Source organism: Diospyros lotus, chromosome 11, assembly GCF_014633365.1.
Source record: "Diospyros lotus cultivar Yz01 chromosome 11, ASM1463336v1, whole genome shotgun sequence".
Lineage (NCBI taxonomy): Eukaryota > Viridiplantae > Streptophyta > Magnoliopsida > Ericales > Ebenaceae > Diospyros > Diospyros lotus.
Genome location: NC_068348.1, coordinates 14850938 through 14923026, shown reverse-complemented (window position 1 = coordinate 14923026; position 72089 = coordinate 14850938). Strand labels below are relative to the sequence as shown.

Genomic DNA, 72089 nt, shown 5'->3' with positions numbered 1-72089 from the left:
GGATAGACTAACAACAATAATTCACACAATTTTGAGGGAAGACAGAATCAAAATCAAAGTGGAACCTATTACGGGAACAATCAAAACTACAACTCCTACCATCCCAATAATAGGAATCACCCCAATTTTTCATGGAGACATGATGCTGGGAGTCATTCTCAAAACTCCTTCCCTGCACATCAACAATCCTTCCAACAGAATCAAGGTTCTTCATCCAATACCTACCAACCTCCTCATAGGAGATCTTTTGAAGACACTTTGCATCAGTTCATTCAAAATCAAACGGGCATCAACAATCAGGTTGCCCAGCTTACAAAGAATCAAGAGCAAACAAATAGAGCCGTGGAGGATATGAGAAGCCAAATAACAAAGTTGACCCAAACACTAAGTGTGAGAGAACCTGGAAGATTCCCTTCACAAACCAACCCTAACCCAGTTAGGCAAACAAATCAGGTGGAATCTTCTAGTGGTGAAAGCAATGCACATGAACAAGTCCAATCTGTAACTATCCTAAGAAGTGGAAAGGTGATTGAAAAACCAAATGATCTTAGGATAAGCCAAACTGTTGTTGAGAAAGAGAAAGCAGAAGGACAGGAGCCAATCTTAGAAAAAAATGAAAACAATGAAGAAAAAAAAAACAAGCAAAAACAAAAAGAAGATGGAAAAGGTAAGAACATTGAAAGAGAAATTCAATATCATCCTAAACCTCCTTTTCCTCAAAGACTGAGTGTTACAAAAAAAGAACAACAAAATGCTGACATATATGAGGTGTTTAAACAAGTAAGGATCAATATTCCACTCTTAGATGCGATCAAACAAACACCCTCATATGCAAAATTCCTAAAAGATCTTTGCACTGTAAAGAGAAAAGTGAACGTGCATGGAAAAGCATTTCTGACTGAGCAAGTGAGCTCCATTTTGCAATTTAAGACTCCTCCCAAATACAAGGACCCAGGTTGTCCAACCATCTCATGCATAATAGGAAGCCAGAAGGTTGACTAGGCGCTCTTAGATTTAGGAGCAAGTGTCAACCTATTGCCTTATAGTGTCTATCAACAGTTGGGTTTGGGAGAACTTAAGCCTACCAGAGTCACTCTGCAGCTGGCAGACAGATCAGTCAAGGTTCCTAGGGGTATTGTGGAAGATGTCTTAGTTCAGGTGGATAAATTCTACTTCCCAGTAGACTTCATAGTTCTAGACACTCAACCCCATCATGGTCCACAACCACCAGTTCCAGTCATCTTGGGAAGACCATTCCTAGCAACTTCCAATGCAATCATTAACTGTAGGAATGGAGTTTTGAAACTGTCGTTTGGAAATATGACTGTGGAGATGAATATCTTCAGAATTTCCAAACAACAAAACACTGAAAGTGAGATAGAAGAGGTGGATTTGATTCAAACTCTGTCTGAAGAGTATTTTGAGAAAGAGTTTGTCACTCAAACTGAGAAAGGAGATAATTGTTTGGAAGATATCAAAAAGGAAAGTGAGATGCCATTGACTCAATGGATTCCTAAGCTAGAACCTGTAGAACCTTTGCATAAACCATCAACCTCTGTGAGTCATCCACTCATTCCTGAAAAGAAGCCACTGCCGAATGAGTTGAAGTATGCTTTTCTAGGAGAAGGAGAGACATACCCAGTAGTCATTTCTTCCAGCCTAACTACCCAACAAGAAGTGCAGTTGATGGAAGTACTGAGAGCACACAAGAAGGCTTTAGGATGGACCATATCAGACTTACATGGAATTAGCCGTTTAATTTGCACCCATAGGATCTTCTTAGAAGAAAATTCAAAACCAGTGAGGCAAATGCAGAGAAGGCTAAATCCCAATATGAAAGAAGTGGTTCGAAAAGAGGTGCTCAAATTGCTGGATGCAGGTATTATTTATCCAATATCTGATTCAAAATGGGTTAGTCCAACTCAGGTCGTTCCTAAATGGTCCGGAGTTACTGTGGTGAAAAATGAGAAGAATGAGTTAGTCCCAATCCGCCTCCAAACAGGTTGGCGTGTGTGCATAGACTATAGAAAACTCAACTCCATGACTAGAAAGGACCATTTTCCCCTCCCGTTTCTAGATCAAACACTTGAAAGGATAGCAGGTCAAGCATTCTACTGCTTTTTGGATGGATATTCAGGATATAATCAGATTGATGTAGCACTAGAAGATCAAGAGAAAACAACCTTCACCTGCCCTTTTGGGACATTTGCATATAAACGTATGCCATTTGGGTTGTGTAATGCTCCTGCCACCTTTCAAAGGTGTATGATGAGTATCTTCAGTGAAATGGCTGAACATATTGTGGAGGTGTTTATGGATGACTTCTCTGTTTATGGAAGTAGTTTTGACTTGTGTTTAAAGAATCTGGAGAAGGTTTTGATTCGTTGTGAGGAGACTCATCTTGTGCTCAATTGGGAAAAATGCCACTTTATGGTTAACCAAGGCATTGTCCTAGGACACATAGTCTCATCTAGGGGTCTAGAAGTAGACAAGGCCAAAGTTGAAGCCATTCAGAAGCTTCCAGCCCCTAGAAATGTCAAGGACATTAGATCTTTTCTTGGTCACGCTGGCTTTTACAGGAGATTTATTGCCTCATTTAGCACAATAGCAAGACCTTTGTGTTGTCTGTTGTCTCAGGACGTTCCATTCGAGTGGACCCCAAATTGTCAAAGTGCCTTTGAGAAGCTGAAACATGCACTTATCACTGCACCCATCATACAACCTCCTGATTAGACTTTACCTTTTGAACTAATGTGTGATGCGAGTGATTATGCCATAGGGGCTGTGTTAGGACAAAGCAAAGATAAGAAGCCCCATGTCATTTACTATGCTAGCAGAACCTTAAATGAAGCCCAGAGAAATTACACTACCACAGAAAAAGAATTGTTGGCTGTGGTGTTTGCATTGGATAAATTTAGGTTATACCTGATAGGTTCAAAGGTGATTGTGTACACAGATCACGCTGCTTTGAAATACCTGCTCACTAAGCAAAACACCAAGCCACGCCTCATTAGGTGGATTCTGCTCCTCCAAGAGTTTCACATAGAAATCAAGGATAAAAAAGGAGTAGAAAATGTTGTAGCTGACCATCTGTCTAGAATCCCAGGTCAGGATCTTACTGAGGGTTCCATTCCTGATAACTTTCCTGATGAACATCTTCTTCATGTGAGTACATTGACTTCTGCCCCTTGGTACGCTGACATAGCTAATTATTTAGCTGTAGGTACAGTTCCCAGTCATTGGAATAAGCCAGATAGACAAAAGTTTTTCAAGAAGGTCAGAACATTTTTCTGGGATGAACCATATCTGTTTAAATATTGTGCTGATCAAATTGTGAGAAGATGCATTCCAGAACATGAACAACATAGTGTTATGAACTTCTGTCACACCCTTGCTTGTGGAGGTCATTTCTCTACTCGGAAAACCATAGCAAAAATCCTACAAAGTGGATTTTACTGGCCTACCATGTTTAGAGAAGTACACCAGTTTTGCTTGTCATGTGACAGATGCCAGAGGTTAGGAAGTCTGACAAAAAAGAGTATGATGTCTTTGCAGCCCATTCTGGTTCTTGAAATTTTCGATTGTTGGGGAATAGATTTTATGGGCCCTTTTGTTAACTCGCTTGGTCATGAATACATCCTTCTTGCTGTAGACTATGTTTCCAAGTGGGTTGAGGCAATTCCAACAAGGACAAATGATCACAGGATAGTGGTAAAATTTTTCAAAGAAAACATTTTCAGTAGGTTTGGAATGCCTCGTGCCATCATCAGTGATGGGGGTTCTCATTTCTGTAACAAGCCAGTGGCAGAACTAATGAAAAAATATGGGGTAGTTCATAAAGTCTCAACCCCATACCACCCTCAGACAAATGGCCAGGCAGAATTGGCAAATAGGGAGATCAAGCGCATTTTAGAAAAAACTGTCAATTCCAACCGAAAGGATTGGTCTTTAAGGTTGATTGATGCTCTTTGGGCCTATAGGACTGCACATAAAACCATATTGGGCATGTCTCCCTATCGACTGGTTTATGGAAAACCATGTCATCTGCCAGTAGAGGTTGAGCACAAAGCTTACTGGGCCATCAGGAAGATGAATGAAAGTTTAGAAGAGGTGGAACTCAACAGAAAGTTGCAACTGAATGAGCTTGAGGAACTTAGAAACGAGGCATTTGAGAATGCCAAGTTTTCTAAGATGCACATGAAGAAATTACATGACCAGCATATTAACAGGAAAATTCTTTGTATAGGTCAACATGTGTTACTTTACGATTCAAGGCTCCATCTGTTTCCTGGAAAACTCAAGTCAAGGTGGACAGGGCCTTTCAAAATTCGTTCCATCTCAGCTCATGGTGTATGTGATATTGAAAATCTTCAATCTGGTCAAATTCTCAAAGTGAATGGACAACGCCTGAAACCATACTATGAATTTTTGAATAAACAGGAAGAGAGCATGGATCTTACAGATCCACCCATTGGGTAGTGGTCAGTAATATAAAAAAAAAAAAAGAAAAAGAAATATATATATATATATAATAATTTAATTAGTGTTCTGCTTTCATAAACTGTTATCACCCTTTATTTTGATTTAAAGTACTGAAGCAAGCTCAGGGATCCACCCATGCAATGAAGGCTACCAGCAACATCCAAGTAAGCAATTGGACCTTTCTGTTCAAAGTCATTTCTGAAGATCTCCAGGTATCCCTTATATCCTCGTTTTTAAGAATTGTTCAAAGCAAGTTGGGTGGGATAAAGGTATGCCTGAACTGTTGTGTTGATCCTTGCTCATTTAATGACATTCTGTGTGGGTTTGAATTTTGTGTTTAGGTGTTTGGAAATGTAAAAAAAAAAAAAAAAAATCTTTCTTTACTGTTATTCGAATTCTGTATCCGGATGGAGCTTAGTCATTCGAATGAGTTGTAAACCATTCGAATAAAAGTACTGTTGCATTCGAATGACCGACCAATTTCCTTCACAAATGAAATTACTGTTTAAAATTCATTCGAATGAATTTCTCCATACTCAAAAGTCATTCGAATGAATCTGCTATTTCTTAAAAAAATTGAAGCCAGCATTCGAATATCCTCAAGTTCATTCGAATAACCTACCCTTCATCCGAATCCATTTCTAACATCCGAATATAGTTTCAATTAGTTAATTTGCGTAATAAAAAATAATAAAAAAATAAAATAATAATAATAATAATAATAAAAAAAAAAGAGTGTGTTCAAGGTTATTCGAATGAAGATTTTTGCATTTGAATGATCATTCTATTCAATACCCTCTTTGAGAGTGTGCTGCCAGATTCATTCGAATGACACTCATAGTCATTCGAATGAACAAGAAATTCATTCGAATGAAAGTACTGTTGCATTCGAATGAGTGGCTCAAATCCTTCGATAAGCCAAGTTACTGTTTAAAATTCATTCGAATGAATTTTTCCACATTCGAATAAGGCGTCTGGCCCTTTAAAAACTTTCAGCGAACATTCGCATTCTCTCTCTCTCATTCGAATCCTCTTCTACCCATTGTTCTAAGACCCGAGCTATCATTCGAATTGCTTAACCTCCATTCGAATCTTCCTCTATCATTCGTATAACCCCAATATCATTCGAATGATGCTCCTCTTAACCGCATAACCGTCCCTGAAATCCGAATCGACGCCCCCCTCCTTTAAAGATCGAAACCCCTCCTTAAGCGGTGCGATTATTCATTCATCCACCCGAACCCTTCCTATAAATCTTGTTACCTTGTTCTAACCACCCTCATTCATCATTCATTCATCCACCCGAAGATCAATCCGGTTTCGTACAAGGAAGAACAGTCCGCTCGCATTCGAATAGGGGGCCGCTTCATTCGAATATTCTGGGAAGAGAACAGCCGAGAGGTAAGAGTTGTTCCCATTGTTTAAATTCGAATTTAATTGATTGGATGAAGGAGTTGTTGTGAAGAGGGGGTAAAGGAGTTCAGTGTGTCAAAGAGAGGATTGGTTGGGAAGTTGAAAGAAGAAGAAAAGAGAGGAACCTGTTTGTGCCTACCAACTGTTCGATAAAATCCCCGAACCAACTCCCTAGACCAAACACTCCTCAAATCAACATGTCTCCAAAGCAAAAACGCCCCAAGGTCGTAGGAGAAAGCTCTAGGGCCTCGAAGAGGCAGAAAGGAAAAGAACCCGCTACCATCCTTTCCATTGATTTGAACCCTCCCTATTCCAATATCAGATTCATTAGCCCCGAGGCTGAAAAGAACTATGTTGAGGGGTATGCTAAGAGGCCAGTACTTTGTGAGAGGGGAATTATGCTTGAACAATTTGAAGAACCACCATGTGATTTGTTGTCATTGATTACTGCCAAAGGATGGCAAACTTGGGTTAAGTTTCAACACAAGGCCATAGTTCCCTTAGTCAAAGAATTTTACTCAAATATAACCAGTGACATAGATGACTCGGGGAATAGGTGCTTGATCACTGAAGTAAGAAAGGTGAAAATAGAGTTGAAGCCCTCTGATATTGCTGAAACATTCCAAATCCCAAGAGAGGCATCACCAAGAGACATTGAGGAGGCAAGTGTAGACTTAGGAAAAGAAAACTTGGCTAGGTTGTTGACAGAAGCAGATGATGTTTTGTGGTTAGCGCCTACCCTCCCAAAGAAGAATTTGTCCCCTAAATGCATCATCTTACATAGGCTTCTTTGTTCTCATTTCATGCCCCACGCATTCACTGGCAGTGTCTCGGTTAAGCAAGCCACATTCATGGGAAAGATGATCCTGGGAGTACACATAGACTTGGCCAAGCACATTTTTGACACCATCGACTTAGTGGCCAAGCATGCACAAGGGGGCGGAGGACTACCCTTTGGAGGGTTGATTACCTATTTTGTACTAAGGCACGGGGTAAAAGAAAAGGCAACTTTTGAAGTCATCAAGCCAATGGAAAGGATCAGCCTAGCATCTACACGAAGGAGCAATGGGCAGTTAAAGAGGCTTGAAGCAACAACACCTGAGAAGGGAGAAGCATCAGGCAGGCAGGTTGAAGCACAAGAAGAACCAACTCAAGAACTGCTACTACATGAAGACCAGGAAGAGAGACAAGAGGAGGGTCACACTATCAGAGGCTTATATGAGATAGTCAAGGAAATGCACGATAGGCAAGTAAAACATGAAGCCCTAGTAGAGCAATCACTGAAGAAGATCCAAGAAAGACAGGAGGCCATTTATGAAGATCTACATTGGAGGCAGAGAGTCATCTATTTAGGAATAATGACCATGAATGAACGTTACACTGCGATGGATAAGAGAGTAGGTCAATTTCTGAGCACACCCATAGAAGAGCTTCCTCAAAAGTCTTCAAAGGACAAGTTGGCCGATGCTGAGACTTGCATACAGAAGACCATTGACATGTGGCGAGAGGAAGAGGGTGCACCTTCTACATCAGGGGCACAGCCGCAGCCGGAGCATGCAGCACCTTCTCACCCTACCATTCCATCTTCTACCTCTATTCCTCCTGCTGATCCTTCATCGAAGACCCCCTCTGGAAACTCCACTGAGGAGAACTCTACTTCTGACGATGCCACGGATGGCACTGAGTAGTCATAGGATTTGATGCTTCATGTTTAATTTCTGTACCTATGAACTACAAAGTTTAATCACATTTTCATTTGTCAATAAAAATGACTTTGCTTACTCTATGCTTCAAATTATTGTGCTCAATGCTTTAGATTCACAACTGGTTACTTGAATGATAATCTTTTATTTGAAAACAGAACTGTATGAGCTTTAGAACCAGGACCAGGACTACTTAGGGTGCTTTATTTCTGTTCATTTGTTTGAATGGCATACAAAACATGTGAAATAATCAGCAAATTGCCAAATTCTCAAATTAAGTGGAGATTTGTTACCAAAGTAAGTGTTAGAGCTTCATGACATTTTATTCTGAGTGAAATAACATCTATTCATGCAATAAAATATTTTGTTGATTCTCTTGTCTTTCAATAGCTTCAAAACAACATTTTGCTTTGAGTGTCTTTAATGATCGCGGCTAATTTTAACTGACTCTAAGCTTAAAACCAGTTGAATGAATAAGGCTGATTTATGAAATATCATAGAGGGATCATTTTCCTATTACTTGAGCCAATCAACCTATTGTTTTGATCAGTTTCCACTTATAGCCCATTAAAACTCTTCATGACCAGTTGCATCATTCCCTCTGTCCAAGTCATAGCCTTGACATTTTCTTATCAATTGATTAGGTCTCGGGAATTACTCAGTAGTTCGCCAAAAAAAAAAAAAAAAATCGTCTGGGAATCTGACATTAAAAGACCACTTTACCATTTAAGATAAATGGTTGTCTCTAGGTCTGGGACATTAAAAACACCCCCCGTAGCCATTGAGGGTGAAGCAATGGAAGCTTGTTCACTATCAGTTGGAATAGCAGTTAGATTCAGGTTCGGATACGACCAACTGGATTTAGGTGCCCTGATATGATTTCAGCTATTGATGCATGAATGCATCACATGTGCAGTTTATTTTCTCTGATACCCAAAAAAAAAAATTCAGTTCTTAGTAGAAAATTCCCGGGACCTAATAACTCTCTTGATTTCCATCATCCCCTTTGCTATACCACATTACCATATGGCCCCATTTCTTCCCAGAAAGATCCCTCTTTGTTTTATCAATCATGCAATTTCAGGATACAATTTCAAGAGTAAGGGGACTTAGTTAAATTTAAATGCTATTCATTGAGATGCTATTCTAATCATGAAGCTACGTCAGGTCCTTTCCTTCCTTAATAGCATTTTTGATGATTGATGATACCTCTTCGAACTTGATTTACATCCACTCCAAATTGAGGTACATCCTTGAGAGCAACTTTGAGTGAACATTTTATTGAAGAGAAACATATCCAGTGAAACTTGCAATCAAAGCTTAGAGAATTGAATGCAATATGCTGATTGATTTAACTTAATATGCCTGAGACAAAAGTTCAAATAATAAACATTCCTTTGATTGTCCGAAGTCCCTATGCTACTGACCATACATTTTTGCTTCACATACGAGATTTGCACTATCAATGAATTTGTGAATGTTGAAGCATTCGTGCATTTAATTTGATTGCTAAGGGACTAGCAATGTTTAAGTTGGGGGGTGTGATTGATAAAAAAAAATGCAATATTTGTTATGTTTTTATTACCTCCTAACCCATTTGATCGACTTAAAATCTCCAGAATTGCTTGTTGCAGCCCAAAAGAAGGAAAAGAGATGAAAGAATGACTCATACTCTCTAAAAGCATGATTGAAAAAGGAATAAAAAGTCAAGAAATAAAAGTGTCCTAATGAAAGCCAAAGCCATTCGAATAAGTCTTCAAAGGTATTCAAATATGGAGCAAAACAGAAGAGAGCTGCTCAAACATTCGAATAAAATCATTCAGACATTCGAATATGCAAGATATCGGGTATGTATTCAGATGAGCTTGGCCTAATTCGAATAAGAAGTAACAAAAATCAAGATCTCCAGATTGTGCATATTCGAATGAAATCCAAGTCATTCGAATGAGCCGAGCATAAGAAGAAATTTGGATGAGCACATCGTTTGGAAGCAGTGAAGACATATTCGAATGAAATCCAAGTCATTTGAATGAGCCGAGCATAAGAAGAAATTCGGATGAGCACATCGATTGGAAGCAGTGAAGACATATTCGAATGAAATCCAAGTCATTCGAATGAAGTTGAAGAAGAAAGGAAATCTATTCGAATGAAGGCTGAGTAATTCGAATGAGAAGCAACCCAAGGAACGCCATATTCGAATGCTCTCCAGTTCATCCGAATGCAATGAAGAAGTCAAGAGAAAAATTAGAAATTCATTCGAATGAAAGTACTGTTGCATTCGAATGACCGAGAAAATCGCCGTGTAAGGAACAGTAAAGCATGAAATTCATTCGAATGGGACTAAAATTCATTCGAATGAGCCGATCAGCCAAAAGAAACTCAGCAAGTATTCGAATGTCTCTGCTAGTCATTCGAATGAACAGCCGAACAAAAATTCTGACATGCGCAAATACACGCGGTGGCTCTAAGGTAAATTCAACCAACTTTTTGAACAACTTTTCAACAAATGGTCCCCACTTCCATGCGCCATAAGCTTAAAAAGGGACCAACATTCTTTGGAATCAGAGGTTGGCGAGTGCAGAAGATACTAAGAAAAACAATACAAGAAAGAAGAAGATCATTTTGGAAGCAGAGATTTATTTTCCTTTCCTTTTGTCTGTTTCTCCTATTTTTTTGTTCTTGTCTGTATCTCTTTCTTTGCGAATAGCACTTCAGTTACACTAGTTGTTCTCGCTAATTCTGAGTTCTGTATTACAAGTTCATTTTAATTTCTGCTTCATGTGGTAGTTCGTTTCAGCAATCAATACAGCAGTAGTTTACCAAGTTCTTATCTGTTGTCTCAATTATTTCCTTTACGAATCGTGTATTCATCTGTAGAGATTAGTTTTAGTCGTGCACTTCCTATGAAGATGTGTGGCTAATTCGATTCTTGGGTTAAGGCAAAGATGGTGCCCAAAGCCACTGATGAATCAATATAACAGAACTCCATATGTCAAAGTAACAAAAGCAAAAGCAGTTTGGGAAATATTATTAACGAAAACCTCAGGCTTGGATTGGTTCGTACGCCTAACTTAGAGTCTCCATGCCATGTATGGAGGCTGCTTGACCTGGAAACGTTCTCATACCCAAGCCCCGAGCAATTATTTTGTCAAAACATTATTTATACACTGATTTATGATAGCTTCTTACCATAGAGTCTCCATGTCATGTATGGAGGTTGCTTGAACAAAGAGTTATCATCATCTCAGTAGTACATTTAATGGTTGAAAACCCAAGCTATTTGAGCTGCTAGTTACATCACAGAAAGCTATATGGTGAATCAGTTGGGTTTGGCACCAGATTTGTCTTGACCCAAGATCTCTCCATTTCCAGATTACAGTTATATCACATTTAGTTTGATCTCATTTTATTATTCCGTTAATCAAAAGAACTGGTGTGGTTATCTCCTTTCATGAGTAATCTCCCTGTGAGTCGACCCGGTCTTGCCCGGAAAAATTACATATAAATTTTCTGCTACAATCACACTCGTGCACTGGCGAGTCTAAACGCCTCATCCTATCTGTGAACATAATTAGTTGCTAAATCAGCTGAATTAGTGAAAGAAAAATACAAAAAGTGACAAATGCAGGGTGAGTGATGCAGCACCTGTCATTCCCAATGATCGACCTCGTCTCATCATGTAACCGACTAGGGTCCACTCATACCCTAGGCACATCCCCTCCGGGATTATCTTAACAATACAATCACATCGCCTGATATCGAATCTTTTCCTTGAGCCTCAAGCTAACACCCACTTTAGCTCATTTTATCTCAAGCGCACACGCCTTACTGTACCACTTCCAAGGGACAACTCTATTCCCTCGAACATGCTCGGCAAATCCCCGACATAGGGACACTGCACTAATCCCTTCCCGGACTAGTCATACCTCAGCTTCGTGTCCCCACACGAGCCTCAACACTTCAACTTCAAGGAGTTCTCATCCGTAGAACACTTAATATTACCCAAAATTCACAAATTCGGGTTTCTTGACACCACACCCACACTTGGGTTTTTGGTTCCTCATTGCCCTGACCCGTATACCTCTTACGGGTATATCCAAACATTCCATTCAAACCATTGCGGGTCTCAATGCCTCGACCCAATCCCTAGGGTCCTCGGACCACATGTCCCATTCTCAAGGTTATCGGATCAATCTCACATCAAAATCTCGAGACCACAGACCAACTGTTCTTGACCCCAACTCAGCAGTTAGGACATTCCGACTAACATCCAAATCATGCCAGACATCCTCTAATCCAAAACTCTGGCAATTACTAACGTTAATTACTTAATCGACCATACATAACACCCAAGCACGCTAGCCTTCCCCACTCATATAGCTAGCCATGCTCTGATACCAACTGTAATGACCCGCTCCCACTTACGAGCGCCACCGGTAAATAATCGACCAGATTACTCATCCGACGAACCACAACTGAAGGGTTGGACTATGTTTCAACAGAAAACGTCCTAGGTGGGAACTAGGCTTCGTTCTTCCCTTCGCTCCACTCAAGAATCGGTCTCAACACAAACAAGGAAAAACTCAGCGGACCGAGACCCAAAACCCGAGTCAGCTTCACCTCTCTTCAGCTCGCCCCATAGCAAGTCAGAGGTGACCCAGGCACAAAGCTAGCATAACAAACATTTCGCTGAGTATTGGAGATTTATGAGAACATACCTCGCTGATCTTTACTCGATCCGAAACTTGGCTTTACCAAATACGCTGCATACAACAAGTAATCTCACAATCATCTATCACACTATGATGATTACAATAAGTAGATACATTGAACGCTCAACAACACATACATTTACTCACAAGGGTATACATACATAACACCACATGGCTACATACAAGAGATAATAAAATACACAACTCGGGCAACACCGCTAGTTGCCACAACAGCCTCCCGACGCCATCCCTGCTTGCATCTGGACTTGCAACATCTACATGAGGTAAAACCTCATGAGTCACAATGACTCAGTAAGGCTGCAATGCATGTAAATATGAATATAATCATGTTTGTGTATGTCAAATGCATGCAAATGAGGCTAGGCCCACTTATCCTCACAACCTACTAAGGTTTGAGGCATCAACCTATCAGCCCCCACCACACTAGTCCTCCATATGGCCATAGGTCCACTAGGTCTTGCATCACACAAGATATAACCACAATATGCCAATGTAACATAAAAATTTTATCAAACATATTTACCAACTTGCAAGGCCACCTCCACGTGGGGTCGTCCCTTACCTGGCTCGAAGCCTCAACTCTGCCTCGGCACGAACTCCAGCCTGAATCTCAAGTTCTTCTAGGATCACCGCCTCCCTAGTCAAACCTAGATGCAAACACACACAAACTCAACTCCATTAACATCCGGCATTCAACCAATGCCCTCAACTACACCGTATACCGTAAAACCACTCGAGAATAACTCAACAGAAACCACCCAAACCATATTCATCATCCAACCATAACTTATTCCACATTATCTCAAATAATGGAAATTAATTCGAAAAGAAATTTAATAAATTTACCTCAGTCAATTTGAAAACGAAAATCGGCCAATCGCCCATACCAACATTGCCTCATTGACTGTCATCTCAAGCCCAAAATCCCATTCTTGAGCTTCTAGTATGCTCCACGAGTCTCGAAATAATATTTAGTACTTTTTGGGGATTTTTCTCCTATTTTTCCATTTCTCCAGATTTTCTTATTTTCTATTTTCCTTTCATTTTTCTTTTTCTTTTTTTTTTTATTCTCCTTTCTTCTTCTTCCTTGGCTTCCCGCGCTCGCCCCTGCGCTTCTTCTTCTTCTTCCTCACACACGGCGGCCTCTTCCAGCCACCGTCAATGGCCACGCCGATCGTCGTTGTTGCTCGCACGGCCGCTACTGACCTCGCATCCACCACCATCGCCGCTGCCACCACCTACTCGCGGCCAGCCATTGCTACAACCAGTGGCCATTGACGGCCGCTGAAGCTTCCGTCGACGCCGACCCCCGCCTCAGCTAGTGCTCACACGGCCACCACCGGTCACTTTTGCCTCAGCCTCCATTGAAGCCCAACTCGCTGCAGCTGCCTCATCGTCGCTACTCCATCGTCGACCATGGCAGCTGCTGCCACAGCCGAGCGACCCCCTCTCCCACCTCGATCTCACTCTCTGTAACGACCCATTAGAGGGCCCAGTATTTATTCAAGAATGATTTAATTAATTGTTGAAGTATTTGATTAAGCGATTTTTTCAATTAATTATTTAATGTGGCAATTTAGAGATTTTGAAGGAAAAGAATAGCATTTATTTCTTTTTAATTTTGGAGTTAAAGAATTTGCCAAGGTGGCAAACTAGTGATTTTTAATTGAGATAATAGTATTTAAATAGCATTTAAATGGCATTTATTTTGTGGATTAAATGCAAGGGCATGAAGGTAATTTGGAGTTTTATTATTATTTGAGAGTTTTAATAATAATTTTTGTATTATTATTAATTAAGTGAGATTATGTATTTAAAGGCGAATGAGAATCCATGTATGAGATGGATTTGGATTGAGAGTCTCCTAGTTAGATTTGGAGAAGGAATCCAAGTTGTAAAACAAGTGTGATCTAGGGCTTTATGTGTAATGCCCCACTTTTCCAAATACTCAACAACATGGAATATAAGCAGACATCACCTATGGGCGTTATGGAAACCCTTACCAACGGAAGCGTTGGATCGAACCTGAAAGCTTAACCAAAGCTAAATAAAAGGGTTTCTACTATATTTCCTTTATATGTACAAGAAATGCATACAACTTTCAATAAACGCAAAAGATACAACTCACTACTTGAAGTTACAACTGCAACACACGCCCAAACTAACAATAAACCCTGATCATGGAAGCCTCTCTATATGACATTCAAAGTGCATCATTTGAGATGTTGCCCATGCTCGTGCAGCAAAGCTACAACCCTTAGTACAACCATCGGACACTCACACACTTATTACAAGCTCGAGCATCCTAGCTGCTATTACAATACGTCACTCGGATTACATGGGTACATAATGAAATAAAAGCCCGAATCTAGCCAAGCATCACCTCTTTGCCCACGTTTGAATTGGAACCTACAACACCTGATACTTTTGATAAAGCTGGGACGTTGAATGTCCCAGGGGTATGAAACACCCGAGTTAGATTATTACATCTAAGTGAGTGAATCAAACAATGAAGTACATGCGTGCAGATGCAATAAGGTCATAATGAAATCCACCCCTATGGTAGCAATGCCAAGGTGTTGCAATCACCCCCGCGGTCATCATAGTCACTCCTGGCTCATCACCAGAGCACAAGGTCTTCCATGATGGCCCAACAACTAGCCACAGTCACCAACACAAGCATGATATATGACAAAGCAGAATGAATATGCATAACCAACGAAAAATATGACATGTAAGCCACAAAAGCATGATATGCAAGACAACACCCTCACCCAATGAAGCCAAAATGATCGAGATGTAGCAAAAGGATGCAAGAAACACTCACCTTGCTGGTTCAGAAGCGTTAAGTTACTGTTCACAGGGTTCGGGAATGCTTTTCTGCAAAAATAACATACTTTCGAAACTCAAACCTAAAATATTTTTATATGGGGTCCTAGGGAAAACTTTAAGGACCAAGTATACAAAATTTGGGCCTAAGAGGGCCTCTCACGCTCCCTCACGCGCTGGGGGAAGGAGCCCCACGTGCTCCACTCGCGGCAGTCAGGTGGCGCGTGAACTACACGCGCCGCCCCTCCAGCTTTGACGCCTTATGGTTTGTTGGCCCGTTCTCCCTCATCCGGACTCCGATTTGACTTTCATTTGAACCCACACAACCCTTATTCAATTATCTATCGAACTACAAAAAGAAATTAGAAGTTCCATTAATCCTCATCCATTTTGGATTACAAGTTCTATTAATCCTCATCCATTTTGTATTGCAAGTTCCATTAATCCTTATTCATTTTGGATTGCAAGTTCTATTAATCTTCATCCATTTTGGATTGCAAGTTCTATTAATCTTCATCCATTTTGGATTGTAAGTTCCATTAATCCTCATATATTTTGGATTACAAGTTCCATTAATCCTTATCCATTTTGGATTACAAGTTCTATTACTCTAAGGTCTAATATTCGGATACCTTGTATCATATCTGAATGTATCTAAAGTTCTTCGAGTATGATATCTGGATGGTTTGTTTATACATCCGGAAAGGTCAAGATAATATCCGGATGTCTCACCTGATATCCGGATGCCTCCCTCAAAAGTTGAATTTTGCATTCGAATAGTCCTCAATTATATCCGAATGGATCAGTGACATATCCAAATGACTAGAATCATATCCAGATGTCCTAGTTCATATCTGAATACATCCCAGCATATCCGAATAGCTTTTGCTTTGAATGTTAGTGTATCCGGATGAGCCTTCTTCATATCCAGATGTCTTTCATCATATCCGAATATCCTTCCTGATATTCAGATGACTTTTCCAGAAATCCAATTTAGCTTCCAGTGAGTCCTAATTCAAGTTTAATTCAATTAATGTATTCAATACCTTCCAATGTTGAATTCATAAGCCAGAACATGACAAGTTAATCATACCCATATCCTAAATCATAGTTCATTTAATCTTTGTATTCTAACATATAGATGAAGATCATATCATGTTCAGCATTATTATAACATGATCAGCATTATTTTGTGAGATTATGTGCATACATTTTGGTATGAGCATTGAGCATGACTTTATATGGAGCACTACATATCGCGGGGATTCAAGCAGTTTTAGTTTCAGCTCAGTTTATGAGTTGCTCGCCTGGTGGCAACCAGGGGGCTAGGGGCTTTGCTCACAGTATGTGCTTACAGTTTTTATCTATGCAGGTTTCAGTTCAGACAGGTATGTATTATCAGATTATGTGGGCCTATGAGACAAAGTTGCATACCTGCATTTAGTTTACAATTTATGTGTATTACATTTTTATGAATCCAATCAGATAGTGATTATCTAGTATAAGTTCAGTCAGCTATTTATCAGTATCGATATTCTTCGATTCAGCTTCAGTATTCTTTCCAGCTTATTACTTGCTGAGCTTTTATAGCTCACCTTGTACTCTTCACCCCTCTAGGTTCTAGCAGGGGAGTATCAGATGTGGGGCCTAGCAACAGTGTTCAGTAGTGTGTGTACGTGGAGCCGCTCAAGATAAAAGATGTCTGGGAGTCTGTTGAGTTTCATAGTGTTTTCTCAGTTTATATCTATTTTATATTTCAATTGAGGGATTGTCCCTTACACAAAGTTTGTGCTTTTCTGTCTATATTAACTCAGAGTTTTTATTCCAGTTGATTGAAATGTTTAGTCATGGTATCAGATTTCAATTTATCAGCTAGTTTATTTTATTATCCCCAGTAGCATCTCTTATCGATTAGTTCTAGGAGAGGGGGTGTTACACTCTCTCTCTCTCATGCTTTCACTCTCTCTGCAAAGCTCTCTCTCTGATTTGCTCCTCTCGACCATTTCAATTTGGCAGGGACGCACGAAGCTTCCTAGAAGCTTCTCACACACACATGCACGTATAAATATATATATATCACATTAACCCTCTAATTTCTCCTAAATTACACTTGAGGGATTATTAATTGCAATTAGAAATGTAGATAATTGCACTTTGACCCTCCATGCCTTAATTAATAGATATCAAGCCCCACTTAATCTTGATTCTCCATAATTAATTATTGAAGCTTACTCGATAACATCGATTTTGTCCCTGGGCCTGCACGGAACCTTTATTTGACCCGGAAACACTTAAGGGTTGCCTTACTCAGATAACCGAACCACCCCTAGGGTCCCATCAGCTTCCAAGAGGTCCCCTACGACCATTCAGTATTGGCACCCACTCGGGGTTATACAGAATTTATTCCAAAAATTATTCCCAGTAGGACCGACACCAGCGTCATTATCCTCATCTCGAGACGCTCACCAATCCCTTGCCCTCTTTCCTGGACATCCAAGTCCCGGGGCACTCCCGGCCGCCAATTCGGCAATTTTATTAATTAATTTCTCGAAACCGACTATTGGCCTTCCCGGACCACCTGAGATCCTTTCAAAATAATTAAAAATTATTTATTTTCAATACCATGTAATATCGGGTATTACATAAATGTACTAGACAATTTTAAACAATGGAATCATCATGATCCTCAATTTCATAAAGTGACAAGTTCTGATTTATCTCTCCTACTAAGAAACTCATTTTCCAAGAAAAAAATATTCTAAGATTCAAACTCAATAACACTCTCACTTGCCTGATCACCAATAAAAATATATCCCTTTGAGTGTACTATATATCTTACAAATATACTCTTTTTACCTCTCGGACCCAACTTTCCATGTTTGTGAGAAGGATCATGAACATAGGTTTCACATCCCCAAGGTCTCAAATGACTTAGATAGGTTTCCTTCCAGTTCATAACTCATATGGGGTAGAAGGTATAGATTTGAAGGGTACTAAATTGAGTAGATAGGCAGTTGTCAACAATACATCACCCCAATAGGTGATTAACAACTTTGTGTAACGCCCCATTTTCCCGAGCGCATTATAACTTGGGACAATAAAATTTTTCTTTCAAACGCTAAAGCTAAACCACATCATTCCTCCAATCCGTCCCAGAATTTCCATACATTGATCTCGAAAGAGAATCATTATACACATCAAATGCGGAAGCAAAGATCGAAACCTGATATCTTAACATTAATCATAAATAAATTCAACATTCCTCAAAACATTCAAAATTCAAAGTAGTAGAACTTAAATACATGGGCTTCATAACATACATTTCATTCTTCATGCACCCTGCTAAGTGTTATTTCATGCCTCATTTATCCTCGAATCTGCTACAATCTCCACCTAGAACGTTTGAATATTCCAGGGGCAAAAACCCAAATTAGATGATAAATCATCTAAGTAAGGGTACATAATGCTATATCATGTGTGTATGCAATGTCTTTCCTCGTAGGTGTCAACTGCACCCCTCATGCTACCTACCATTTTTGCGGCCACCTCTTTCAAAATCGAGGTGTATGGGTGCACCCTCGGTAAAGCAGCGGTGCCAGTTAGTACTCCCTACGGCCTCAAATGCGAGTGATTAATGATATCAACGTGTATTCATGCATTTCATAGTCATGTCATGTATGCAGTCTACGTGATGGATACATATCAGGGCATGTCAATATGATGAAAACATTTTCGAGGAACACAAACCACTTACAAACCAGGCATTTTTCATAAAACTAACTTTAATTGGGGAATATCACTTACCTTCTCAAGCTTATCGAGCTACCTCGATATTCGTGTCTGTCTCAAAATTCGTGCATCGTCTCGATTTGCATGCTAACCTCAAAATTTGCACAAGTCTCTTCAACTTAAGCCTCAAAGCATCCTAATCACCATAATTATTTAAATATTAAATCCTATTTTTCCATAATTTCTGGCATTTTCTTTAATTTTCTTTCTATTTCTTCCTAATTTTCCTCAATAAATCCAAACTAAATATTTCTAAAATATTTTCTCAAATATTTCTCTACGAAAATTCATAAAATAATATTCTTGAATTTCTAAAATTTTCTAAGAAATTTTACTTACCTCAACTTAGTATCTCCGGCTTTCTCGATATGCGTGCCATATTCCCGAAACACGTGCTTGAACTGATTTCTTGCCCAAAATCTTCAGAATATTAATAAATATCCAAATCCAATTTTTTTGAGAATTTCCTAGAATTTTTTTTCCTATTTTTCTTCTTTCCTTTCTTTTCTTTTTCTTTTTCTTTTTTTTTTCTCTTTTCTTTTTCTCCTCTCCTCCTCTTCTTCTTCCTCTTCTTCTTCCCAACCTGCGCGCAAACCAGCCTCTACCTCCCTTGCCCGAGCACCAGCTGCCCCTCCCGCCATTGTCGCTACCCACCGCCGGCCACCTCGGCCCCGTCGGATCCCGACGCAACGCACGAAACGCTGCGAGCCGCTGCCCACGACCGTCGCTAGCTCTGCGGGTTGCAGCTTGCTGTAGCTGGTTACGGTCATGGCTTCCATGGCCACGCCAGCTTCCCTTCTCTTGAGCCTCCAACCACCCTATCAACCTCACCGGACATCATCGCATCTTGCGTTCATCACCACGACCGCTGCCCCTACTTCGCACGTTGCTGCTCTACTCGAGCTTGCGGCCATGGCTGTCGCAAGTTGCTGCCTCCCACTTGGCCCTCTCTGCTCCAGCACACACACACACTCTCTCTCTCTCTATCTCTCTTCCTCTCTCTTCCTTGCTTCTCGGATAGCCCCGCCCTTGCATCTCTCACCCTCGATCACTGCCAATTTATAGGCAGCCATTGCAGCTCTCCACGGACGTATATATATACATCACATTAATTGCTCAACCCCTTAAATCTTGCTGTCATATCTTCTTCCTCAAATCTCGCTGCAATTATCTTCCTCAAATCCTGCTGATATTATCTTCCAATTTGCAGCCACAATCAAGGCCATTAAAGCTTCACAGAAGCTGGCCATCCATTCACGCCCACACGCGCACACTATATATATAATTATATACTACAGTATAATAGAGAAATTACACAATTACATCTCAAATTTCATTTCTATTACACTTGAGAAAATCCTTAACTACAATTATACCCTTAAATCTTAAATTAATTTGTATTATAATACAAAAATCCATAATTAATAACTTAAATTTTTACTCGATATAGACGATTTTGTCTTTGCGTCCTCTCGGGACTTTTGTTTCATCTTGAAACCACTGAAGGGTTGCTTGTTACGCAAAACCAGAGCCCCCCTAGAGTTCCGTTGATTTTTCGGGAGTCTCCTACAACGATTTGGTTTTACAGTCTAAATGGCAGCTGCATTTTAACTGTACCAAAAACTATTCCCGATCTGATTTCTTTCGATACCATAAATCCTATCTCGATATACTCGTCGAGACCATATAATTTTCCTTAGATAATTTCACTCCAAGGCATTCCCTGTAGTCGATTCGATACGTATAACTGCTATCAAACCAATTTTTTAGTATCCTAAACTCATCAGAATTACGTGGCAACTTCATAAGAACATGGGGTATTACACTTTACCCCTACCATCATTGACCTAACCATTTCTAAAAGAGTTTTATTTCTTCTTTCTGCAACACTATTTTGTTGTGGAGTATGTGGAATAGTCAATTGTCTTTCAATTCCCTTTTCATCACACAATAATTTAAATTGTTCAGACAAATACTCACGACATCTATAGGTTCTTAATGCTTTAACTTTTTTGTCTAATTGATTTTCAACTAAGTTCAAATATCTTTTAAAGCACTCTAAAGCTTCTAACTTATGAGAAATCAAATAGATAAAACCAAAACGAGTATAGTCATCAATGAAAGTGATGAAATAAACACCTCCATGCCTGGTCCTAACATTCATTGGACCACATATGTCGGAGTGAATTAATTGCAATGGATTTTCATCTTTAATCGCTTTGCCAAATGGTTTTCTTGCTATTTTCCCTGCCAAACAACTTTCACAAGTTGGTAAATTCACTTTTACAACTTAGCCTAATAAGTCTTCTTTTGCTAATCTATCTAATCTATGTTATCCTATATGGCCTAATTTCTAGAAGAAGTGATGAGGGAAAAATTGGTACATTGTAATTTGTTACATGAAGCATAATTTACATCAAGTATAATTAAACCATTTTTCAAATTACCACATCCATAATATACGGAATTTAAAAATAGTTCAACCATCGTATCATGAAAATACATAAAAAAATCCATAACTTAGAAGAACAGGTATAAAGACAAGATTTTGTCGAATTTGGTTAGTGATCTCATATCAAGCAAAACTTGAATCTTCTCGGGGTTGGCCTCAATCCCCCTTTCATTCACCATGTAGCCTAGGAACTTCCTAGAGGCCACTCCAAAAGCACACTTAAAGGGGTTAAGCTTCATCTGATAGCTTCTGAGGATCTTAAACATATCCCCCAGATCAAAAACGTGATCAGCTACCCGTTCCAACTTTACCAGCATGTCATCCACATAGACCTCCATGATCTTGTCGATTAGTGCCTCAAACCAGCCTCGATAGGTCACCCTAGCATTCTTTAGCCCAAAGGGCATCACCTTATAACAATAAAGCCCCTGGTCAGTAATAAATAATGTATACTCCTCATCTTCAGGGTTCATAGGAATCTGGTTGTACCCCGAACAAGCATCCATGAAGCTAAGGAGTTGGTGACCAGCCATTCCATCCACGAGATGATCGATCCTGGGGAGAGGAAAGCTATCCTTCGGGCAAGCCTTATTCAGGTCAGTGAAGTCTACACAGGTTCTCCAGTTCCCATTCTTCTTCTTCACCAAAATCGGGCTAGCTACTCAGAACAGGTAATGAGCCTTTCTACTGAACTCGCTCGCTAAGAGCTTGTCCACTTCTTCTTTAAGAGCAACCTAGAGCTCAGGAGCCATTGGTCTCCTCTTCTAATGTACTGGTTTGTAGCTAGGGTCTACATTGAGCCTGTACGACATAACCTCGTGATTCCATGAAAATACATCGAGGTTAGCTTTAAGGAAATTGGTGAGTTGGGACTTTACCCTTGGCGCCAAGTTCTTCCTACCTAAGGCATCTTTGCTCATCTACTTCGTTAACTAGGATGTCCTCAATCTCTTCCACTAGGCTGGTAGCCCTGTCACAATCCACTTTGCGAGGATCCAGATCGTAGCTAACACCCATCTACCTGGCAAGTCGCGGGTAGTCTCTTGTAACGACATTCACATTCTTTCCTTTGGTCCCCATTTTCAAGGCATTTTCGTAGCAACGCCTTGCAAGGTGATGCTCTCCTCGTATGCACCCTATGTCATTGGGGGTAGGGAACTTGACAGTCAACAACCTGGTCGAGGTGACCAGATCCAAGTCGTTCATTGCTAACCTCCCGAGCACGACATTGTATGCCGAAGGGTAGTTTATTACAAGGAATTCTGCAAGTGACTTAGCCTAGCGAGTTGTATCTCCAATGGAAAAAAGGAGTCTAATTCGTCTAACTGGGACTACTGCATCTCCCATGAATCAGTAGAGTGGCTCTGGGGATATGCTCAATTGCTCCAATCCCAGCCCCATCTGGTCAAAGCAAGCTCGATACATGACATTCACCGAGCTGCCCGTATCCACCATTATTCATCACACTTCCATATTACCGATCTAGGTACGAATAATGAGGGTGTCATATGCAGCCAATGTATGGCTCTAGCGTCTTCCTCTAAAAAAAATGATCTCCTCTGACATTGCCCTAGTGCACTTCATGGGTCCGGCCTGCCCACCTGATCTTGCCAACAAAATGTGGTTAGCCTCACATACATACCTTTCGTGGGATCTGTGAGAAGTTCGAGCAAGGTGAGGTCCACCATGGATTGTGTAGATTGTTCGAACTACCGGTCCATGCTCATCTTCGAGAAGAGGTCGCTGATGTGCCGGTTGACTTGTTGGTCTCACCACATAGTCCCTTAGATGGCCTTAGGTCGCTCACCTCCTCGCTGGTTCCTTGCCTTCTTAGTGACCAGGTCATTAGAATTTCACCCCTGACCTCCTTTGTCATTGTCACTATTGCCCATTTTCTTGTTCTGGTTAGTGTTTTCTCCTCCATCTTTTTGGTTGCATAGCTTTTTCAAGCCAAAAGTTTCCTCCCATCTAACCTCATTCGCAGCTCGCTCATAGAATTTGCCTAGGTCCCTTACGATGGACTTATAGATGCTCTCGTAGAGCTTCCCATCTTTCTAAAGTCCAATAGATATCGCGGTCAAAAAGCTCTCATTCAGCAGGTTTTCCACATTATTGACCTCACGCTTGAACCTCTCTATGTAGTCATTTAAGGATTCGTTAGACCGCTGGAACACCGTAGCGAGGTGACATGTTGGGGCGAGCTGCCTCTGGAGCGATCTTTACTGGTTAACAAACTTCCTCTGACACTCCTCCTAGCTACAGATACTACGAGGATGGAGACTTCTTAACCAAGTCTGAGGTATGTCCCCCAGGGTCACAGGGAAGACTCGGTATTTCACCAATGAACTAGAAGTCTGCATGTCCATCTGGACGTTGAATGAATCTAGGTGATCATATGGGTCGCCATCTCCATTATTGTAATACCCTTGATGAGTTATGATAAAATTGTCAATTAAGAGAAAATTGGTATATGAAAATTTTCATAATTGCCCTTGAATTAAAGAGAAGGCACATAATATATAGGATGCCCTAGGAGGGGCAAAACGGTAATTTGGAGTTTCGTCCCATAAAAGGGTAAATTATTTTTGGAGAAATTATTTATATTGGAGAATTGATTTTGTGAGAATTTAATTCTTGTTTAAATGCATGGATAATTAGGAATTAAAATGGAAGCCAAGTAAGTTAGATTAGTGACACTTGGCAAAATCTCATGGAATGGGATTTAATTAAATTTGGGAATAAGAAATTGTTTGATTAAGTGTAATTGGTGACACTTGGCATGATCTTGTGAAGCAAGAGTGGGATTAAAGAAAATTCAAAAGGAAAAGAAAATTAGTCTCTCAAGCATTAAATGAGTCATTATGGTGAGAATTAAAAGAAATTCCATATTAAATGGAAATTAGTCATGCATTTATGTGGGAAAATGGTGGATTAAATTAAATGCCAAATTAAAGGGAATTATATCTTTCAAGATCAATTTAAATTAAATCAAAAAGAAAAAGATATTAGTCTCCATTAAATGCTTGAAAATTTATGGGATTTAAATTAAATGAAAAATGGTGAAAATAGTCCATCTTGAAATTAGTCATTATTTATTAATTTTGAAAATTGGAGAATTATGGGAAATGTAGCCTTGATCCAATGGTGGTGATTGAGTCTTGAAATTTGAAGAAATCCAATGGTTGGGATTTAAGCCTCCCAATGGCATGGATTGCCACATGCGTAGGATAATTTCAAGAAGAAAGATAAGGGAGGGTGAGGATTTAACCTCCAAAGAAAATCAAGGGATGAGATTTAAAGGTGCTAGATCTCTTGGATTGTGTTTCTCTAGAGAGTAGAGATGGGTTCCCTTAAAATCAAAGGCTAGGATTGAGTTTAGGAGAAGCACAAGGATTGTGCTTGTATTTGAGGGTTGAGATTGAGTCTCTTAAATCAAACAAAAACCAATGGCTAAGATGGAATCTTGAGTTTTGGCATGGATTGAGTAGGAAATCTCTATAAAAAGGGAGTTGAGATTTTAGTTCAAGGTTTTCCCACATGTTAAGAGAAAGAAAGTAAGAAGAAGATTAGGAGAAGGAACAAGAAAGGCAAGCAAGAGGTAAGCCTTATTTCCCTCTCATGAAGTAGTTTTTGATTTTGTATATGAGCTAAGGTTGTATTCTTTCTTCTAAGGTGGCTTGAACCAAAGAGAGAGTCTTAGCAAGTGAGGGCTTGAAGCTCCAAGGAAAAAGAGGTAAGGGATGACCCCAAGTGGTGGGGTTTGCTTGCATTTGTACTTGTTTTGAATGAGTTACATGTAATGGTCATATTTGCATGTTTTGTGTTCTAATGGACCTATGGCCATATGGAGGACTAGTGATGAGGGAGGGCTTAGTTGGTGTCTTAACCTATTTTGGTTATGAAGGCATGGAGGACTACCCATTATATGCATTGCATTTGCATTACATGTTTATTTCTCATGCTACATTTACTTTTGCATAGCACCTTTACTGAGCATTGGCTCATAAAGTCCTTTGACCTCTATGTAGGTGGAGAATCATCTAAAGGAAAAAGAGTTTTGGAAGGTTGAAGGTAATGGAGCAAGGGAAATACATGTGAAGTTGTATGTATTTTGTGGATTTAGTGGATGATAATGTATTTAATTAGCTTTTATGTATGTATGCTTAATGTGGTTGAATAGTGGTGAACTTGGATGTTTTGGAAGCCATTTGAGGTGTAAAAGTATTCTGGAAATTTTGGTTTTAAAAGAAATATATATATATATATTTTTTAAATTTTTTGGTGGCAAGTTGGGCTAGCGCGGCCAGGGGCCCGGCCAGGGGCGCGCCTAGGCGCAGCTGGCGCAACCGCGTGCGCGTGGCCCGCGCGGCCAACGTGGCCTGTGCTCACTGGGGGAGCGGCTGGTGCTGCCGTTGCCCCCCTGCTGCTGTTGAAATTATTTTTTTTATTATCACTTTATATTTTTTTTTCTTCTGTTTATTTAATTAATATGCTATTTTGGAAATTTCTGAAATAAAGTATGTTTAAATAATTAAATAAATGAGTAGTTAAGCATCCAAATTAATTATTAAATTAATATAAATTTTGAGACAATTGTGGAAAAATTCCTATACTTTAGAAAATAAATAATGGAGTATTTTCCTTAAATTTTGAAAAATGGATGAAGATGCTTGATGTTTGAATTTCAAAAATTTATTTCCTAAAGGTTGGAAATTTGAGGTATTTTGAAATAATTAAAAAGAAAAATCAATGGAGATTTGATAAGGAAAATTTTATTAAATTTTTCCAAAGAAAAATTAATGCAAATATTTCCTAAAAGAGTTGGAAGTGAGATAAATGGGTTAATTGTTGGGGCAAAGAAAAATTATTTTCTTATAATTAAGGCCTTATGCCATAATTTATATGAAGCTAGTGAGTTAGTTTATTTTGTCGAATCCTGGGAAGTCATCCCTAGCTCTTCATTAAGAGCTTGAGAAGGGGTGACACTTTGTGAGGTTTCGGGTTTTATTTTCGCGGGGTCGTTTCAATATTTCCTGGATCCTTGAGTGGAGCGAAGGGAGGGTAAAGCCTAATTCCCACCTAGGTCGTTTCTCATTGAAACGTAGCCATCTCTTCATCTTTACCCTAGCGTGTGAATAGTAAGATGACTATTCCTGAGTAACACCCGTAGGTGGGAGCGGGGTGTTACAATTATACTGAGGGATATTGGGGACCTTGAATCTGCGGGGGAGAGGCTCCAACTCAATTTCCTTGGAGAATGGGATCCTTTCTTCACGGCCCTCCCTCCCATCATGAGCCCCATGTCTCGCTTCCAGCTATTGAATCCTCTATATTAGCTCCTCCACGGTGGGGTTCTAATCAATAGATTCGTCCGATGGGAGATCGCCTCTCCCATGCACTGTCTTGCTCTGGTGAATAGCGATCTCGTGGAAGAAGTCATCTCCTATTCTTATGATCTGGTGAGTTGAGGTTGGCGGCACGACCTGGGCTGGCCCTGACCGAGCTATCCCCTCGGCATGGATCTCTGCACTGCTGACTTCCTTCATGAACCTCTTCACAGTGATCTCTGTAAGGATTCACTCTCACCCTCCGATCAGTGGGGTGCATCTCTAATTCGTCATCGCGGCATCGTAATTCTTCCGATCTTCGAGACTGCAAGTTTGAGGAACGTACTGATCCAGCCTGTTGTGGCACTCTTCTAGCTTCTCTTTCGTCCAGGGAAAGCCTTCCACCTAGAGGTTGAGGGGCACCTCCGGGTGGCGTGGCCTCTACTTGCGTCTAGGCTGCTTGAACCTACATTTGGGCCAACGCCCTAACAGTATCAGCAAGCTACATGACTGTAATTTCTAGTGCTTCTTGACATTGCTTCCAGGCTGCATCGCTTCTAACCCTGGGGTAAGGGCCACGGATTGGCAGGGAACCCACGTGGGGATGCTAAGGGTAGCTCCGGCCAATGGGGGTACAGAAGCAGTTGCAGCGGTTATGATTGTGCCCCCAACTAGAAGAACTTTTGGCAATTGATTAGTATGGTTCGTAGGTTGATTGGTCATCACTTCAGAACTTCTTGTGTTTCTCGCTCTCGACATTGATGTTGATCAGAGCGGCCCCTTAATTTAGCGCTAAAATGCCGACGTTGAGAATTGGCCGACTGTGTTTCGTTGGCCCGCACTGAGGAAATGAACACGAGAAGGAAGAAAAGAAGATACACCAAGGAATGTTGTATGATTCGATCTACATTCCTCTAGCCAGCTGGCCGCTTACAAGTACTCCGATGTTCAAGTAAGTAAGGGAGTAAGGGAGAAGCTAAGTATCAGTTGCTTAGCAGGAAAAAGCATACCTTGGCTCTAGAAAGAGCTTACTGATATAAGAGGAGGAGATGTCCCTTCGTATGCATACGTAGTGCATCTATAGGTAATGAGATTGAATATCCGACGCCGGTGAAGGTACCCTGGTGGCGGTAAGATGCCGACAGGACCCTCATTAATGTGGATGGGATCTGAGGTGGGCACGCAAATACCTAATAAAGGTTGCAATGATGTTGTTTGCAGACTGATATAAGGCTAGGATGGGACCGATATGGGCCAAGAAATGGGCCGAGAGGGTGGTTCCAAATTGGGCCTATACGGCCCAGCAAGAATAATGCCTAGTCCACGACTATTCTCTGGTTATTTCGTGGCCTTCTTGTTATGTGAGCTGAACAGTTCGTCTAGCGAGCTAAGAGCATCTCTGGGAGCTTGCTTTACTAGGTTAGCAAGCTGGAACATTGCTGGGAGCTCGCTTGGTTCCCACGGTTTGAACTCTGGCATCAGCAAAGTGTGACCTTGTTCTAGCGAGCTCCGCCATGGGCCATTTGGGCTTCAAGAGATTGGGTCGGCCTACTAGGTCGAGTTTAGCCCATAAGAAGGGGTCCAAGAAATACCCGTAACATTCTCCATACTACTAAGCAACGTAATGCAAGTAGTGGAGTTCTAAGCCTCTCTATCTCTCCTATGTTGTGCAGTGGTTCCTTCAATAGATTCAACTATTACTTGATTTAGAGCTTTTATTGACTCTTGTTCCTCAAGGACATACTGGATTTTCATACTCTAAATTTCATAATTATCCCCATTAAATTTTTTGCCTCTTATCAAGTCAACAGTTATGTTCTATGAAGAAGCCATTCTCAAGGATAATCTACACAAGATTCATTTCATTAATGCCATGCCTTACACACATTAACCAAATAAAATTAACAATAAATGTTCAACTAGATACAGGGTCGAAAGTTCATTATGTACCCAATCATCGCCCATATTCCAATTGTCCAAAAATTGTAAATTTTATTTATCTTACCTCAAAAAACAAATTTTGAGAACATTCAATCCTACTTAATAAAGAATTATTGTAACATATTTAATCACAAAGATTAAATAACTAACAATAAGTATTCATATTTAATCACAAAGATTAAATTTAACTATAATTCATTTCATAAAATGAAATAATAAACACATAGTTTAAAATTTTGTTACAAAAGAAAAATAAACTAGATACATGGATTGAGCAACACATTACTCAATAATTCTAGTCATACGAGAAATTGCATGAATGACATCACAGAAAATGACTCTAAGAGTCTTTTGAGCAATATCTTTAACAATATCAATTGGTAAACTACTTGGATATAGGGCCATTACAATTTCTCTTCTTCTGTATGCATTTAAGAAGAAACACAATGTCCCACAAAAACTTAGATGGCTAAATTCCCAAATACTAGCTATTAATTCCTTGTCATGTGGCAATAATGTGGTAAGTAAAGATTGATACTGTGCTTCTTCAATCTATAGCCGACAAATATAAGTTCTTGCATCATGTCACACACAGTGATGATGTGCTCATGTATATTTTGTCGTTCCATCATCCGATAATCATCTAGCTAGCTCTGTATTTCTATAACTTGGGCTCTTTGGGCAACAGTTCGGATGATTTTTGGGGTTCACACTCATGTTATTTTCCCAAAAATGAATTAAAGAAAAAAATGCCAGAGTAAGAATTTGACAAACAAATTCTTTAAACAATTTTGTACAAAACAAAAAAATATATGTTATGGACACATCCACTTGTGGTTAACTAATAACTTCAAAATATGCCACAATAAAATATTTATTATAAACTAATAATAATATTTATTTTATTTTATTGTTAACTAATAATAATAAATATTTTCTAAATTAAATTATCATAAAAAATAATTCATAAAATCAACCAAACAAGGCCTTAAATCACGAAACCCACTTTTGAAGATTTCAAGGTCACAAGTTTATATTTCAATTTTTTTTAATAACTTGCCAAACATGCCCTTAATTGAAAAATAACCTTTCACACAAATCAAGAAACCTCTTAATCTAAATTTAATTTTTCATTTCATTCCAATTTAATTTGCATTTGAATACACATTTCAATGTCAACTTTACGTTGAAGCAGAGTAAAAAGACACTTTAATCAAAAGCCATTTTTTTGATAATTAAGGCATTTTCAAATAGCAAGCAACCCATTTTTTGTCAGAACATTTGAACTCTAGCATACTACCTTTTTCTTTTCACGACAAACATTTAAAGCAAACAACTCATTCTCTGGTTCACTACTGTAACGACCCATTAGAGGGTTTAGATTTTTATTTAGAAATTATTGAATTTCTTAATTAGTTTTGTTTGGAGAATTTTTGCCAATTAATTGTTAGTGTGGCAATTTAGAGATTTAATTGAGAAAATAGCATTTAATTATATTTAATTATTGAGAAGATTAAATGCAAGGACGTGTTGGTCATTTAAGGATTTGATATTAGAGTTTAATTGTTAAACAGAATTAGTGTGATTAAAGGATTAATGAATCCATACGTGAGGAGGATTCGGATTGGAAGACTCCTAGTTATATAAGGAGATTGTGAAGGCTTTTAGGGTTGTTTTCTCTTTATACATATATAAACTTCCATAAGCCATATGTTCTTCACGCCGCAAGAACAGAGAGCCAAGAAGCAATCAGTGAGTTCAAGGATTTGCATAGAAGGCTCTCGGGAGATCATTGAGTCGATTAAGGAGGACGTAAGGCAAGTTATTCTCCCTGTAAACTTTTCTTACGAGATCATATATTAGCATTCGATCATCAGTTCCAGCAGTTCTTCGTTTAAGTTTCAGATTTATGTTACAGTCAGTGTATATATATATAGGCACGAGCAGTGAGTTCAAGCTTTGCATAGAAGGCTCTCTGGAGATTATTGAGCCAATTAAGAAGATCATAAGGCAAGTATCCTATCTGTAATTCCTTTCATTACAGATTTAAGTTAGTTCGTTCTCAGTTTATTCAAGTCCTTCATTGAGTTTAATATTTATATCAGTTCCAGTGCATGTATATATATATATGTGCGTTACAGTGAGTTATATCAGTTCAGTGCATGTTTATATATGTAATTACATGCGTACAGTGAGTACCAGCCAGTTTATGCATGTTCCTTGCAACGTTTTTCATTAGTTATGATCAGTAAATCATCCCTCAAGTTGTTTATATATCAATTGGGATTGTTCTCCCAAGATTTCTTTTGGAATGGTGTAGTGAAGCTAAGTTTTGATTCAAGTTTTGATCTCTGTTATCGTAAGCTGTATATCTGATAAGATTCCAGTCATTCGAATAAGTCTTGTGTCATTCAAATGAGATTCAAAGCATCCGAATAAGTTTCAGTGTTATCGTAATGTTTTTCCCTTATAATGTATCAGTCATTCGAATGAGTGCCTTGTCATTCGAATGAGTCCTGAGATATCGTATCATTCGTATGAATTTTTGAGGTTTTTTGACTGTCATTCGAATGAGCCTTGTTGTCATTCGAATGAGCCCTTGAAGATGTGAGTAAGTTGTTGCTTTGTATAGCTTAGCATTCGAATGAGCCTTCTTGTCATTCGAATGACCTTCAAATTGATTCGAATAAGGTTACTGTTGCATTCGAATGAGTCGAGTTTTTCCAGTTCAAAAGTTGAAAATTTTCAAAATTCATTCGAATGAATTTGAGAGTCATTCGAACGAGTCCCAGATCAGATCCGAATAGCCTTTGAATATCATCAGTCATTCGAATGAGCCTTCTGTCATTCGAATGAGTCTCTGCCATTCGAATGAGCTTGCTGAAATCCATTTTTTTCATTCGAATGAGCTGTTTTTCATTCAAATTTCCTCCTTAGACTTTCTCAATCATCCAAATAGTATCAAATGGCATCCAAATGGCTTCCAATAAATTCTTGATTCAAGTATTAAATTTAATATAAATATTCAATTATTCAGATATTGAATTTTTATGCCAAGATATGACAAAATCCAATATGCCATGCCTATATTCAGAAATTCCAGAATATTTGAATCTCAATATTTCTAGTAAAAATCATATACCATGTTTAGCAGCTCATTATGACATGGTCAGCATTATTTTGTGAGATTATGTGCATACACATTGTATGAGCATTGAGCATGACTTTATATGGAGCACTACATATCGTGTGCCAGCACTTATATGAGCATTGCATTATGCGCGCTAGGCGGCTTATCCGCGGGGATCCCACTAGTATCAGTACAATTATATCTCAGTTATGAGTTGCTCGCCTGATGTCGACCAGGGAGCTAGGGGCATATTGCCCAAAGTATGTGCTTACAGTTTTTATGTTTGCAGGACTCAGATCAGTCAGGTATGTGTTACAGTTATGTGGGCCTATGGGCCAAAGTTGCATACCTGCATTTAGTTTACAGCTTATGTGCATTACATCTTATAAATGCCATCCAGTGATTATTATATCTCTCAGTACAAGTTCAGTAAGTATTTTTATCAGTATCGATATTCTTCGATTTAGCTTCAGTTATTCTTTCCAGTTTATTACTTGCTGAGCTTTGTAGCTCACCTTGTACTCTTCACCATTCCAGGTCCTAGTGGGGGAGTACCAGATGTGGGGCCTAGCAGCAGTGTCCAGTAGTGTGTGTACATGGAGCCGCTCAAGACCAAAGATGTCTGGGAGTTATTAGTTGTTAGTTTGTTAGTTAGTGCTTGATCAGTTTAGATTCATTTTATTTTCCAGTTTAGGGAATTTCCCTTAGATGCAATTATGATTTCAGTTTTTGTTGACTCAGAGTCTTATTACAGTTAATTGATATATACAGTATTGGTATCAGAATTCAGTTATCAGTCAGTTTATTTTATTATCCCCAGTAACACCTCTTCTCGGGCAGTTCTAGGAGAGGGGGTGTTACAACTACACTATAGCCACTACCATCTCCATAGCCGTCTCCATCATTTGCAGCCATGAAGCCGCACGGAGGAGATAGAGAAACAAGCTGTTGGTAATGGTTGCAGTCACAAGAGAAGAGGCGGATGAGGAGCAACGGCGATCATCCTCACAAAGAGGATGGCCGGCGAACTCTCTTCGTCGGATCTCCGGTATTTCCTTTTTTCTTATTTTTTTTATGTATACATATACATACAACAAATAATTTGTACAAAAAAATACACACTCTATATATATGAATGCTTCTCTTCAGTGTGTATACATAAAAACAACACCATATGTATGTATATGTTACGTATATACTTCATTCATCAAAGTAATATACACTGATTTCTTAACTAGAAAACAACCTTAGAAGTTATGATACCAATGTTGGAAAAATGAAATAAAATGAATCATTAAATCAAATCGGACTTACCTAGTTTCACAGTGGAGATAGGATCAAATGGTTGAGTTACTGGTGTAAACAAAATCATAGTGGATCTTGTTTGTATCCACAACCTAAGAGTCACATGCACAGAGAAAAAAAATGTTTGAGTTAATTTTTTTTAGAGAGTTTTTTCCAGACTTCATTTTTTTCTTTCTATCTTCCTTTTCAAAAACATATACACTAGCAGCCCACCTACCTACTTCCTCCATGAATGAAGGAAGAGGGTTCAACTGCCGTTGGCAGTTTCTTTTGCAACCACACACATCAGTTGCATATTAAGATTCGGGTTTGGATCTGGATCCAAATTCAAAACCCTTTTATGGGCAGATCTACCCTGGTACACAATCCAGATTTACTTTAGTATTGGATATATTGGTTAAAACTTAATGCATGTGCAAAGTGAGACCTTAAAATTAAAGACCAAAAAATATTCCCAATTGTGCAAAGCAATATTAGATTTAAGCAGTGAATTAGATTCATCATGGCCCTTCATCGCCATAGGATATCATGGCCTGATTGAGTGTGCCCTAGCTTTCCAAAGGTGGGAGGGTACATTTCTTGAGAGTTGACTGATTTTCCTATTAAGCATTGGATGTTGTTGGCTCCCCCACGTGGATATGGCTAACATACCACTAAAGTGTTGAGGCTATAGACGTTACAAGTTGAATGTTGGCTAGAGCAGTGGGTGGAATCTAACTATGTCACTATCATAGAAACCACCAAAGTGTTGCGGATTAAGGCACAGTGGCTGAAGGTCAAGCTCCACATTGGATGTGGAAAGGAGACAAGGAGTTATCTCTTCGATCACCAGCTACGAGTCTTCCAACGGGACTCACGATCACAACCTTGGGAAGTGTGGGTTCGAAAAAATTAGTGGGAGGTATCTTTAATTCAAGACCGAAATTAAATGGATTTTCAAGATAATCAAATTGATAGACTTTAAATTCTTTTGCAGCTAAATCTCTATTTTTATAATGGCAAACCAATCAAACTATCTTTTGTTGAGTATAGATTTTGATGATTGATGATTGGCATGTGTGAATGTGAATGTACATTTATATTTTATGCACTAACAAAGCATAAAGCCTTCATAAGGCTTACTAAATTGTTCTCTAGTGATTTCATGACACAGGTTATATATGGAAACTTCTTATATTGATATAGAGATTTCATTATATATGGAAACAAGTTTTTAAAGAGCTTTCTAGAAATTTGAGTATTTGAGCTATGTATGGAAAGTTCTTCTTAGAATGGAAAGTCTAGAAGATATATATATGGAATCCTTGTTCATATATGGGAAGTTCAAAAGATCTATATGGAAGTTTTTGAGGAGATTGGAGTAGTCCACTATATGGAGTTTCCATATATGTAACTTCGCGACATGGCATTGTTAATGTAGCATTTTGATAACATGGCAGCCACGTGGAGCACACTCATGAAGGCTACATCATCTCGTTGGTCTAGATATGGTAAGAGAATCATGGAATAAATTTAAAGGTTCCTAAAAGCTCCTCTACTCAGTTAAATATGGAAGAATTTTTTAATTGCATTCAAATGGAGAAGTTAAAGATTCATCCTTATTGTTCAACATTAATGGAGTAAATTAAGGTTTGAAAGTTAAACCTTAATAGATATTACTTTCCTTTATTGCAAATTCTATCTCATTAAAAGGATATGGAGACTCAAATCATGGAATCAAGTATCCTACTCATTATGGCTAATTGATATCTTCATTATGGGAGAACATTCTAAGGATATCTTGCATATATTCAACTACACAAATTGATTCTCTACTTGTCAACATTTTTAGTAGGGAAACTCGATCAATTAAGGGCTTTTGAAGTTATAATTGATATTTTCATTGTTGGACAAATTTGCCTCATTATTTGAGAATATTTGGCGGCATTTTACACCATTTGGAGATTTAAATTCAAATTTCAAATCAATTATTCTTATTATGGAAGCTAAGGGGTTAATTGCTCAATCAAAGGTGTTTGAAGATCAACAAGAAGTCAGAATTGATCATTTTTTATTTATGGACGATTTTACAAGAATTATGAAGGATTTTGATGATATTTTAATCCTTAAAATCAGCCATGGATTACTAGAGTTGATTTGCTCATTCAAGGCTAATTGGAGATCAACAAAAGTCAAAGGTCTTAAAGATCAATCAAGTTAGTTGATTATGGAAGGTAAATCAATAATTCAATATGAAAGGCTGAGATTGGCTTGAAGACTTGACACATGGAGGGCTGAGATCGATCAAGGAAAGCCTACTCTAACACTATATAAAAGGGTCTCTTGAAGGCTTTGGAACAACTTTTGGAAGCCCTATTATTCTCTCTAAATTTTTCTATTCCTCTATCTTCTTGAGAGAAAACTAAGAGAGTTCTCTACGCTTCATTGTATTATTTTGAGAGAACCCTATTTCTCAATCACTCTATTCTTATATCTTGTAAAGAGCGTGCAAAATCCAAACTAGTGAGTGTGAGACTCCAGAAGTAGTTTGGTGGTGGTGAAGCCAAGTGAAGGCTTCGGTGGTTGTAACAAAAGTTTCATAGAGTGGATTTGGTTGAAAATCCTAAGGAAGAAAATCCTTAGGTAGTGGATGTAAGCCATAAGGGCCGAACCACTATACATCGCTGTGTTCTTCTTCTTTTCACTCTTACTTATTCTTGCTTGATTATATTTGTTTGTTTTTGGTCTTGTGCTATCTGAAGTGGCCGAATCCTAAGGCCTACATTCTTGGTGGTTATTTTGATTATATCCTGATTTGCTTTAATTGATCATTCTTTGTACTCATTCAATATTCCATTTGGTTTATTTAAAGACTTGTAATGGTGTGTATTCAAATCACTTGTTTTCACCAAGTTGTAATTTGAAGAGTATATTGGACCAAAGCACATACTAGCATGTTGGTGGATATCATATTATCCATCTAGTATTTAAGTGCTCCCGTACTCTCAACTACAATTTTGGTTTGTATTAAATTTATTTTCTCATATATATTTGTGCATAAGTTTTGCATTAGAGTTTTTAAAAGGTGTCAATTCACCCCCCTCTTGACTTGGTTAGAACTCAACAAGTGGTATCAGAGCGAGGTTCCTAAGAGAGTGATTAATCATCACCAGGTGTATCCATGGCATCGAGTTCACATTTTATGAAAATGAGGGTCATTCTTTGTCTAGGGCACCATTCTTTGATGGCACTGATTATGCATATTGGGAAACAATGATGGAAGATTTTTTTAACTACATATAGTCTTGATTTATGAGAAATAGTTAGAGATGGTCCATATGTCCCTAAGGAAAAGTTAAAGAGATGAGAAGTAGAAGAGATAGTAGAAAAGAGTAGAGATAAGTACACGGATGAAGATAAGAGATTAATCGCTTTAAACGCTAAGGCTAAGAGTGCATTTCATTGTGCTTTGAGTAGATCTAAATTTAATCATGTACAGTGTTGTAAATCTGCTTATGAAATTTGGAAGAAGTTAGAGTTAAAATATGAAGGTACTAGTCAAGTTAGAGAAACAAAAATAAACATGTGCATACATGATTTTGAATTGTTTTCTATGAAACCTAATGAATCTATTTCTAAAATGTATACTCGTTTGACTGATGTTCTTAACTCTCTTGAGTCTCTTGGTAAATCATTTTCAGATTTTGAAAAGATGCAAAAGGTTCTATGATCTCTACCAGAGGCATGGGATCCAAAGGTGACAGCCATTCAAGAGGCCACTATAAGAAAAAGGATATTTCGTGACGGGATTTTTTTGTGATGAGGAAAATTTCCTCACCAAAGATCACTTTTGGTGATGAGATTTGGTGGTTGTCGCCAAAAGTGAACTTTTGGTGAGGACAATAAAAGGTCATCACCCAAAATTTGCACTCTAATTTTTTGCCCTCAAATTTTTCCTGCCACATGGCGGGAAAACTTTCAGTGATGATATTATTACTTTTGGCCATGAAAAATAGTCATCACCGAAAGTAATTTTTGTGAGAACTAAAAAATCAACACTAAAGTTCATCATTACATGTTCCCACCCTTCCCATCCCTTCCTTTTCCCCTTTTGATTTCTCTTCTTCTTGCATAGATCACTTGTCCCCTAATTGTAGGCAACTTCATATTTTGGTAAAAAGTAGATGTCTTCAAACATCATATATATCTGACTATCCAAATACTTGTGCTCATGATTCGAATAAATATATTGTAGCAGTGATTGTCTTAAAAGTTTTCCAATAAATATATTGTTATATGTTTTGACATAGTCTTGTGATTTTAATACTGGTAAAATGATTTAGGTATTTTCTCACTTTCACTATAAGCATGGATAGAAGTTGGATTAGACAACCAATTACAAGTTTTGAATACCAACAAAGAGTATCAGACTTTATTGCTTTTCCTAAGAACAATATGAATCGTGAAAGCAAAATTCGTTACCCATGTAATAATTGCAATAATTTGAGATGGAAAACGATTGAAGGTGTCATCGGAGATCTGTACATTCATAAATTTAGTTTACACTAAAAGAGATGGTTTTGGCATGGAGAAGATGTGCCAGAAAATATGAATTATTGGGATCTTGATAATGACAATGATGATTTAGGTGAAGAAGAGGAAAACAATGAAGGAGAGGAATATGATGAAGTGGGAGAAATGTTGGGAGAAATGTATGAAGGAACAAATGCAGAAGGACAAACAGAGGATCATGATCCTAATGTTGGAATGGAAGAGTGTTTCTTTGTTAGGTTGCTCAGGGAAGCCCAACGTGAACTTTATCCAGGTTGGCAAGATGTTTCATTGTTATCTTTCCTAGTAAAAATCCTTCATTTGAAGGAATTGAATAAGTGGAGTAATAAGTCATTTGAAATGACACTCCAATTATTCAAGGAAGTTCTACCGAAGCATTCGACAATTCCTAACTCACCCTATGAAGTGAAGAAAATTTTAAGAGATTTGGGGTTGGGTTATGTGTATATTGATGCATGCAAGAATGATTGCGTCTTGTTTTGGAAGGAGTTGAGTGAAAGAAATACTTGTCCTATATGTGAGGAACCTCGATGGAAGATAGATGACAATAAAAGCAAGTGGGTTCCTCACAAAATTTTAAGGTATTTTCCACTAACTCCTAGGTTGAAGAGGTTATTTATGTCAAAGCAAACTACTTTAGCGATGCGATGGCACAAAGAGAAGCGGAAAGAAGAGAGTAACATATTAAGTCATCCTGCAAATGGAGAGGCATGGAAGCATTTAGATTTGCTATATCCTGATTTTGCACAAGATTCTCGTAATGTAAGGCTTGCTTTGGCAACTGATGGTTTTAATCCATTTGGAAATATGAGCACATCATATAGTATGTGGCCTGTCATACTTGTTCAATACAACATGCCATTATGGAAATGTATGAAGGAGCCTTTCTTTATGATGTCTTTACTCATTCTAGGGCCACGAGCTCCAGGAAAAGACATTGATACTTATTTGCCTCCACTAATTGATGAGTTAAATGAGTTGTGGACACATGGTGTGCAAACTTATGATGCAGTTACCAAAGAGAATTTTCAAATGAAGGTAGTGCTTTTATGGACAATAAATGACTTCCCTGCATATGGGAACTTGTCTGGGTGGATCACAAAAAGATACAAGGCATGTCCAATATGTTATGATGATCCTCCATCAAGGCTATTGAGGAGAAAAATTGGGTATTTGTGTAGTCGTCAGTTCTTACCTCCAAATCATAGGTGGCGGAGGAATGCTAATGCATTTGATGGAAAGGTTGAGAAATGAGGAAAACCTAAAGAGTGGTCTAGAGATGAAGTATTGCAACAGGTTAACATCCTCAAAGATATTCCACCTGGAAAACATCCATCCAACAAAAAGTGAAAACGACCTTATGAACATCTTAATTGGACGAAAAAAAGCATCTTCTTTGATTTGCCCTATTGGCAAAAGCTTAAAATACGACATATCCTTGATGTCATGCACATAGAGAAGAACATATGTGATTGTCTAATGGGAACATTGTTGAATATTACAGGGAAGACAAAAGATACAAGTAAGGCTAGGGAAGATTTGAAGGATATGAACATGAGAGACATATAAGGAAATCACATCGCGTACTTGAGAAACCTCATGCTTCTTATGTATTAACTGGTGATGAAAAAAAAGGGTTTTTGAATTTTTTACATGATGTTCAGTATCCTGATGGGTATGCAGGTAATATATCTAGATGCGTAAGCATCAGTCATGATAAGATTTCTAGTCCTAAAACTCATGATTGTTATGTCATCTTACAACGAATACTTGGAGTTGGGATGCGGGGTTTTTTTCCATCAGATATTTGCACAACCTTACAGGAATTGGGAATTTTTTTTCAAGAATTATGTTTTAAAAATCTCAAATTGTCTATGCTACAAAATTTGGAGAATGACATTGTAGTGATATTATGCAAAATGGAAAGGATTTTTCCTCCTGCATTCTTTGTTGTCATGGTCCACTTGACAATTCACTTGCCATGGGAAGCTATGCTTGCTGGACCAGTACACACTCGATGGATGTATCCTATTGAAAGGTATTAATGTTTTTTCTTCTTAATCACTCAATTTATGAAAAAAAATAGTAATTTATAAATAAATTTGAATCACACTTTTTGCATATAGATTTCTTGGTACCCTTAAAGGCTATGTTCAAAACAAAGCTCGTCCAGAGGGTTCTATTGCTAAAACATATATTGTGAATGAGTCTATGACATTCACATCAATGTATCTTAAGAGAATGGAAACCAAATTCAATCGACCAGAAAGAAATACAACAATTCAAGGTAATGAAATATTTGATAAGAGTGTGGAAAGTCCATCATTTGACATCTTCATCCAGGATGCTTCTCCTTATAGAGTAATGGATAGTCTCCATCCATTATCTTAGGATGAGTACGAAAAGCTTAGGTGGTATGTGGTGAATAATTGCATTGAAATGCAACCTTTCTTGGAGTAAGTCTTTCCAATTTTGTTTAATATTGAACTTTAAGTAAAATTATTAAACATTTATCATAGAATGACATACTTCACACAGGGAATATAAAGAAAATATGTTAGATTCACAAGGTCAAGTTGTTGATAAGAAGCATCAGAGTGAATTTCATAATTGGTTCTTGAAACTCGTAAGTATTTAAATTAAGTATGATATATTTGTAGCGTAATATGGAATATTCTTCTAAACTTGAATATTTTATTATTAGATGACAGAGAAGCGAAAGAATGGAGAGATTGGGGATGGCAACTTATGGTCATTAACTTATGGTCCATTTCGTAATGCAGATATCTATAGTGGTTGTGTTGTGAATGGAGTACGATTTCTTGCATAGGATCATGATGATCGTTGCAAAACTCAAAATAGTGGGGTGGTTGTAGAGAGTGAACATAAAGGAAACCCTATTGATTTTTATGGTGTTGTGTGCAAAGTCATCAAGTTGAATTACATGTTTGGTCGTAGTGTTGTTCTTTTCCAATGTGACTGGTATGATCTTAACAGTCAACGAACAATGTATCGTGATAATCAATTTACCATTATTGACACAAGCAAACATTGGAATTTTTACAAAGATCAACCTTTTGTGTTAGCTGATCAAGCAAGACAAGTATTCTATGTGGGTGACACAAAGAGGAAGAGGACTTGGAAAGTAGCATTGCATGTACAACATAGAAACTTATGGGATGTACCAGAGTTAGATGATTCAGAATTGGCTAATATAGTGGAAAAGCTTAATGATGATATATTTCAGCAATATGATTTCACTTCTCTCACCATTGATATAGAACAGGATGTTGAGATTTCTTCCTTAAATAGGAAAGATGTTCCAGCAGATATTGTTCAGCAAGATGTTATGCAACGAGCAAATAATGATATTGATTTCATTGATGATGTTGAAGATGAAACACTAGTAGAATATAATGATGATGGAGATGAAGAAGAAGAAGAATATGTTGAGCTAGATAGTGACATTGATTAGTTTGTGCAAGATGAAGTTTTTCACAATTTTGATTATTGTATTTTTTCAACAGTTTTTTGGTTGTGATTGATGGCACTTTTTTTATGAAAATGTTTCATTGGTATATAGATGTTTGTTTGGTTAAGATTATATTATATGAACTTTCTATCAAAAGTTATCTATTTGTTTGTAATATTTAATGCTTATTATATACATGTTTGTTTTATTTGAGATTGTAGCATTATGCCTCCTAAACTGTTGAGAGGACAAAAGACTACCACCATGTTACACCCATCCACTTCGAAGGTTAGAGTTTCGTCAACACATTCAAATGTGGTTGCCCCCACACCCACAAAAAAGACTACCACCATATTACGCTCCTCCACTTCGAAGGTCAGAGCTTCATCATCACGTTCAAATGTGGTTACCCCCATACCCATAGAAAAAACTACCACCATATTATGCCCATCCACTTCAAAGGTTAGAGCTTCATTATCATGTTCAAATGTGGTTTCCCACACATCCATAGAACATGAATCGACACCACATTTAGAGTTTGTTGATGGCATCAATGTTGTGCCACCGCCACCACCGTCATCGACCTTGGATACATCTTCTCCATTGACTAATACACAACCATCTACTATAGGTATTGTTGGGTAGTTTGATATATTTTTATATTTATACTATCTACATGTTAAAATATTTAAATTGTAAAAAATTTAAGCTATGATTATGGATATAAATGCAGGTTCAAATGCTAATAGAAAATGTCGCGGTCTAACAAAAGGAGTTGGATTATTAAAAGTCAAACGGCTTTCTGGTGTTCAACATTTGACAATCACTTTTAATCCTGATACTTGACGCGTAGATGATAATGAAGGATATCATCCTTTTGTTAGTCTAACGGGAAGCTTCGTGAGGAGTTTAGTACCAACAAAAGAGACTTGGAGTTTAATGGATGATGTGGATAAGATGCCTCTTATTAGTGAGTTGAGAGTAAGTACTTCATTCAACTTGATATTAAAATATTTAGAAACATGTCTGTTGTTGCCAAAATACAACAATCTATTTTTAATTGCGGATAGATGCAAGGGTCTTGGGAGTCGTGTCTTCGCTGATGAGAATCTTGACAAGCAATTGGATTTGGTAAGGTCCAGATCTGATAATCTGATAGAGCTGATGGGCTGATTAGTGATAGCATGCATATTTATACCATATTTTGGCATTTCACCTCATTCTTATTAGGCCATTTGAAGCAATTTTTGCTGATATTTCATTGTTTCTATTTTATTATGCTTCAAATTGTCCTTGCACTATTTTCTATCTTACCTCTACTCTATGGATCCAGGCTTTAGGGAATATTGGATGAGCTTGGGCCTACTTTCAAGGAGCAGACTTGGGCTACTCATTGTGCTGTTTTGGGCTCACTTGTTTTCTGTTGGGCTAGGCCCAACCCTAGCCTCCCTAGCCTTTCCTTTCTTGGCCATGTATTTAAGGCCTCTTAGCATTAATTTTCAGAATATCATGAGATAGAAAGGGAGGAGAAAATAGAGAGGATTCTGCCCGTTTTTGTTGTTGTAGCATTTTTCTGTTTTCTACATTTTTTGTTCCATTTTGTTTTCCTTGCTATAATGATAGGCTAGAGCATTTGTAACCGGTTGTGTGTCTTGAATCCATGTGGAATTTGAGTCCCGGATGAGCTACAAGAATCTGGTTTGTTGTTTGTTTCTTATTCATTTCTATTTGGTTTAGTTTGGGTAGATTTATGAATGCATGGAGTTCATGGCAGGTTTGTGTGAATTTGCATGGTTTCATTTTCTGTTAAATGCTTAAGAGAGCAGAATGTTATTTCCGGTTGGTATAACATCTAGGAAATGAATATTATGTGCTTGAACGGTTGTTCTTGCATAGGTTCGGATAGGTTGAATAGAGAGTGAATGGCTGCATTTTGTTTACAAGAGATTTCTGTATTCATTTTGTTGTTCCAATCAGTCTAATCCTTGGACGGTTGTTGGGGATGCCTTGAGTTTGTTATCCGGACATCAAAACATCTAGCAAGCCAAGGTATATAGGTTGGACGAGGAAGATTTCACATAGGAGACAAATACACAGCCGGTTGCATATCTTTTACTGATTTTTCATCCATCTTTATCTTTCTGTTTTGCCAATTAGTTTTCTGTCAAAAACCCCCCCTAAACAAACCGTTGGTTATGTTGGTTCTCCTTTGTTGGTAGAAGAAAGTGAGGCTCCTTGTGAGAGATGACCTAGGGTGCACTTTGCTGCAAACTAGAGAAGAGATGCAAACATAGATCTCTAATTCTGGAGTGGTTCGACAGCCGGCCAATTAGGCTAATGATCTGTTGGGCTGATGATCTTGTGACCCAAAATGATCTGGTGGCCTAAAATGACCGAGTGGCCTAAAAAGACCGAGTGGCCTTGGTGGCCAAATGGCCTTGGTGACTGAGTGGCCTTGGTGACCAAATGGCCTTGGTGACTGAGTGGCCTTGGTGACCGAGTGGCATTGGTGACTGAGTGGCCTGAAGATGACGAGTGGCCTTGGTGACCGAGTGGCCTAAAGATGACGAGTGGCCTACAAAATGAGAGCAAGGTTAGGACACGGGTGGGGGTCCCCGCGCAAACCCTCCAATGCTTAAGTCAGATCTCGAGAGAAAATGAGAAAATCGTACATCAATCACTCAAAATTGTGTACCTTGGGATGAAGGTGGGGCCTCATATTTATAGTGGAGGAGAGAGAGAAGCCTCGCAATATTTTTGGCGAGAATCTTGTGGCCCATTCCGGGAATTTTGGGGTTCATTTAGCTAACAAGATGGAGGGCCACTCGGTTGGATCGGGCTAATCACTAAAGAAATAGCAACCTCGGAGGGTCACTCGGCATGACCGAGTGACCCCCACTCGATTGCTCCCCTGAGTGGGATCTCTCGGCCTAACCGAGTGGACCCCACTCGGCTAAGCCGAGCTAGGGCTGAGCGGCCACTCGGCACAACCGAGTTGCCCTCCACGCGGTTCAACCGAGTGGACCCCCACTCGGTTGCACCGAGTGGGGGCTTAGCCACTTGGGCAACCGAGTGGTACCCACTCAGTTGTGCCGAGTGGGCCTTCCTCAACCTTCTCCCTTTGCTTTATCCCATCAAATTGGGGCCCACACTTGATCCGATATCCGCTTCGCTTTCCCGGGTACATCAATTGCTCCCTGCTTTTTTAGCCGAGAAGTCGGGTAAAAGAGCATAAGGTCCCGGGAAATTTTGGTGCAATTTTTGTCGTATTTTGCTTATCTTAGGAAGATCATTTATGCGTATTTGCTCTTCGTTTTCTGTATTCGTCCGACCACTTCGACTTTTTTACCTTTTGAGCCCCTATAAATATGGCTTCAAGTCTTCATTTAATTTTCATAAGGATCAGCCATGGTGCTTCAAAACTCAAATTTCTCTCAGGTCTCAACACTTTTTTGGGCCACATCTCACTTTCAGCACTTTGGCGCGTGGTTTCTAGGCCACTCGGTCATGATCGAGTAGCCATGTCGTGCGATTGGGGGGCCACTCGGTCATGACCGAGTTTTTAGCTGAGGCCACTCGGTCATGACCGAGTGGTCCCGGTCTCCCGGTGCCTTTAAATGCCTTTAGTCGCTTGATTCCTCTTTGGTTGCTTCCTCTTTCTCTTGTATTGATATTCTTTTGCTTTTCGTGCAGGTATTTTGCTTACTGTGATCCTCCGTCTTTCCTAACGCAACAAGGTAACGGCTTTGAATCTTTTTAATATGTCAAGGAGAAGACCGGCATCACCCCCTGGCCCCACGCATATTCCTGCTACTTCAAGCTCTCGGCTTCAATACGAGGCTTTTGAGAAGGTTTATGATGCCACCTCTTTTGGATTTATGGTGAGGTATCCTCGTCTCGATGAGCCGGACCCTTCCCAGGTAGATGAAGGCTCTATTGGCGTTCATTTTGCTTCTTTTGAGGTGGGACTCCATTTTCCTCTTTCGCCCTTTGCCATGGCGTGGTTGCGTCACTATAAGATTATTCCAGCTCAACTTCACCCTAATGGTTGGGTCCAGATGGTCGGTTTCTCCATGCTTTGCCATCAGAGGGATGTAGTCCCTTCCTTGATGCTTTCCAGTTGCTTCTACCGATTACGAAGAGCTAGCAAAGACCGTGCCCTTTATACACTCCAGAAGGTGTCGGGTTTCGAGCTATTCAGCGCTCTTCCTAACAAGATCAATCGGTTTGAAGAGTGATGGGTGGTGATAAAACCTCCGCCCGGTTGGGATTCTCCTCTATACTGGAACCATCAGGATGCTAGCCAAGGGTTTCCTCCATGCAAGGAAGTTCGGGGCATATATCGTCGTCTAATAGGAATGTTAACGGCGCCAGGTCCTATTGAGTTGATGAGCCTCCTGACTTTGGAAACTTTCAGAATCGCGGGTTGGGGGGTCGTGACACCAACTGTTCCTCCTCAGTCTTCTTCACTATCCAATTAGGAAATAGAAGGAGTCGGGGAGGAGGAGATGGAAATGCCTGAATCATCTTCCCATCCTCCTTTCAATCCTCAGGAGGAAAACACTCCTGGGGTAGAATATCTTTCTCCATTACCTTCCTTTCTCCATTATTGCATTATTTTTCCACATTAAATGCTTTGTATTGATTTTTGCAGAAATGGCTAGGTTGATGGAGTTGCGTAGACGCCACCATGAAGAGGAGGCACGTGCTGCAGCAACGACCGGGACTTCTGCCCATGGTGCCGAGGGATTTACAAGCTCTCGCCCTCCTCGGTCACGTAGGCCTGCTGGTGTTTCTCCTACTAGGGTAGAAAGGCGGCATCGTCTGAGAAGTGACCATTCGAGTGCTGAAGTTCCTTCTCATACGGAAAGCCCATCATCAATTCCTCTCTCTCATGAAAAGGCCATCGACGTTCCATTTCCTGCTCCCAATTCTCAAGGGGGGCAAAGTTCGTCTTCTCGATTTGCTGGTGACATGGCCCGGGTGGAAGAAGAATGTCGCAATCCTGTAATTCCTAACAAGAAGGATCGTCGTCGTCTCGAAGGCGAGAAATCGATGAGGCCACCTCCTGTACTTCCCCTTCCTGGTGAGGTGAGACATACTATGATTCTCGAGGATGGTATGAAGCTTAGTGGTCGAGATTTTGAAGTTTCCCCTGGGGTATTAGAGACAAAACTCGGTTACCGAACCTGGGATTGGCGCCCGCCTCATTTATTCTACCATTCTCCCTCGAGATGAATGGCGATTTATCGGGGGTAATCATGCCCAAACTAGGGATGAAGCGGAGTGGCTCCTGGTGCAAGAGATCCAAGGGATGGTTGCCTCCAATGCCAAGGACAGGGCATATCGTGAGCAAGTAGAAATCCAGATGTCCGACTGGAGGGAACGCCAATCTTCCTGGAACGAAAGCGTTAAGAGCTAAAGGGTCGTGCTCGTCGGGCGGAGCTCAGGAAGAAGAATGTAGAGGCAGAGATTAGGGGTATGCATGATCGGCTGTCCGAGGTTGCTGTTGGTACCTAGGGCCTTCAAGGGGAAATTCAAGACTTACACTCTAAACTAACAGAGGAAGAACACAAGAATGTTGGATTGATGATGAAGCATGAAGCACTTTTGCAAGAACACTCCCTACGCTTGGCGGAACTGAACATAAGTCACAAGGATGCCCGTGCTATCCGGGCTGAGGCGATGAAGGAATATTGTCTCTCAACTGATTGCCAAGATAGGAAGGGAAAATATGCTTCAGGTTTTCTGAAATATGGATTTTATCTGGCACGCGCCCATCTAGAATCTCAACGTCCGGGAGAGACTTTCCCTGAACTTTTTCTTACTCCCGAGGTTGAGGAGTCTCATCAAGTAGACTGGTGTCAGTATGAGCCGAATGAGCCTATGAGTCCTTCTTCTTACTTGGATTCTTACTTAGTGGATGATTTGGAAAATCTGATGGGCCCATGGAATCCGTTTCCTTTCAATCGTGGGGAAGAAGGCATGGTGGTCAACCCTAGTGCCACTGAAGAAGATCCTGGCGCAGCTGTTGAAGATGTCCCTCATACGACAGAGGTTGAGGAAGGGGAACTTCCCACGGTGTCTCCTGAGATTCCTGTTGTGTCATTCGGGTCTATTAAGCGTTCCTCTTGCAAGTCTCGCTCCCGAGAGTAGACCCTCATTGTAGCTTGCTTTTCGCTATTACTCTCTCTCTTCTTTTTTTTTTTTTTTTTTATAAGGAGAGCTATTGCTTTATCAATGAATATTTTCTTCTTTGCCCTACACAACGTGCTCCACTCTTTATAGCTTGATTTATTCTTTTATTGCTGGCTTTGGTGATACAAGGCTAAGACTTTTCTTTCATTATTGGATCATGCACGGAGTGGCGAGCTTGAGCGTATTTTACCTCGTTGTCGGGTCGTAAGTGGTGCAACGGGTGTGATTGCATTTTATCTCATCGCCGGGCCATAGGCAGGGCGACGGGCTCGGTTGCATTTTACCTTGTTGCCGTGCCATAGGCAGGGCAACGGATGATCGTATTTTTCCTCGTTGTCGGGCCATAAGCGGTGCAACGGGCTCGATCACGTTTTACCTCGTTGCCGTGCCATAGGCGGGGCAACGGGTGTGATCGTATTTTACCTCGTTGCCAGGCCATAAGTGGTGCAACGGGCTCAATCGTATTTTACCTCGTTGCCGGGCCATAGGCTGGGCAATGGGCTCGATCGTATTTTACCTCATTGCCGGGTCATAGGCGGGGCAACGAGCTCGATCCCCTTTTACCTCGTTACCGGGCCATAGGCAGGGCAACGGGCTTGATCGTGTGTGAGTTCCCTTTCTGTAAATGTAAATAAAATGACAACCATGCGCACACAAGCATTTTTACGTGGTTCAAAAAAATGTGCCTACGTCCACGGTCCCATTTAGGACTTATATTACTGCAGATACTTTCTCAGGTACATCGTTTGTATACAACTTCAGATAGTTCAAATTTCATGTTTTTCCCACGGTATCTCCCAAAAGAGTTTGTAAAATGCAAGTGTTGGGTCCAATCAGCTTTAGAATGCGGTATGTGATCAGGGCTGTCGAACACCAATAGATTAGATGAATAAGAATTTTGATTTGCAGCAAGGGTGCAACCCAAAGTCGTCTCCCACGAACCTCAAGAGTATCTGTCAAAACAAGGCTAAACGGGGGGGGGGAGTTTTTGATGAAAAACAGAAAACTAAACAAGCAAGAACACAAGAAATCAAGATGCAATCAATTGCAAACCAACCTTCTATCCCAGTTTTCATCACCTTCTCAATAAACAATTTGTTTAGTTTTAATCCTCAAATCAGAAATCACAAAAATCCTTTAACAACCACCAAAGATTGGAAAGAAAACCGATAAAAAGATTTCAGAAACCTCTTAGTTCAATCTATCAGTTTTGATTCCCCTTATTGCACAGATTCGAGACTGATTGTTCTTGCTTCTAGTTAAAGCCTCAACCGAGCACAAAAACCTTGGATTCTCAAACAAAGACAATGCATGCATTCATCCAACCGGCATCAACACATACACAGATTTAAGAGAGAACAGAAACAAGAGAACAATAAAGTTAAAACTAAAAACTAGATTTCCATTAAAACCAAAGACTCAAACCGGGAACAAGGATGGTATTGCAACTGATTACAGAATCCTTAGCCCTCCATCTTGACAAGAACAATGGGGAGAAGGAAATCTGGCTACTGTTCACGCCCTTCGAAAGAATAAATCAAAATCGGCCACTTAAGGTGCTTAAGTAGAGCTTAAGGAGGAAACCCTAGGTTACTGCCACTTCACAGCCGATTTCGGATAGGTTAACGTGCGTTATGGGCTTCGGCCTCTTCATAAGAATTGTATATCAGGAAGATTATATGAATTTGGGATTTTGAATCACTTGATTTGGATATCGGACGCCCAAGATATGGCCTTTTAAAGAATCAGCATCTGTGCAGCTTTCCTAATTTGACCCAACTTCCTAGGCCCGACTTTGAAGTGCTGTTTGAAGGCCCAAACGGACTCGGATTTGGACAAACCATACCATTACAGAAAGCCCTAGAAGTCCTCTACAATATCTCTGGAGAAATTATCTTCATTATGGAACTTTATCTTGGCCAAAATACTAAAGGAAGTGCAGGAGGTTAAATCTGCTAAAATTGCCCTTACTTCTCTTTCTCCAATTTCCAAGATATCTCATTGCCATTAAGACGTTTCATGCCCCATATCATGCTCCCATATCCCTAAACCTGGAAAAATAAAGTAAAATAGTGTGAAGCCCAATTCCTATAAAATAAAACCAAGATGAATAAAAAAGGACACAACTAATGTGCAAAAAGACTAAATTTGAGGGCTAAATAATATGAGAATATGTGCTCTATCAGTATGGCCCTTCCCAATTTTCTCGTAACTTTCCATCATCTCTTAGCGCGTTGGTTACAACAGATCTTCAAAGTACTAAATCTCCTTCTTTCATGGGTCTGTTCTTAACCCAAGAATTAAAATAGCTGGCGACTCTTCTTTGATATGTAGCTATCTTCATAGCAGTGTTATCCCTCTGCTCTTCAATCAGATCCAAATTTTCTCGCAATGCTTCAGAATTCCTCGCACCATCCTCTTCCTCATATGCCATCAGTTTTGGGGACTTAACTAAAATTTCAATGGGAATTAAGGCCTCTGTCCCATATACAAGATTGAACGGAGTTTCTCCAGTAGCGACTCGACTAGTCGTTTGATAAGCCCATAAAATGATGGCTAGCTCGTCGGCCCATGTGCCCCTGGCTCCTTCAAGTCGAGTTTTTAGGCCATACAATATGGTTCGGTTACTGACCTCAGCTTGTCCATTAGCTTGGGAGTACGCCACTGAAGCGAATCTTAGTTGGATCCCTAGGTTGTCACAAAATTTCCTAAAGGAGTCACAATCAAATTGCTTCCCATGATCCATAACGATAATCCTTGGTATTCCAAACTGGCACACAATGTCTTTCCATACCATTGCCTCTACCTTTCATGCTGTAATGGTGGCCAATGCTTCAGCTTCAATCCATTTGGTGAAATAGTCTGTAACCACTATTAAAAATTTTCTTTGCCCGGGTGCTTGAGGGAAAGGTCCCAGAATATCCAAACCCTACTGAGCGAATGGTATAGGCTAGAACGTAGGTTGCAGCTGGGATATTGGGGCAGATTGGACTGGAGCATGTCGTTGGCATTTGTCACATGATTTGACTTTCTTTAGCGCGTCTAACCTTAGTGTGGGCCAAAAGAAACCAGCTCTCAAAATTTTGGTTGCTAGGGCTCTTGCTCCCAAGTGTTCTCCACACACTCCACTATGAGCTTCTACCAGGATATATTCGGCCTCTTGAGGGCCTAAACATTTGAGAAGAGGTGTAGTGTAAGCTCGCTTATATAATATCACATCTATGATGGTAAACCTTAAAGCCCGCATCTTAAGTCTTCTTGTTTCTTGTGGATCATCTAGTAATTCATTACTAGTGAGATAACGATAGAAGGGCGATCTCCAGTTTGTTCCTGTCTCAACGCATGATACCTCTTTTTCTTCAATGCTTGGATGGTGTAGCATCTCCACAAATACTACTCTTCCTGTTGTCTCTCTAGTGGATGCTAATTTAGATAAAGCATCAGCATGCCCATTAAGCGATCTATTTATTTGTGTTAATTGGAAACTCTGAAATATTTGGGCCAAGTCTTTGACTTTGTGCAAGTATTGAGCCACTATTTGCTCTTTGGTTTCATATTATCCCTAAAACTGCTGCACAATTAACTGAGAATCACTATGGGCAACCAATCGTGTTACTTCCAATTTCCTTGCTATCCTCATTCCAGCAATTAATGCTTCATATTTAGCTACGTTGTTGGTACTTGGAAAAGCAAATCGCAGGGAATACTCTAGCATTTCTCCCTCAGGGGATACGAGTACTATCCCAGCGCCGCTTCCCTGTGAACCAGATGCTCCATCAACAAACAACAACCATTCTGCCTGCTCATTTTCTCCTACTTTACCGGATTGTGTACATTCCACAATAAAGTTAGCCAGCACCTGTCCTTTTATAGCTTGTCAAGGTTGATACTGGATATCATATTCACTTAATTCAATGGACCATTTGGTAAGGCGACCGGAACATTCGAGGTTTTGAAAAATACTTCGTAAGGGCTGATCTATAAGTACGATGATCGAATGAGCCTGGAAGTATGGCCTCAACTTTCTGGATGCGTTTAACAGTGCTAACGCCATTTTTCTGCCACGAGATAACGTGTCTCGGGGCCCTGTAATACCTTGCTGACATAATATATTGGCCGATCCACCTATCCATCTTTCCTGATTAATATTGCACTTATGGCTTCATCACTTATCCCCAAGTACAAGTACAACGTCTCTCTGATTTCTAGTCATGTTAATAGGGGAACTTCTTTCAAATACTCCTTTAATGCTTCAAATGACTTTTGGCATTGTTCTGTCCACTTAAACTTTTTTCCTACTCTTAACGTTCGCAAGTTAAGCAAGATCGCTACGGGGCAAGCAGCATAGTTCAAAAATTTGAACCTTACCCCGATCCCGGCGATTGGATCAACGTCGAAATCAAACAATCACATACATAATAAAGTAAATCTAACCTTTAGATTTTTAAGTCATTTGCGGATTCAAGCCATCCAAGTGTCTGGCCTCTAACTTATGATACGTGGCACGCGTCCGTTGGCGAGGAGAGCGGAATGGGAGTGCTAGCTCCTTCTCCTAACAAGGCTTATGAATGGACGGGAAAAGAATCGATTTTCAACTCTTGAAAACCAACAAAAATAATAGGCTTAATTTGGGCATCCTGATGAGAATCATGGAGGGCCAACTAACAATGATGCAATCAAATCAGTCAATCCAATCAACCATGTTGGAATTGGATGAATACTAATTCCTTTTTGACTAGGATTCTTATTTAACAAGATATTTACTTATTTCCTATATAGTTTAGGATTGAGTTAGTTTTATTATTCCAACTTATAGTTGGATTTGGATTAGCTTAGTTTTATTAATCCAGCTTGTAGTTGGATTGGGTTACTATTGTTATTCCTACTTCTATTTGGAGTGGGCTAACTAAAACCCATTAGATTTAGGATTTAGTTTATGACTAGGATTTGGATTTTTATTAGTTTTCAAGTAGAATTAGGATTTAATTATTTTGGCCTATTTAAAGGCTTTACCATTGTGAAAAAGGGGAGAGAAGATTATGAATTGAATTTGAGAGATTTCTCTTTTCTATATTGTTCTTCAATGAACATAGTTTTGAACTTATCAAAGGAGTGATATCTTTATGGCGTTCAAATCCTGAACTTATCAAAGATCTGGGCAATCTTTGTGGCGTTCAATAACACAATTCTTGGTTCTTGTTTTCACATATCAACGGGTCTAGATTTTAACATAATCTAGGTTCTTGGTTCGTGAATCAACGGGTCGAGAATTCTTTGCCTTATATCCGATTTTGGCTTTTCTGGGGTTCGTTTCAATCTTTTGTGGGTTCCTTTGGCTTCATTCCATCGCGGGTTCACATTAATTGGTATCAGAATTTCGGAGCGTGTATCACATCCCATAAAGGACTATTTATATAGAAGCAACCTCCTAGGGTTTCCCAAACCCTAATGGACATGGATTGGGCTAGCCCATTAATCCTAGTCCAACTAGAAATTAAAGTGGCCCAAATCCATTTATAAAATATTTGGCCCAAATCTAATTCAAGCCCAAATATTTAATATTTAATATTTGGCCCAAATATTTTATTTAGCCCAAATTATTAAATTAGAAACTTCTTTCTAATTTAATCAATTGTTATTTTAGGAAACTCTTTCCTTTATGATGACCCCTCGTCACATCGACGTCATTACATCTGTTTGTTCTTTTCCCGTGAGAACCTACGACGGCACAACTTCTTGTTGAAGTGTCCCACTTAACCATACGTCCGCTTTCCTAGTTTAAGCCAGGGACCGTGCCTATTGCGTATGACTTATTAGGCTCCCGAATATGTTAGCAATGTGTCGGTACGAACACATAAGACAAGATTGGCCGCTAGCAAGGCATCATGCCTACCCAATTATTCAGAAGGATTCATAATTCGCAAATAACCTTTCACGAGCATGGTTACCGTGTAATTTGATCCTCTCGTCAATGTATCCTATGTGATCTCAAGTTGGCAATGTGTTGCTTGATTATGATCACATAAGTCTTTCTTCGATTATCCGGATATCTTCACTTAATAGAAAGTGAATCAATAACTCTTTATTGATCTATTTTTCACCATAGCCATGGATTTAAAGTGAATATCCACCGAAGGCGCCTTAGATACATCATCCTCTATCAAGGGATAGATGAGTCCCATCTTGGTTACACACCCATCTCCATAAGCCTCACGATATGCCCAACGATCGCCCACGTGTAGCCTTTATCTAAGCCCATCGAAACGATGTCAAAGCATATCGGTCTTCTTATGAGATGACCGTGACAACCTCAGATCCAAGGATTAGTTACACCCATCTCGTATGAGAATTCCATCAACATATAACCAAAATGGATTCTCATGGCGAGTCATGTCCAGTGACACGTTCTCTAACATTGGTCACCTATGTACTTGTCTAGGCATCCCCATGCCTATGGATGTGAGACCCCCATTGCTATCTCATAGCAAAAATATAGCACATACAAGTCTTACCACAATTGTCAATGTCCATTCTTGACATTGCTACGACTTGGGACATTTAATGATGTCAAGAAACTGTGATGCATCATCTCACATCTTTATAGATTAATCACAGTATACATCATATGGACTTCTATCTAGTTTCATGCGATCATTACATTAATAACAACAAACTAATAGAACGACTTCTTGTAGAATTAAATAACTCTTTATTCAATATGAAATATGATTACAAATGTCAGTGTACAATTTGCCCAATCTGATTGGGTCTAGAGCACCTACACTAACATCTGGCAGGGGTGGGAAATTTCATCAATAAGTAACATGAGGACACTACTGCTCTCAGGTCATTGAGTAAGGGGTGACCCAGAATCATGTTATATGCCACCGAGGAGGTTTTAACCACCATAAAATTTGCCTATCGAGTTACGAGTTGAGGGTCTTCCCTAAGCATAATGGGTAGCTGAATAGATCCCGCAACTGGGACTGCTTCTCCAGTGAAGCTATACAGGGGCAAGGACACTTTCTTCAATCGATCATGAGATAAATGCATTTACTCAAAACAGTTCTAGTAAATCAAATTAACAGAACTGCCACTATCTACCAAAATTCTATTGATGGGGTGCTTAGCCACGAATGCTAAAATAACCATTGGATCATCATGTGGGAGAATTATATCACCTCGATCGGTTGGGGCGAAGGTGATTGGCTCTTCATCATCTCTTACCTCCATCACTGAATTAACTTGGTAAGCTTGATGGGCGTATGCCTTTCAGGAGACTGATGTATCCCCACCTAGAGTTTCACCTCCCGAAATAACGTGAATAGCTTGTTAAGTTGGCTCATTGTCTAATTGAGGGTCTTGTCGTCGATCTCTTCCCCTCTCTTGTTGCCTTAGGTTTTGCCTTTCTTGTTCATCATGTCTGTTTTCCCTCTTCCGGGGTTCCCTATTTTCTTCTCCTTCATGCTTCACATACCTTTGGAGGTGTCCTTCTCGAATAAGCATTTCAATCTGATTCTTCAATTCTCTGAAATGATCAGTGGAATGTCCCCGAGTTTGATGATATCTGCAGTATTCTTCTTGATTTTTTCCCATAGGTCTATCAACTCTGCGGGGAAGTTTAAGGAGTCCTTCTCCTTCTACGGCGGCCAATATAGCTGATCGTGGTTGTAAGTTGTAAAAGTCGAGCATAGTGATTAAATTGTGGTTTAGGTGCATCTGCTCTATTAATCCTTTCCGGTCGCCGCATAGACCCTTCTTCTCCTTCACGCTCTTTGTCTTCATTCCCCCCCCCCCCCCACATTCCTCATAATTTCAGCATGGAGGATATACTGGTTCGCTCTAACAAATAAGTCGGCTAGGGATGTTGGAGGGTCTAAGGAAAGCGACTCTTGGAGAGAGAGGAGACGGGTTCCTTAAAGCATGGCAGACACTGCTACTTAGGGCGGCAGATCAGGGACTTCAAGAGTAGCATTGCGAAATCTGTCCACAAATTGACGTAAGGATTCTTTATTCCCTTGTCATATGCTGAGCAGGTAGGTGGCGTCCTTTTTCCTTCGACTGTTAATTACAAAGGCCTTGATAAATTCCATTCTGAGCTGTCCAAATGATGAAATGGAGGCCTCTGGTAGGCTGTTAAACCATGTTCGAGCATGTCCTGATAGTGTTAAGGAAAAGGCCCGACACATTATGTCATCGTCCCACCCATGCAATATCATTAATGACTCATAATTCTGGATGTGGTCGTATGGATCATCTTTTCCTGAGTAGAGGGTGATTTGTGGTATTTTGAATTTTCAGGGCAGAGGCTTCTCCAATATATTTGCAGTAAAAGGACATTTTCTAGGCTAGTGCTCTTCTGTTGCAAGGATTAACTTTTTTCGCTCGAGCACTTCTTCTACTACTCTTTTCATGTCATCGTGTATACTAGTTGTTGTTTGATTGTCATGTCTTGTTGGTGTACTAGCCATTGTTTCATGATACCTCTACCTTTGAGGGCTTCTGGTCTTGTTTTCCATTCTTGGGTTTTCATTTCTTCAGGGCACGGAATGAGGGTTCCTTCTTGGTGGTGGTGATCTGTGCCTATCCTCCCGTCGAGGAGTAGAATTGGAATGAGAATCGGGAGTGGCCTCTTGATAGGAATCAGCTCCCACCTCGGGCTGAGGTTCAGGGAGCGGCATAAACTTTTTCAAAGTATCAGGCAACGTCCTTGCAGGCATCATACCTTGGAGTACACCAGCCATGTCTCGAAGTGCCTGCATGCCCTCAACATGTTACTGTCTCAATGCTTCATACTCTTCCCACGGGACCATGCGTGGTGGCTGTCGTGAAGTCCCGGCTTGATCCGTAGGAAGTGGCCTTGAGCCGATGTTAAAAGGAGGTGGGACTAATTGGTTCCCCACCTGCTGGCTCGGGGAAACGGAGTGATCACCTCCTTGGGGTTGAGCATTATGAGGGGGCGGAGGTGCTCCTTGTGGGTGAGAATCGGGAATAATGGGAGGCATTCCCTATTGTTGAGAGTTCCATGGTGGTAGGCGTGTTTCTACGCCTTGAGAGAGAGTTCGTTAGTGTCCACGGGTGTTTACCATTCTTATGTTGACTTTTTGTCTTACGTTTCCCACAAATGGCGCCAATTGTTGTTGCCAAAATACAACAATCTATTTTTAATTACCGATAGATGCAAGAGTCTTGGGAGTCGTGTCTTCGCTGATGAGAATCTTGACAAGCAATTGGATCTGGTAAGGTCCAGATCTGATAATCTGATAGAGCTGATGCGTTGATTAGGCTGATGATCTGGTGGGCTGATGATCTGGTGGCCCGAAATGATCTGGTGGCCTAAAATGATCTGGTGGCCTAAAATGACCGAGTGGCCTTGGTGACCGAGTGGCCTTGGTGACCGAATGGCCTTGGTGACCGAGTGGCCTTGGTGATCGAGTGGCCTGAAGATGACGAATGGCCTGAAAATGATGAATGGCCTTGGTGACTGAGTGGCCTGAAGATGACGAGTGGCCTACAAAACGAGAGCACCGTTAGGATGTGGGTAGGGGTCCCCGCACAAACCCTCCGATGCTTAAGTCAGATCTCGAGAGAAAATGAAAAAATCGTACTTCAATCACTCAAAATTGCGTACCTTGGGATGAAGGCGAGGTCTCATATTTATAGTGGAGGAGAGAGAGAGACCTTGCGATATTTTCGGCGAGAATCTCGTGGCCCATTCCGGGAATTCAGGGCTCATTCGGCTGACGAGATGGAGGGCCACTCGGTTGGATCGAGCTAATCACTAAAGAAATAGCAACCCCAGAGGGTCACTCGGCACCCCACTCGGTTGCTCCCCGGAGTGGGATCTCTCGGCCTAACCGAGTGGACCCCACTCGGCTAGGCCGAGCTAGGGCCGAGGGGCCACTCAGCACAACCGAGTGGCCCTCCACTCAGTTCAACCGAGTGGACCCCCACTCGATTGCACCGAGCGAACCCCCACTCGGTTGCACCGAGCGGGGGCTCAGTGTAACGACCCGCTCCCACTTACGGGTGCCACCGATAAATAATCGACCAGATTACTCACCCGACAAGCCACAACTGAAGGGTTAGACTATGTTTCAACAGGAAACGCCCTAGGTGGGAACTAGGCTTCGTCCTTCCCTTCGCTCCACTCAGGAATCGGTCCTAACTCAAACAAGAAAAATCTAGCGGACCAAGACCCGAAACCCGAGTGAGCTTCACCTCTCTTCAGCTCGCCCCATAACAAGCCAGAAGTGACCCAGGCACAAAGCTAGCATACAAACACTTCACTGAGTATTGGGGATTTATGAGAACATACCTCGCTGATCTTTACTCGGTCCGAGGCTTGGCTTTACCAACTGTGCCACATTCAACAAGCAATCTCACAATCATCTATCACACTATGATGATTACAACAATTAAATACATTTACTCACAAGGGTATACATACACATCGCCACCTGGCTACATACAAGCAATAATAAAATACTCAACTCAGGCAACACCATTAGTTGCCACAACAGCCTCCCGGCGCCATCCCTGCTTGCATCTGGACTTGCAACATCTACACATGAGGTAAAACCTCATGGGTCATAAAGACTCAGTAAGGGTGCAATGCATGTAAATATGAATATAACGATATTTATGTATGCCAATGCATGCAAATGAGGCTAGGCCCATCTGTCCTCACAACCCACCAAGGTTTGAGGCATCAACCTATCAGCCCCCACCACTAGTCCTCCTTATGGCCACAGGTCCACTAGAGCTTGCATCACACAAGATATAACCACTACATGCCAATGCAATATAAAAAACATTATCAAACACATTTACCAACTTGCAAGGCCACCTCCACATGGGGCCGTCCCTTACCTGGCTTGAAGACTCATCTTTGCCTCGGCACGAACTCCGAGCTCTTCTAGGATCACCGCCTCCCAGTCAAACCTAGATACAAATACACACAAACCCAACTCCATCAACATCCGGCATTAAACCAATGCCCTCAACTTTGCCACACACACCATCAAAACCATCCATCAACAATTTTTCAAACAACCCCAACATAGGGTTTAATCCAACAAATAACTATTTTACATTAACTCGCTTAATGCAAATAACTAGAGAAGAAAATATTAATTTACCTCGACTCATTTGGAGAGAGATTCGAAAAACGCCCACATCGATGTTGCCTCCTGAGCTTCCATTTGCACCCAAAATCGCATTTTCAAGCTCTCGACAGGCACCTCAAGCCCCAATTTAATTTCCAGAACTTTCCCCCATATTTCTGGAATTTTTCAGAATTTTTTCCATATTTTCTCCTTTATTTCCTTAATTTCTTATATTATTTTTTTTTCTTTTTTTTTCTTTTTCTCTTTATCTCCTCTCCTTCCACTGTTCTTCTTCCTCCTCCATTTCCTTCTCCCGCGCGGCTTCTTCTTCCCTACGCCCGGCCACCAACTCACACACCAGCCACCGTCGCTTGGCCCCGCTGCCTCCGCCGCACACCACCGCATTTGACTTCCAACCGCCGCAAGCAGCGACCCAGCGCCCTCCCGCAACCCCCGCTCGCACCAGGCACCGACCATGGCTGATCCGCAGCTTCAAGCTGCCATTGTAGATGCTTCAGCCACTGCCATCATCGCTGGGTGCTCGATCGGCCATTGAAGCACCTAGGCAGCCAACGCGAACCAGCTCCGCTTCCGGCCTCCACGAGCTCCGCTTGCTACCTTCTTCTTCTTTCATCATCAGCCATGGCAGTCGCTGCCATGGCCGATCGGCCCCTCTCGCTCAATCCCTCATCATTCTCTCCTACAAGCTCTCTCTCTCGGCCTCTCGCAATCTTCGGCCAGGCTCCCTCCCCCTCTCTCATTCCCTGTTTTTTGAAAAAAAAATCAAAGGAGGTGCACTGTTGGAAGCTTGCCCAACAAGCTCGCGCGACTATATATATATAAATACATATATAACTTAATTATACACTTAATCCCCCAATTTCTTAATTATCTCACTTGGGATCTACTAATTACACTTAAGACTTTCAATAATATCATTTGGGCCCTCCAAGACCTAATTTAATTACCCTCGAGCCAATTAGAATATTGATTTTCCCAAAACTATTTACCGACACTTACTCGGGATTATCGATTTCGTCCCTGCACCTGCGTGGGACCTCTTTTCGACCTGAAAACAGTTAAGGGTTGCTTTATTCGCAAAATCGGACCACCCCTAGGGTCCCCTCAGCTTCTAGGAGGTCCCCTGCAACCATTCGATATTTGCACCCACTCGGGCTTATACAGAATTTATTCCAAAAATTATTCCCGATCGGACCGTCAACAACGTCACTATCATCATCTCGAGACGTTCACCAATCCCTTGCCTTCTTCCCTGGACATCCAAGTCCCGAGGCACTCCCTGCCGCCAATTCAACAATTTATATTAATTAATTACTCGAATTTAACTCTTGGGCTTCCCGGACCACTCAAGATCCTTTCAAAATAATCAAAAATTATTTATTTTCAACACCATGTAATACCGAGTATTACACTCAGCCACTCGGGCAACCGAGTGGTACCCACTCGGTTGTGCCGAGTGGGGGTCTCCACTCGACCCAACCGAGTGGGCCTTCCTCGACCTTCTCCCTTCGCTTTATCCCATCAAATTGGGACCCACACTTGATTCGATATCCGCTTCGCCTTCCCGGGTACATCAATGTCCAAATTGATCATATATATTTAATTTCTTCTATTAGAGTCACTTTGATATTGTTGGGTATGATGAGCACCAATGGATTGGAGATGTTGTGGATGCAAAGTTGGCGAATTTGTATACCAATCACAAAAATAGGTGTCATTCCCACTATAAGAAATGCATATCTGAAGGTTTAGATCCTAAGGATAATAAGCCAAAGAATCTAGATTCTCTTGAGGCATGGAGTGCATACTGTGATTTCTTTGAGGATCCAAAATTTAAAGTATATATAATCTTTGATACAGTCAATATTTTATATTAGTTTGTCTATGTAACGACCCATTAGAGGGCCCAGTATTTATTCAGGAATTACTTAATTAATTGTTGAAGTATTTGATTAAGAGATTTTGTCAATTAATTATTTAATGTGGCAATTTAAAGATTTTGAAGGAAAAGAATAGCATTTATTTCTTTTTAATGTTGGAGTTAAAGGAATTTGCCAAGGTGGCAATTTAGATTTTTAATTGAGAGAATAGTATTTAAAGAGCATTTAATTCTAGTTATATATTGTGGAAATAAAATGCTAGGACATGAAGGTCATTTAGAGATTTGTTATTAGAATTTAATTATTAATTGAAGTTATTGTGATTAAGGGATTAAGAATCCATATGATACGAGGATTGAGATATCCATACATGAATAGGATTGGGATTGAGAAGTCTCCTAGTTATATTAGGAGAAGGAATCCAAGTTGTAGAAGGAGATCATGAGGGCTTTAGGGTTGCTCTCCTTCTCTATATATATTTAATCCCCTGGCCATATTCTCCTCACGCCGCGGAAGGAGAAAGAGGTCTGTGAGTTGAATAGCAGAGGGTTAGGCAGCAATGGTTTCTTAGAAGGCTCTTGTGAAGTCATTAGAATCGATCAAGAAGATTAAGGCAAGTATTCTTCCTGTAATCCTTTTCATTACAGGATCATGACAGTTCATTTTCATAATTTTTAAGACTCTCGTTTTGATTCTCAGTTTATCAGCCAGTTTATATATTCCTATGTGCGTGTTTAGATTAGCGTATCAAAGGCTTCATTGAGCAAGCATCTATCCCTGTAAAACATTCTTACGGGATCATGAATCAATGTTAAATCTCAATTTTCAGTAACTCTTTTATTGAGTTTTAGTTGTTACAGACAGTGCACGTATATATATATATATATATATATCTATATGTGTGTGTGTATAACAGTGAGTGCATGAAGAAGTTATACATGATTCTTGTAGCAATTCTTTTAAATATGATCTCCAAATCATGTTAGCATATGTTCTCAGATTAAACAAGACTCTTCGTTCTTGTTCCGAGATCTTTATCAGTTGTGTTTACAGGTGTATGTATATGTGCAATTATATCCATACCCAGTGAGTTTGATAACTGGTGCATAAATCTTTCAGCGTTTGCTTTCATAAATGATCTCTAATTCATCCTTAAGTTAGTTCATGTCAATTGAGATTGTTCTCCCAAGATTTCTTTCAGAATGGTGTAGCAATGTTAAGTTTTGATTCAAGATGTAGTCTCTGTTATCGTGAGTTTTATTTCTGATGAGATTCCAGTCATTCGAATGAGTCTTGTGTCATTCGAATGAGTTTTGAGGCATCCGAATGAGTTTGTGAGATTATGTACATACATTTTGGTATGAGCATTGAGCATGACTTTATATGGAGCACTACATATCGTGTGTTAGCATTTATGTGAGCATTGCATTGCATTATGCGCGCCAGGCGACTTGTCCGCGGGGATCCCATCAGTTTCATTTTCAACTCAGTTTATAAGTTGCCCGCCTGGGGGCCACCAGGGGGCTAGGGGCATATTCCCCACAGTATATGCTTATAGTTCTTATGTATGTAGGTTTCAGTTCAGAAAGGTATGTATTATTAGATTATGTGGACCTATGAGCCAAAGTTGCATACCTGCATTTAATTTACAGTTTATGGCATTACATTTTTATTAATGTAAACAGACAGTGATTATACAATACAAGTTCAGTCAGTTATTTATCAGTATCGATATTCTTCGATTCAGCTTCAGTATTCTTTCCAGCTTATTACTTGCTGAGCTTTTTTAGCTCACCTTGTACTTTTCACCCCTCCAGGTTCTAGCAGGGGAGTACCAGAAGTGGGGCCTAGCCGCAGTGGTCTATAGTGTGTGTACGTGGAGCCGCTCAAGATAAAAAATGTCTGGGAGTCTATTGAGTTTTATAGTGTTTTATCAGTTTAGATCTATTTTATATTTCAGTTGAGGGATTGTCCCTTAGACAGAGTTTGTGCTTTTTAGTCTGTATTGACTCAGAGTTTTTATTCCAGTTGATTGGGATGTTCAGCTATGGTATCAGATTTCAGTTTATCAGTTAATTTTATTTTATTTTCCCGTAGCACCTCTTCTCGGGCAGTTCTAGGAGAGGGGGTGTTACAGTCTATATGTTCTTATATATCTTATATGTTCATGTAAATAGAAAAAAAAGTTTAATGAATGCAACTAATCGAGCTTGCTTGATCTACAACCACATGATAGGATGTAGCACATATTTGCAAGTGAGAAAGAAAAAGGTATATTTATTCTTCTAATATTACTTGCCTTCTTGTTATTCATCAAAAATGTATTCTTTTATTTTTTTTCTTGATCACTATATCCAAGAATGACTCAATTCATTATGCCACAGTTGATTGATATAACTAAGAGTGTTGTATAAATATTATAATTTCATTTCATATGCTTTCACATGTTATATTAAGTTTGTTCTATTTTTGTCTAGCTCTTTTCTTAATTATATCATATTTCTTTTATTTTTGATAATTGTACTTGGACAAACCCTCATCCCAATATCAAGTTCATGAATCACCATTTACTCATGTATTTCCTCTATTAAATTCTAACATAAATTGTATAGTTTTACATTATACTAACTTACATTTAAAAAACAATAGGCTGATCCAACCACAGGCCAATCACTTGATGATATTCCTCTTTTTAAAGCAACTTATTACAATGAAAAAAGTCAAAAGTGGACATCTCCAAAGGCCCAGGCAAATTATGTAAGTTGTGATATAGACATATTTGAATCACTAAACTTCTCATTTTACATTTTTTATGCTATGTTAAAATGTTATGATGTTATACTAATTATCTTTCTCACTACATTAGGAGATGATGTTGGAGAAACAAGATGCGGCCTCTGCATCACAAGAAGAAGAAAGTTCAACACTTACTCAAAAAGAAATTTGTGCTTCATCAATAAGGTTGAAATCAGGTTACTTTACTGCTAAACCATCTAAAAAGACTCGGACAACACCAATGAATCATTCAGAAACAAAACAACTTAAACAACAAGTGGAGAACTTGTTACGGTATAATAAGTCAAGAGAAATTGAGTTTGAAGCACAGAAAGAGGAGATCCATCAGTTGAAGAGTATGTTGGCCATTGTTTTAGAAAAAGTTGGAGAAAAACCTCTAGATGAACCATCAAATGCAGAAGATGGTAACAACTCTTAGATGTGTGGGACTTTAAGGATCCAAAGAAGTTGAAAGTTTATTTTGACTTGATATACTTTTTGCCTGTTTGTCTTTATTTGATGAATTATGCTTGGAACATGTAATTGAATATTAGATTTGATGAGTTTTGTCATTTGTGGGATATGTTTTGATGGACTAACAATTTGGATGATGTAATTCGTTGAAATTTGTGGTAGTTGTGCTTGGTATTTTAAATAGGTTGGAATTTATTAACAGGGATGTTTATGGGATTATATGATGAGAATATCATGATAGGAAATTTTTAGTGACAGGTTGATAGACTCTCGCCGTCAAAAGTTTTTGATGATGATATTGTATTATAGTAAAAGAATTTTTGCAATGAGATGCTTTCATCACAGAAACTTTTTGGTGATATCTAAGTCTCTTGATATGTAAATCACAAGTATTTTACCAACCATCACAAAATATTTTCTATGAGGACTTCACTTTATCACACGTACCTTTTGGTGACTAAGTGTTTTGTCACAAAAATTTTCTCATAACGAACAATTTTGATTTTTGGTGAGGAGACAATGTCGCGAGGCAGTTTCGGTGATGAGATAAAAAAAAAATGTGAGAATTAATGATCGTCATAAATATGTTTTGGTGATGGAAATTTTTATGCTAATAGTGATGAAATAATTCATCACTAAAAAGTATTTTTGGTGACTAGATAAGAAGAGACAATGATCTTAGGTGATGAGTTAGGCGACAAGTTTTTTCGTCACCAATAATGCATTTACCGTGATGAAATGATTATTTCGTCACTAAAGATAATCGGCGGGGGACCTACGGTGACGAGTCCATGACGAATACTTGATCATCACTGAAAAGATTCAATGATGAAATTCTATCTTTTTGTGACCACCTAAGGTCATCACAAAAGACCAATTTTCTTGTAGTGGGCTAAGGATACCAAGAAGTTGTCACTAGATGAACTACAAGTCCGAATGTCCCAAATCAAAGAAGGGTAGATCCAAAGGAAGGAGAAAGGAAGAGAAGAAAGATAGAAAAGCATTCAAAGCAACTTGGGATCATTCTAGTGAATCTGAATCATCTTCAAGCAATGAAGAAGAAGAAAAGGCAAACTTTTGTTTGATGGCCAAAGGAGAAAAGAACTCATCTTCCACAGATGAGAAGGTAAACACTTCTGAAATGGATGCATTATTAGAAGAGTTTGATTTTCTGTTTAAAAAACATAAAATGGCTATTAGAGAAATCAAGGAGCTTAAGAGAGAAAATGGTAGATTAGAAAAGAAAGAGGAAGAGTACATGGAAGAAATAGATGAGTTAAATTCTAAAATTAGGAAAATGGTAGAAAATAAACCAAATGGAGTGTGTGCATTAAAAGATACTATAAATGAATTGCATGACACTATTGCTAGTCTTAGGGAGCATGAATGCATTGTATGTGATCATTCTGAGTTACTAAATGAAATAGCATGTTTAAAAGAAAAGAATGAACACTTAGAAAAATCATTTTTAAAATTCTCTTTGAGTTCCAGTAAATTGGATTCCTTGCTTGCATCTCAAAAACCATATTTTGAAAAGGTTGGTCTTGGTTTTGACCCTAGTAAACTAAAAGAGAAAATCCAAAAATCTGGTTCTTCCACTCATCTTACTCATTCTAGTGGTATGCATCATGCTAGAGTCATTAAAGGAGCAAAATATCTCCCTAGAGCTAAATATGCAAAACTAGCTAGAATTAGAAATAATAAAGTGGTTAGAACTAGGAGTTTTTGGATTCCTAAGGGTTTAAATGATCAAAAAGCTAAGGAACATATCTTTGATACGTATGGCTATGATTTCATGTTCTCTAACCCCCAAGGACCCAAAGTTTGGGTACCTAAGGTTCCTTGATTTGCTTAATAGGTGTGCTTGAAGGCCAAAGGCACTTCAAGCCAATGGTTCTTGGACAGCAGATGTTCAAGGCATATGACTAGAGATGCCACCTTATTTTCGTCTCTTAAAGCTAAAAAGCATGGGGGTAATGTCACTTTTGGCGATGGCTCAAAAGAGAAAATTGTAGGCATTGGAAATGTGGAAAATCCTTCTAAACTCATGTTTGAAGATGTCTTATTTGTGAGTGGTTTATCTTACAAGTTGCTTAGCATAAGTCAATTAATTGACAAAGGTTACATGGTTGCGTTTGAAGGTAATGAGTGCTTGATTAAATATTCTTTGAATAAGATTGTTTTAAAAGGTATTAGAGAAGGAAACATTTATGTGCTAAATCTAAATTCTTTATGTGTTAATGATGCTACTTGTCTTGTGAATGATAACTCTATGGATCTATGGCATAGAAGATTAGGTCACATTAGCACATCTACTCTTTCTAAATTAATAAAGAAAAATCTGATTAGAGGAGTGCCTAAATTGAATTTGAATGACCTACATATGTGTGATGCATGCATTAGAGGAAAACAAGTTAGAGAGTCATTTAAATCCAAACAAGATGTTACGACAACTAAGCCATTAGAATTACTTCATTTAGATTTGTTTGGTCCTAGTAGGGTTAAAAGTTTAGGTGGTAAATCATATGCATTTGTGATTGTGGATGAATTTTCTCATTTTACTTGGTGCTTGTTTATCTCTCATAAAAGTGAGGCATTGCATGTTTTTGATAGTCTAATTAAAAAACTTCAAAATCAACAAAATGCATGTGTAATTAAGATTAGGAGCGATCATGGTGGTGAGTTTGATAACTTTGGTTTTGGTGAGTTATGCGATAAATTTGGTATTTCTCATAATTTTTCTGCACCTAGGTCTCCATAACAAAATGGAGTAGTTGAAAGAAAAAATAGGTCATTACAAGAAATTGTAGAACTATGTTAATTGAAAGTGGTTTACCTAAGTCATTTTGGGCTGAAGCAATTAATCATGCAGGTTATGTGTTAAATAGGATGTCTATTAGAAAAGGGCTAAATAAGACACCATATGAACTTTGGCATGGTCAGACACCTAAAGTAGATTATCTTAGACCATTTGGGTGTAAATGTTACATTTTAAACACTAAATATAATTTTGACAAGTTTGATGCTAAATCTGATGTAGGTTCTTTGGTTGGTTTTTCTTCTACTAGTAGAGCATATAGAGTTTATAACTCTAGGACAAAAACGATAGAAGAGTCCATTCATGTAAAATTTGATGAAGCACTAGCTAAGAGTTCTAATATTGAAGAAGATGAAGATGTAGTTTTTGAACCACAAATAGAGTCTAGTTTAAAGAAATCTACACCTAATAGAATGGATTCATATATAGAAGTAGATAAATTGGAAAGTGAGACTCACTTAGAATCGAAAGAAAATAATGAATTAATAGGTCCTTCACATAAGCAAAATTGGTATCAAATTAAAAATAAGCATCGGTATCCTAAAGAATTAATAATAGGTGACATTTCTCATGGTGTTAGAACTAGATCATCTCATGGTGTGCATCCTTTTAGTTCTCTTGCTTTGATTTGTGAAATTGAGCCTAAGTGTATTAATGATGCACTAAAAGCACCCGATTTGGTAATAGCAATGCAAGAAGATTTAAATGAGTTTGAAAGAAACAAAGTGTGGAGTTTAGTTCCTAAACCTGAAAATCATTCTATTATTGGTACAAAATGGGTTTTCAAAAATAAAATGGATGAAAATGGAAAAGTGGTTAGGAATAAGGCTAGATTAGTGGCTCAAGGATTTAGTCAAGAAGAAGGAGTAGATTATGATGAGTCATTTGCACCAATAGCTAGAATAGAAGCTATTAGGTTGTTAATGGCATTTGCATGCTTTAAAGGTTTTAAATTGTATCAAATGGATGTTAAGAGTGCATTTTTAAATGGCTTTATTCAAGAAGATGTTTATGTGAAACAACCCCCTAGTTTTGAAAATCAAAAGTTCCCAAATCACGTTTACAAGCTTTTTAAATCTCTTTATGGCTTAAAACAAGCTCCTAGAGCGTGGTATGATTGTTTATCAAAGTTCTTGCTTGAAAATGATTTTAATCGTGGGAAAATTGATAGTACTTTGTTTGTGAAGCATAAAAATGATGATTTGCTTATTGTACAAGTGTATGTGGATGATATTATTTTTGGATCAACTAATGATTCTTTATGTAAAGATTTTACTAATTGTATGAGTGGTGAATTCCAAATGAGCATGATGGGTGAACTAACATTATTTTTAGGTTTGCAAATAAAACAAAGTGAGAATGGCATTCACATTAGTCAAGCTAAATATACTAAAGATTTGCTATTTAGATTTGGCATGGATTTAGCTAAACCTTGTATTATCCCCATGGCTGCAAATACAAAGCTTGATAGTGACATAGATGGTAATGAAGTAAATCAAAAGCTATATAGATCTATGATTGGCTCATTGTTATATCTTACTGCATGTAGACCCAATATTATGCATGTTGTGTGCTTGTGTGCTAGATTTCAATCTAATCCTAGATAATCACACTTAATTGCGGTAAAACGGATTTTTAGATACTTAAAAGATGCTTCTACTCTTGGTCTTTGGTATGATAAGAGTTCTTTATTTGATCTATATGCTTATAGTAACTCGGATTATGCTGGTTGTAGATTGGATAGAAAAAGTACTACGGGCACTTGTCAATTTTTAGGAAATAAGCTCATTTCATGGTTTTCTAAGAAACAAACAAGTGTAGCACTCTCCACTACTGAAGCTGAGTATATGGCCATAAGTAGTTGCACTTCACAATTGCTTTGGATTAAACAACAATTAGAGGATTTTGGTTTAGAGTTCAAGAATATTTCCATTTATTGTGATAACACAAGTGCTATCAATTTATCTAAGAATCCAGTATATCATAGCAAAGCTAAGCACATAGAAGTTAGACATCATTTTATTGGAGAGCATGTGTTACAAGGTGATATTGTGATTAAATATGTGGATACCAAGAATCAACTTGCTGATATTTTTACTAAGCCTCTTTCAAATGAAAATTTTCTTTTTCTTCGAAACTCATTTGGGATGATTCCTATTCCCTAATTGTATTTTTTTTCTTTCTCATGTATTTTTTGATAGATAACTAAAAAGGGGGAGAAAAAATATGTAGCTAAATAGTGTTTTAAAAGGATAAGAGGGAGACTAAATTAAGGGGGAGCAAGAGCAAGCTTAAGGGGAAATCATATTTTTGTTAAATCATTTAAGTATAGCTTCTTTCACGTTTTTGCAATCATCAAAAAATGGGAGATTGTTGAGTGTAGATTTTGATGATTGATAATTGGCATGTGTGAATGTGAATGTACACTTATATTTTATGTACTAACAAAGCATGAAGCCTTCATAAGGCTTACAAAACTGTTCTCTAGTGATTTCATAACACAGGTTATATATGGAAACTTCTTATATTGATATAGAGAGTTCATTATATATGGAAAGAAGTTTTTAGAGAGCTTTCTAGAAATTTGAGTATTTGAGCTATGTATGGAAAGTTCTTCTTGGAATGGAAAGTCTAGAAGATATATATGTGGAATCCTTGTTCATATATGGGAAGTTCAAAATATCTATATGGAAGTTTTTGAGGAGATTGGAGTAGTCCACTATATGGAGTTGCCATATATGTAACTTCGCAACATGGCATTGTTAATGTGGCATTTTGATGACATGGCAGCCACGTGGAGCACACTCATCAAGGCTACATCATCTCATTGGTCTAGATATGGTAAGAGAATCATGGAGTAAATTTAAAGGTTCCTAAAAGCTCCTCTACTCAGTTAAATATGGAAGAATTTTTTTGAATTGCATTCAAATGTAGAAGTTAAAGATTCATCCTTATTGTTCAACATTAATGGAGTAAATTAAGGTTTGAAAGTTAAACCTTGATAGATATTACTTTCCTTTATTGCTGATTCTCTCTCATTAAAAGGATATGGAGACTCAAATCATGAAATCAAGTATCCTACTCATTATGGCTAATTGATATCTTCATTATGGGAGAACATTCTAAGGATATCTTGCATATATTCAGCTACACAAATTGATTCTCTACTTGTCAACATTTTTAGTATGGAAACTTGATCAATTAAGGGCTTTTGAAGTTATAATTGATATTTTCATTGTTGGACAAATTTGACTCATTATTTGAGAATATTTGGCTGCATTTTACACCATTTGGAGATTTAAATTCAAATTTCAAATCGGCTATTCTTATTATGGAAGCTAAGGGGTCAATTGCTCAATCAAAGGTGTTTGAAGATCAACTAGAAGTCAGAATTGATCATTTCTAATTTATGGATGATTTTACAAGAATTATGAAAGATTTTGATGATATTTTAATCCTTAAAATCAGCCATGCATTACTAGAGTTGATTTGCTCATTCAAGGCTGATTGGGGATCAACAAAAGTCAAAGGTCTTGAAGATCAATCAAGTTAGTTGATAATGGAAGGTAAATCAATAATTCAATACGAAAGGATGAGATTGGCTTGAAGACTTGACACATGGAGGGTTGAGATCGATCAAGGAAAGCCTACTCTAACACTATATAAAAGGGTCTCTTGAAGGCTTTGGAACAACTTTTGGAAGGCCTATTATTCTCTCTAAATCTTTCTATTCCTCTATCTTCTTGAGAGAAAACTAAGAGAGTTCTCTACGCTTCATTGTATTATTTTGAGAGAACCTTATTTCTCAATCACTCTATTCTTATATCTTGTAAAGAGCGTGCAAAATCCAAACTAGTGAGTGTGAGACTCCAGAAGTAGTTTGGTGGTGGTGAAGCCAAGTGAAGGCTTCAATGGTTGTAACAAAAGTTTCATGTAGTGGATTTGGTTGAAAATCCTAAGGAAATCCTTAGGTAGTGGATGTAAGCCATAAAGGCCGAACCACTATACATCGTTATGTTCTTCTTCTCTTCACTCTTACTTATTCTTGCTTGATTATATTTGTTTGTTTTTGGTCTTGTGCTATAAAATGGCTGAATCCTAAAGCCTACGTTCTTGGTGGTTATTTTGATTATATCCTGATTTGCTTTAATTGATCATTCTTTATACTCATTCAATATTCCATTTGGTTTATTTAAAGACTTGTAATAGTGTGCATTCAAATCACTTGTTTTCACCAAGTTGTAATTTGAAGAGTATATTGGACCAAAGCACATACTAGCACAGCTGGTGGATATCATATTATCCATATAATATTTAGGTGCTCTCGTACTCTCAACTACAATTTTAGTTTGTATTAAATTTATTTTCTCATATATATTTGTGCATAAGTTTTGCATTAGAGTTTTTAAAAGGTGTCAATTCACCCCCCCCCCTCTTGACTAGGTTAGAACTCAACATCTTTCTCACATTCTAGACAAAAATATTTTGACAGGACCAAATTTTAATGACTAGCTCAGAAATTTAAAACTTATTTTAATGGAGAAGATAACGTATGTCTTGGATCAATCTATTCCTATGGAACTTCTCGAGGGGTCCAGTGAGGAAAAGCATGTGATTTTTGAGGAGATGCATGACCATGAATTTAGGGCAAGGAACATCATACTTGCCTCCATGAACAATAAGCTTCAGAGGTAGATGAGCATATATGGGGCATAGAGTAGGACCGCTAGGTATGAGATATCAAAGCAGTTGTTCTAGGCTCGGATGTTGGAGGGCACAGATGTTGGAGATCATGTGTTGACCATAATTGATTCAATTAATCAGTTGGATGCACTATATTTCAACATGGATGTGGATCTTTAGATTGATTTAATCCTGTAATTGCTCCCTAAGTCATTCTCCGAATTTATCATGAACTTTAATATGAATAAAATCCAAACCACGCTCCCAGAGCAACTTAACATGTTGAAGTCAACTCAAACCCAAATGAAAAGATAGGGCAAAGAAAGTGTTCTTACCATTACCTCAACTTCAAGATCTTTGAGGAGGAGATCTATAATACCCAGAAATTTTGTAAGCTATTGCCGTTAAAAAAATGAAACATCTTTCGAAAATTTAAGGGTCTCGGGATGCATATGTAATTCTTGGAAATGAAATTTTGTGGAAGTAATAATGGCGGCCAAAATCCCAAGTGACACTTGGCGCCATGAGATGAAAATAATGATGGTGGCTAAATCCCAAGGGACACTTGGCACCATAAGATGAAAGTAATGATGGCGGCCAAAATCTCAAGGGACACATGGCGCCATAAGATAAAAGCAATGATAGTGGCTCAAATTCCAATGAAATGTGGCATAAAACTATTCGTCGAGAGGTTTGATATGTCATGATTAGGCCCAAATCTCTAAGGCCACTTGTCATAAGGGGAGGAAATTCATGATTAGGGTGCAAATCTCAAGGATAAGTGTCAAAATCCTATTAAACCAAGTGGTGTAAGCATGATGAAGCCTAATCTCCAAATCTAAGTAATGATGATCTAGATAACACTTGGCACCATGAAATTGGAACACATGGAGAAGCAATTATAAGGCTCAAATATCAAGGCCAAGTGGCCTAATCTTACGGCACTAAGTGGAAAAAGATGGTGAGAATAATGATGAGTTATGATTAAGGGCGACACGTGGTGAA

The 72089-nt window shown here is 39.0% G+C and overlaps 2 protein-coding genes across 2 annotated transcripts in view; both read left to right on the top strand.

The window, feature by feature from the left end:
- The first annotated feature begins 37691 nt into the window (after positions 1 to 37691).
- On the top strand, positions 37692 to 38909 carry LOC127812741 (uncharacterized). Its single transcript, XM_052353263.1, has one exon. It carries the CDS (start codon positions 37692 to 37694, stop codon positions 38907 to 38909), a length of 1218 nt encoding a protein of 405 aa, XP_052209223.1.
- Positions 38910 to 64502: 25593 nt separating this feature from the next.
- LOC127812740 (uncharacterized) overlaps positions 64503 to 72089 on the top strand; it is a 10504-nt gene continuing 2917 nt past the window's right edge. The window contains exons 1-2 of the mRNA XM_052353262.1: positions 64503 to 64709; positions 65442 to 65724. Of these exons, the coding sequence (XP_052209222.1) occupies positions 64503 to 64709; positions 65442 to 65724 (490 nt within the window). The remainder of the gene's footprint in view (positions 64710 to 65441; positions 65725 to 72089) is intronic.

Excerpts from the sequence above, each read along its gene's own strand:
- LOC127812741 (XM_052353263.1), top strand. The coding sequence starts at position 37,692 with ATGAATTATTGGGATCTTGATAATGACAATGATGATTTAGGTGAAGAA.